Raw genomic sequence first — 72,089 nt, 5'->3', positions numbered from 1 at the left:
CCACCCAACCCAAGGACTGCTTATTAAAAGGAAAACATATGGTCTCATTCACAATAGAATTTACATAATGAGAGCACAGGGGTCTCTTCTGTTTTTAACCTCTGGAACAAGCCTTCTCCGTGTTTGTTCAATACTCTTAAAACAAACATCATTCATGAGTAGCTCCCATCACTCTCAAGAAGCCTCTGCCATTGTACACGATCCATTGTCAGGGCAGGATATCTTGGTCCGGCTGTGTAGCAGTAGTCATTTCATATGTGCAAACCTGATTTTCCAGTTTTCTTTCTGTTCCCAGCAATCTTGGAAGAAAAAAAACTGGAAGGGAAGCAGCTTAGCCTCACCCTTTTTCTTCACACTGAAATAATTATGGTGTGTTTCTGACACATCCTAAGAAAGGCCCACAGGAGAGGAGTGCGAATCAAGTTGGCAGGCCATCCTCGAATGACCTTTAACTTCATGGGTTAGGAATTGGCACTAAATGTATAGACTCCATGCAATGCTATGACCTTCCTGGCACTGCTATGCCCCTGTGTTTATAGCATCTCTTAAAATCACATCACCTCACAATCCCATCTTCCGACGTTCAACATGCTATCATCACATCAAAATGGATCACAGTCCAGGAAAGGCAGATTGTACACAGGCTAACCCAAAACGTGAAGTCAATAAAACTGAAATAGAATCAATAATGGAGATCAAGCTCTAGGTTAGGTGATGAATGAAAGCTTTCTATGTGTGTTTTTCTGGGGGGTTTTTTGTTTTTGTTTTTGTTTTTTTAGTATTTTGAAGAATATTAATGAAGTAATGTGGAAGAGAGAATCAGTGAACCTAAATGCATGTCTCGCTTCTGCTAGACTCCTAATATGGACTCATTCAATCTCATAAAACCTAAGTTTCTTTGTAAAATGAGTGGAGTTACTCTAGAATGAGATCTGAGGTCTAGCCAGTCATAGATTCTGTGATCTTAGAATTCTAATGAGACACTATAGGTTATGGAGGAATTTTATTATCTAGACATTTGGTAGAGCACTAAATGTCTGGGAAGCAACAAGGGTGATAACTGCATTAGCTGCCTCTTCACTCTATGGAATCCTTTGGATCACCCATTGGGGATCTATTTCCAGGTCCGCCATTTTTGGAAAGGTCATTCTTCATTCTTCAGACTTGAATATCATGCTGCTACCATATACCTCTTTACTATGCCCCAACTCCACTTTCCACTCCTTTTTTAAAACACGTGTCTTCTTCCACTAAGCAACTTGAGGGCAGGATCTGTCTTTCTTTTTGCTTATATTCATATCCCCAGAAATTAGTACAGTTCCTGGGACATAGTAAGTGCTTAAATAACGACGGTTGACTGATTAAATAGCCATTTTGAATCCAATTCTGACAAGTAAGTACAAGTTGCAAAAGGAGAAATGATGAGAACCTTAACCAGTCCATTTTAGAATTAGTGATGGAGAATCAATGAGTATGTATTTATTAAGCACCTAATATATGCCAGAACTGTGCTAGGCACTAGGAACACAAACACAAAGAAAGAAACAAGCCCAGATCTCTCAAGGGGTTTACATTTTAGTGGGGAAGACAACAAATATACATAAATTATTGTTCAGAGTCAAAATAAAGAGGGAAATGTAGATACAAAACAGTTAATTGTTTGGGAGGGGGTGCCCTAGAGACTATGAGCTTCTGCAAGATCCTGATAAATAATTTGCAGCCTTACTCAAGTAATGGGCTCAATGAATATTTAGTTATGACTTCCCTAGAAGGCATGTGTGATGAACCTCTGGCCTCCATAGAGCAAAGACAAGAGGCCAAACTCATAAGTATCCCAGGAAGTCTATACTTCATGTTCTTATATCTATAATCTTCCCTTGGAATTTTCTCAGGAACCAAGGTCTCTATTCTATCCATCTGGCTTTGCTACGATCTTCTTTTCCTTCTGAGGGAACCATCCAGCCATTGCTGGGCAGTAGCCACCACTGTGGAAGTTCTCTTCATGATCAGGTATGTGGTTGCAGTGGATAGAGCTAGAACCTGGATGACCTGAGTTCAAATTTGATCTCAGCTACTCCCTAACAGTGTGACCCTGAGCAAATCACTTAACCCTCATTGCCTATTTCTCAAATTAATGGAAAGTAAGGGCATGAAAATACAATTTTTAAAAAGAATCAATACTGTGTATTGGTTCCAAGGTAGAAAAGTAGAAAGGGCTAGGCAATGGGGAATAAATGACTTGCCCAGGGTCCCACAGCTAGGAAGTGTCTGAGTTCAGATTTGAACACAGGATCGACTAGCTCTCTATCCACCCTCTTAGCTGCCCTCTTCCATGACACTTTTACTTCAATGCTATAAAAGGTATTATGTACCTACTGCATACAAGGCGCTCTGCTTCTCCTGAACACTTCTAGCTGACTGAGGACATGAAAAGAGAGAACTCCCTGCTCCTCTTGGGAACAGAAGAAAATAAAGGAAAATGGTGGCAGGGAGGTTTGGGCTTTATCCATGAGGGCCCTGTTTCCTATTAACCCAGTTAATTAAAATGGAGACTCTACCCACCTAATCACAATTTTTTTCCTGTGAAGTTTTTTCTATGGCTGAGAATCTACAACCTCATTTTCATGTTAGAAATTATAACAACCATCCAGCTCCACAAAAGTCAGTTTAATCAACTGGAATACCTCTTCTGTGTCACCAGGGCCAGTACACTAATAAGTTTAAAGGCAATTAGCAGGGAGAGAAATGGGCCAGGCTTTGGAAGCTGCTTCCCAGGTAAGAGTACCAATTTCCCATCAGTCACTGTGGCCCTTGCCTAGTTGCCATAGCGCTGGCATCTGAGGACCTTCGTGGAACCAGGCAGTATCTGCCAAATGCTGGAGCCTTTGCCCTTCTGTTGATTGGCTGAGCAAATGTTTACTGGGTTCGATTCCAAGGAGATTTATGTTTCCTTGTGTTCATTCAGCGGTTTCTATTCTTCTATTTATAGCATTTGCAGTTTGGGAAGCAGTCTCTTCAATTATAAATACTCATTTCCATGCAAACCAAACAGGAAAAAAAATCCTGTAAAATGAAAATGGAAGAGAAGCAGTGTTTGCATTTGACACCATGCAAAGAATGTTGGACTCTGGAGTCCAAAGGCTACTGCTCAGCCACTTAATGGTCCTTGGGCCATTTACCTATTCTGTTTGAGCCTCAGTTTTCTCATCTGTGTAAAGGGCATGATAATTCTTACCCTGCTTCCTTTGAGGGGTTAATGTAAGGATTGAATGACATGATCAAAGCATTTTGTAAGCATAAAACACTTCAGGAAAGTGGACTCTTGTCATTGTCATTGATTTTCTTGAGATTGCTTTTTTTTTTTTAATAAAACCTTACCTTCTTGAATGCTGGAGGGGATGTGGCAAAGTAGGGACATTAATTCATTGCTGGTGGAGTTGTGAACTGATCCAACCATTCTGGAGGGCAATTTGGAACTATGCCCAAAGGGCGACAAAAGAATATCTACCCTTTGACCCAGCCATAGCACTGCTGGGTCTGTACCCCAAAGAGATAATGGACACAAAGACTTGTACAAAAATATTCATAGCTGCGCTCTTTGTGGTGGCCCAAAACTGGAAAACGAGGGGATGCCCATCAATTGGGGAATGGCTGAACAAACTGTGGTATATGTTGGTGATGGAGTACTATTGTGCTCAAAGGAATAATAAAGTGGAGAAGTTCCATGGAGACTGGAACAACCTCCAGGAAGTGATGCAGAGCGAGAGGAGCAGAACCAGGAGAACATTGTACACAGAGACTAATACACTGTGGTATAATCGAACGTAATGGACTTCCCCATTAGGGGCGGTGTAATGTCCCTGAACAACTTTCAGGGATCCAGGAGAAAAAAAACACCATTCATAAGGAAAGGATAAACTATGGGAGTGGAAACACCGAGAAAAAGCAACTGCCTGAATACAGAGGTTGAGGGGACATGACAGAGGACAGACTTTAAATGAACACTCTAATGCAAATACTATCAACAAAGCAATGGGTTCAAATCAAGAAAACATCTAATGCCCAGTGGACTTACGCGTCGGCTATGGGGGGTGGGGGGGAGGAAAAGAAAATGATCTATGTCTTTAACGAATAATGCTTGGAAATGATCAAATAAAATATATTTAAAAAAAAATAAAATAAAATAAAACCTTACCTTCTGTCTTAGAATCAATATTGTGTAGTGATTCCAAGGCAGAAGAGTAGTGAGGGCTAGGCAATGAGGGTTAAGTGACTTGCCCAGGGGCACCCAACTAAGAAGTGTCTGGGGTCAAATTTGAACCCATGATCTCCCAACTCTGGGTCTGGCTCTCCATCCACTCAGCCATCTAGCTTTCCCCCAGAAAGCTTTTAAGACCTGATCCTATGGCTAATTTACAATGAATATTTTCATATCAATAGCCTCCATCAGTATTTTTCATAGAATTGTAGCTAGGTGGCACTGTGGATAGAGTATTGATCCTGAAGTCAGGAGGAATCATCTTCCTAAATTCAAATCTGGCCTCAGATATTTACAAGCTGGGTGACCCTGGACAAGTCATTTAATCCTCTTTTCCTCCATTTCCTCACTTGTAAAATGAGCTGGAGAAGGCAATGTCAAACCACTGTAATCTCTTTCCTAAGAAAACCCCAAATGGGATCAGTAAGTCAGATATGACTAAAAGCAGCCAAACAACAATGGATTCAGATCTGAAAGAGATCTTAGAAGACATTAGCCCAACCCCTCATTTTACAGATAAGGAATCCAAGCCCAGAGAGGTTCATTCATTTGTCTAGTGCCACATGTATACTAAGTAATAAATTTAAGAATTGAACCCAGACAGGAGTGTATGCTGGCAAATATTTAACAATCAGTTTTCCAGGAAAAAATAAAGAAATTCATTAGAAACATGTTTAAGTTTCATTATAATTGTTATAACCTTTTTGCCTTCATTTTCTTAAGTCTAGACAATCAACAAAACAACAAATCAACCCATGATTGGTAGCATTTGTCAATTTTCCAAGGTATAAATGCTCATACTGAAAATTTAACAACCGGCTCTAGCAGTCAGTTCCCTAGCACATGAGAATAGGCATCTGACTCAAATCCAGAACTATTTGTAGAGTACTATATTGCTTCCGAAATCACTGGACACAGCTAGTTGGTAGAGTAAGTTAGAGCTCTATGCTCAGAGTCAGGAAGACTTGAGTTCAAATTTTACTTCTAACATTTCCAAGCTGTGTTCACTTGGACAAGCCATTTAACCTATATCTACCCCCGTTTCTTCATCTATAAAGTGGGTATAACAATATCACCTACTTCCCATGATTGTTGAGGGGAACAAATGAGATAATATTTATAAAACACTTAGCACAGTGCCTGGCACACAGTAGGCATTAGGTAAACATTATTGTTATTATTATTATCATCATCATCATCACATTTGCCCAAGGCTGTTCTTAGAATCTAAATCTAGAGTCTCCCTAATCCTTCCTGTGAAAGGCAGAGGGAATTGGGGGGAATAAAGGGGGGGACAAAGAGTCCCCAGGATCATGGCATGAGAATCTCACCTTGAGTTTTTCTGTCAAGGAAAGGGAGACAAGAGCCTCGGGGACATTTACTTTGTAATGCCGACTATCGTAGCATCTAAGTATCTAGGCAATGAGGGCAAGGAAAAAGGAGAAGAAACTTCTCTCGGGAGCCCTAGTCTAGTGGTATGCCCAGCCGGATTTTTAATTTGGAGAACAGCTCTGCAAAATTGAACAGAAACACCTTATCTAAACATTTTGATAAGAATAAAGCCCTAAGCTAATACGCAGTGGAGTGCTTGGCTTTCTGGTGATTCCATTTATAAAACAGTTCCACAAGCTGTTTCTCTGTACACATATGCAGATAACCTTAGTCTCTAGGGTGACAGGGAAAATGATATTTTAATAACACTACACAGTCGTGATCAGAAATACCAAAGAAACCCTGAGATGATCACACAGTAACCTTCAAACAATTAATTACTTGGCTTGCCTAGGCAAGACCAGTTTGCTTCCCCACATTCATGTTCTGAAGCATGATTCTCAGCATTGCAAACAGGAAATTCTACCCCAAAGTGAGTGCTCAGACCAGGACTCCTCAGTCATTGCAACTGAATATCCAGGACTGGCTGTGTCTAGCCTGACCTGGAGCCTCTGCCACCACGACGAAGAGTCACACAGCCGGACACAATCATACACAGAGGACCAAGGCAGAACGATCTGAATAGCTATTGTCCTACGGATGATGTCAAGACCCCGGGGGACACTCACTGCCATGCTGATGCCAAGATTACATAGTGATTACTGCCCTCTCTGCCTCCATGGAGTATCCAGAGGAGAAGGGGTATCTCTTCCAGATTGGGGACGGATCCATAAGCCCAGGTTAAATTATTATGATTCCTGAGGTGATGCTTACACTCCTCCTGAGTTCGGATCAGTATAAGGGAAAGTGAGTAGCAGAGAGATTTTGGGAAGAGCATCCAATGCCCTGTCCTTCTCTCAGGAGCCTGGGATTAGAAAAAGAGACCAAGAAAGGGCTGGGATAGTGCTCGATTCAGCAATCCTAGGGAGAGGCATAGAGAGGAGGGAAGAAAAGAGCCATTCTGATAGTATGGTACAATTAAGAGAGTACTGGACTTTGGGGAAAGTTGTGTCTGACTCTTCTTGATTCCGTCTGGGATTTTCTTGGTAAAGATACTGCAGTGGTTTGCCATTTCCTTCTCTGGCTCATTTTACAGATGAAGAAACTGAGGCAAACAGGGTTAAGTGACTTGCTTATTAATGTCGTACAGGATTTGAGGCTAGATTTTAACTCAGGGAAAATGAGTCTTCTTGACTCCAGGTTTGGCACTCTTTTCTCTGTGCCACCTACCTGCCATTGAGGCAAGAAGATCTCTGTTCAAATCTCAAATCAACTACCAATCTGGTATGTGATAGAAGGTATTCCTTTTGTGCATAGCTTGAATTGGTCACTGAAATCCCTTTGAACTCCCAAATTCTGTGATTCTGACAATGAGTATGTCACCTAAGCTTTCTCAGTTTCTTTAAAAAGAGAAGGTTGACCTCTAAGACCCCTGTCAGCTCTAGATCGGCAATTCTGAGTATGGGCATGGTGTGGGATTGCCTGCCTCGAAAGAACAATGAGCTATGCTATGCCTGGGTCACTTTAGTTAAGGATTGGACTAGAAAGCTGAGGTGCCACTCAGTCTGAGACTGCGTAGATTAAGAAATCTAGTTGGCCCTGTTGTATATGCTCTTTACCCCCTTGTAAATAAACCTGGGAAAGGTACTCTTATGGTCTGGATTAAGTGGAGATAGAAGTAGAAGAGAAAGCAGTGGCTAGAACTGGGTATCAAGGGATTGTAACAACAGTAAAAGAATGGTTAAGAGGGAAATTAGAAGGGACGTTAAATACCATGTCATCCAACACCCTCATTTTAAAGGTGAAGAAACCAAGATCCAGGAGTGATTAAGTGACTTGGCCAAGGCATGTAGTTGGCAAGAAGCAGAGCCAAGAGTTGAATCCAGGAAATCAACTTGGCTCAGAAGTCATGGAAGTTCTAGGGGTTCGGGCCTCAAGCTGGCATTTAGGGGAAGCTTTAAAAATTGAGTGAATAGTGAACACTCTGAGACCAAAGGCAAAGAAAAACCCTCAAACTGTCTCCAACAGAAGAGGTTATGACCAGAAAACACAGTGCGTGTCCCACCAGACTATAGACCTATCTTCTCGTTCTCATCCTACACCAACACCATCATGCCTGCACTGTAGTCGCCATGTTATATTTCAGATGAATCACTGCAGGAATTTGAAGTAGGAAGGAATTGTTACTCTCTTCATCTGCTTTAGCTTTCCTCTTCATGAAGTTCCCTACACATAACCAACCAATCAATCAATAAACGTTTATTAAAACACTGTGTGCTAAGAGATGTGTGGAGTTCACAAGGCACTCTGGTGTGAAGACTCACGCAGTCCTTTTCTGGACTGCTTATATACCTTTGGTATCTACCTGGCCCTCAACTTTCACCTGTGGCTCCAAGAAGCTGTAACGTGCACAGCTGTCATACCCTGGTAAAAACATCTCAGATAAAGCTGATGAAGGGAATAACAATCCCTTCCCACCTCAATTTCCTTCAGTGGCCATGTAAGTACCTGAAGCAGCTTCTGGGGAGTGCTTAGAGCTTGGTCAGATGTCTAAGATGCCAAGAACATCCAATACTACATTCTGAACCATCACCAGTCATTCTAACTTTTGTCTTGGACTTCTATAACCCTTGAACAGAGAGTGAAGCTGATGACTTTGTGCAACTCTGCTCACTTAAATCCAATCGATGTTCAAGTTCAGACATCACCCCAAAATGTGATTCATCCTCTTCAAAAACAAAGGATGTACAACAACTATGTGCTAGGTGCTACACTAAGTATGAGGGGCGTCAAGAGAGACAAAAGACAGTTCCTGCCTTCAAAGAAAGAACTCACAAACTCTACAAAAACTATCAACCTAAAAATCATAGATTCTTCCTTACCACCAAAGCCATCAGTCTCCCTAGGCTGAAGGTCATCCTCTCCTCTGTCCTGGCCAGAAATTGTTCAATATCTTAAAAGACCTGAACTTAAACTACTTTTCTCCTGAATGAAGTACTTCTAGAACTCTGTTTTGCTACCCCTCACCCCACCAATCATTCCTAATATTGCCATATCAAATTTTCCCTGAGGTGTTTAGCAAACATCAACACTTACCTGCAAATTTTCAGCTGTCCATGTTTATAATTCCCCCCCTCTGGAAAACTCTTGATCAGCTGTGACTCTGTAAGCTAGCCTCAATCTCTGCTATGTCTGCCTACCCACCAAAACATGACATGTGCCCTAGACTTTGGCCAAGCATTGACTGCCCATTCCACTTTTGTCCATGACTTTTCTTAGTGTACCTTTTTTAAAAAAGCATTTATTGGCCCAAATCATTTGAGGAAACAATTTGAAATTACGTGAGAAAAGTCATTAAGCTGTTTAGACTGAGAGAGCCCACAGATGGGCATGTTTCAAGAAAGACAAAGAGAGAAAGAAAAGTTATATACACCGAAATATTCAGAGCAGCAATTTTTTTTGTGGCAGCAGAAAACAGGAAACAAAGTGAATGGCCATTAGTTGGGGAATAGCTGAACAAATTTTAGCATATGAATGTAATGGAATTCTATTTTGCCATAAGAAATAATGAACATGATGAATTCAGAGAAACATTGGAAAACTTGTATGAAATGATGTTATGAAATAAGCAGAACTAGGAAAACAATATACATAAAAAATGAAAAGAATACTTAAATGAAGGAAAGTAGAAGGAAACAAACATTTATTTTTTCTATGCTTACTAAGTGCTAAGAATACCAATACAAGTGTAACTCCAGTCCCAAAGTCCATTAATATGGGAATGTCTCCTTATTGGTGGAGATTCATGTCCTGAACCTGAGTGAGGGTCTGGGTGGAATCGATATGGGTGGAGAGGGGAGAGGAGGAATCTGAGAAGAAAGAGAGAGAAAGCGAGAGAAGAGAAAAATCATTGTTCTTCATTCTTCAAGTCTTCTTTGAGTTGTCTTCAAATCATTGTTCTTTTTAGACTCGAGTACTTCCAGCATCTAGAAAGAAAATAGAAGATGCCAAGCCCTCAGAAGAAAAAGACTCTGGGAGGCATGATGAAGACTGCCAGCTCTTCTCAAGTCCTCCAAAAGTCTTTTCTTTCAGCAATCTGTAATGGAGTTGGCATCTTCTTTTCTGGAAGCTGGAATAATCTGAAATCCAGAGACTCAGCAAGTCAAAGACAAATTAAGGAAGGCTTAAAGAAGACTGAATAACTCTTCTCTTCCCTCTCTTCCCCCCCCCCAGTCTTTCTGTCTCTGTCCATCTGTCTGTCTGTCTGTCTGTCTGTCTGTCTGTCTCTCTCTCTCTCTCTCTCTCTCTCTCTCTCCAACTGCACCAAGCTTCAGGTCAGGACTTTGATCTCCACCAATAAGGAAAGAGTCCCATACCAATTGGTTTTGAACTAGAGTTAAACAGGCAAAAAGAGAGTCATTCCCCTCAAGGAACTTACATTCTGATGAGAAAAGATTACCTACAAAAGGGATTTTAAAAGTTGAGAGAGATGGGAAGTGGGATTGAAGGTACCTGTGAAGGCATGATTTTGAAGTCCAGAGAAAGTCTGGAGCAGGACTAAAAGGGGAAAGTCAAATGTTTATAAAATGATCATGTACAATCTTTGACCAAAGAAAAGATAAAGACATATACCTATTTCTTTTCATAAGAGAAACAAAGGGCTCTGGGTAAAGAAGGTTGCAAATACAATCATGATACAAATACAAATACATGAAAGAAAATTTCCCTATTGGAGGGGAAGGTGCAGAGGCAGGGGTAAAGCAGCAGAGAAGGATCAAGGTGGATAATGACATAGATGACTCCAAAGTTAAAAAAAATGTTTTTAAGAAAGGAAATTTTTTAAGTATATTCAGTACAAACTATTTAAGGAAACCAGGGTATGGTCAATAAAATATTAGAAATATATAACAAATTTGGATGATTGTTAATAATAATGATCATATTAAGTTTGGAAACAAAATAGAAATAAAGGTAGTGGCAATATATAACAAAGCATCACTGTTAATACCTGTTGAGTCAGGTTGGGACTATAATTGTGGTCAATCGAGTATCAAGCTGACCAATTATCTCAAGCCAGGTCTATATTAAGGTACAAGATAATTCAGGCCAGATATTCTGGTACAAGAACCAAGAAACCTATCAGTATGAGTTAAGAGGACCGTACTTGGTAATGTCTTGCTGAATCAAAGAAAGACCGAAGCCTGGATGTTGGATGAAAGAGTCAGAATCCCAAAAGATCTTGACAGGCTAGAATTATGTGCCAGGTCTAATAAGATGAGAAGAAAGGTCAAGGCAAATCTTATAAGAGTTCAAAAAATTATGTGCACAAAGATAGGATAAAGGAAGTATAACTAGACAAGTTCGTGAGAAGAAAGATGGGCGTTCTAGTGAATTCAAGTTTAGTAGGTCATTAGTATGACATGTTAGCTCCCCAAAACTACCATGATTTTAGATTGCACTAATAGTCATACAATGCCCAGACCATGGGAAGTAAAAGTCCCACTGCATCATGTCCTAGCCAGGCCAATGTTTGAAATACTGTGTCTAATTCTAATTACAGGAAAAATTTTGATAAAATGGAACATACCTATAGGAAAGCAAGGAGGCTAAAGGCCATGCACCATAAGGATCATGGTTTGAAAGAAATAGAAATCTTTAGTCTAAAGAGGAAAAGAATTTCATTTCATTCAAAAGAATTCCTTCAAGAATTTAAAGGCCTCTCTCATTAAAGATGGACTAGATGAGTTTTTCCTGTCTATGAATGGCAAAAGTAGGAACACCAAATTGTACTGAATGGAGACCACAGTGAAGTAATAGAGAGGCAGATTTTGGCATAATATAAAGAAAACAAGCACTACAAGAATAGTATGAAAGCTACTAGACATTCACTGAAGCTCTATAGGTAGAGACCAAATGAATATTGGTCAGGGAAGGTAGAGGGCATGGTTATTCTTGTATAGGTTCAGGTCCTGGAGCTCCTTCCTTCCAATTCTGAGATTCCATGGTTCTCTTGTTTAAAATATGTAATTTTTAAAACATATGCATATATACACAGAAAAAGATGTTTAGATATCTGAGCCGTCTATATCCCTCCTTTCCATCCTCTCCCCCCAAACAAATGACTTTGTTAGAACTGCTAGATTTTGGATCTGGGTTCAAAGCTAAACAGGCCTTACCTCATACTTCTAAATTTAAGCATATGATTATTGGGTCTTAGTTTTCTCAAGATTCTGTCCAATGAGCTAAAAGGTGATACATCAAACAGAATGCTAGACCTGGAGTCAGGAAAACCTAAGTTCAAATCCAGCCTTTAATACTTACTAGCTGTGTGACCCTAGGCAACTTTAACTTTAACCTCTGCCTACCTCAGTCTTCTCACCTGTTAAATGGGGATAATCATAGCACTTTCCTCCCAAGGTTGTGAGAATAAAATGAGATAATATTTGTATAGTGCTTTGCAAACTTTAACTATATAACTGGTGATAGATCATTGGAAGAACACATCAGAATGAGGGTCACATCCAAAAGCATGAGGATAAAAATTCCATCTCCATAGGGGTACCCATAGAATCCTGAGTGGGACATGTAGTTACCCAGCCCTCTAGGAATTCAAGTTGGAAATTATACCAGGAACTGAGGTCAGGACTCCTCAGAGCTCAGAAGGGTTATAAATGAATGGATGGAAAAGCTTTTATCCGTTGTGATTGGCATATTCATTAAATGCCAAGAAATATATTAATTAAGCATTGTATATACAAATAGAAAAGTGAATAGTCCTTTTCCTCAAGATATCCACATTCTAAATAGTTGAAGGCTAATCAGAGGGTTTCAGCTTTCACAGCTACTAAGCCACCATCTTGGCTCTGCCCCTTTCCACATTGCAAATAATTGAGACAAGACGAATAAGAGTTCAACTTAATGATGGATGGTGTAATATTTTATTGGGAAAGGAAATAGAATTGGAAAAATGGGATAAATGGGGAATAATGGGAGGTTTGTATGGGGTAAGGAGGAGTTTAGGGGAGAGAGGGAATATTGCTTGGTGAGGCAAGGGAGGGAGATGCCCCTGCTGAGAGGAAACAGCAGGGATCCAATAAGGACGATTTGTCTTTGAATGACTGAAACTGAAGTTCAGCTCCTTCTATGACCAGAAAAGATAGTCCACTTATCTGACTGCGAATTCAAATAACATAAAGTTTAATAACTAGTTGGGATTGGAGTTTTTTCTCAGCTTCAGAGTATAGGGCCAGGCCCCAGAGGCTGGCGGAGAGTTTGTCCCACTTCCATCTACTCTCGTTGTTCTAATTCAGAATCTTAGCAGTACACAGAAAGCAAACAAGAACAATTCTAACCTTTAGAAGCCTGTGTCTTTGGGCTGAACCAAGAAGAGCATGCCACTCCAGACTGGGCTGAACAAGCTCCCCTCTCCTCCAACACCAGGACGCAAGACCTCTGCCAGCAGGAAGGAAGTGCTAGTCCCCAGACCCAACTGCCACTCCCAGTTGGCCCTCCCCCACACAAACTGTTAGGTTTCCTTTCCACAATTGTCCCCTTTTTTTGTTGTGACCTTCCCAAGGTCACATATTTATATTATAGTTACCAATTTACTAAATCTACTCTAAGGATTCTTAGCAGGAAAATTTGGGCAAGGGTAGTTTTGGGGTTTTACAATAATTTCAGTACAATAAATGTTGAACAAAACTATTACAAGAAATTTGAATATTAGTGCTAATACTACTTACTCTGTGTTAACTAAAACTAATAGATTATTTACAGAAATTATTTACATATAATACAACAATACACATTGTTCCACATTATGATGTCAGTCAAATAGAAATATCTATTGATCTTTCTATTTGCCAAAGATCTTATGGAACTAACTATATACATATTTACATTTTGCATAAATACAATTTCAGACACTTGTTTATTTAAACAAGTTCTTTCAATATGTCAGTTTGTGATTTTGTATTTTGTGTCTAGTAGTGTTGTGTTGAATTAATACTTATCAAGTTTCTTCAGATTTCCACTTCTTATGTTGACTGATGGATCTCTTCTTTCTTCCATGTTATGTAGTGATGCATGCTATTTCCCTAATATGTGAAATTACTTTTGTTTTATTATTTCAACACACTCAATCTTACATATAAGTCTCATTTTTTCAATCTGTTCTCTTCTTATAGAAACACATTTACAAAGTTCAAAGTCTTAGCGGTCCATTTCAGCTTTTCCTCTTTGTTTCTTTTCTCTAGCATCTTTTCTTGATGCTTTTCCTCTGGGCTGGTTTAAAATCTTTTCCTCTTGGATGCTTTTCCTCTGGGATGCTTTTCCTCTGGGTTGCTTTTCCTCTGGGATGCTTTTCCTCTGAGTTGCTTTTCCTCTAGGTTGCTTTTCCTCTGGGATGCTTTTCCTCCGGGCTGGAAAGTTGTCTCGAACATTATGTGTCACTATTATTTCTTTGTGTTGTACTTTTTATGTTAATTAGTTTTTGTTTCCATTTCTCAGCCCTATCTGTTGTCTAATTATCTTTGATGTCTATTACAGTGGTGTTGAACTTTTTCTGGTTTCACGTGGGAACAGTGAAACCATGAGTCTTTCCCTGCAACTTTTATAGCTGTTGGGGTAGTAAGCAATACTTCATGTGGTCCAGTCCATTTTATGTCTTTAGCCAATTTTCTATTGAAATTTTTTAAGTATACTAAGTCTCCTGGTTTGATGTTGTGCAAATTGTAATCCAGGGGTACTGTTTGTTGTATCAAGCCCATTTCGTGCAATTCTGCTATTCTTGTCTGTAAAGCTTGTATATATTTTATTAATTGACAATCTCCTCCTATCATGGCAATGTTAGCTGGTTTACAAGTCCTTCCTTGCCAAATTGCATGTCCATATAGCATCTCAAATGGAGAGATGTGCAAATCTCCACTGGGTCATGTTCTAAGATGGAACAGAACTAATGGCAGAATGTCTGTCCATTTTTGGTGTGTTTCTGCACAAAATTTTCCTATCAATGTTTTAATGTCTTTATTTAATCTTTCCACTTGCCCTGAAATTTTGGCTCCCTCTATGACCAGATAAGATAGTCCACTTATCTGACTGCGAATTCAAATAACATCAAGTTTAATAACTAGTTGGGATTGGAGTTTTTCTCAGTTTCAGACCTGAGGCCAGGCCCCAGAGGCTGGCGGAGAGTTTGTCCCACTCCCGTCTACTCTTGTTGTTCTAATTCAGAATCTTAGCAGTACACAGAAAGCAAACAAGAACAATTCTAACCTTTAGAAGCCTGTGTCTTTGGGCTGAACCAAGAAGAGCATGCCACTCCAGACTGGGCTGAACAAGCTCCTCTCTCCTCCAACACCAGGACTCAAGACCTCTCCCGGCAGGAAGGAAGTGCTAGTCCCCAGACCCAACTGCCACTCCCAGTTGGCCCTCCCCCACACAAACTGTTAGTCTAGTTTCCTTTCCACAATGGGAAGTCCTGGTTGTTATTGGAATTCTATGGGGAGTCAGATGGCAATGCCTCGGTGCTTGGAGGACATAGAGGCAAAATAAGTGGTAAAACCCAATAATTCTCTACCTTATTGGAAAGACTGTTTTGGTGACTTCCAGTAAAATCTTGAGGATTGTGTTGATACTCCCTGCTGATCCAAGAAATTCATGTGACCACATGCAACCTGAAGGACAGAGGGGAGACTGAAAAGGAGTAGGCCATGGCCATTAAAAATGGTAGGGTGGCCTAAATGCAGTGAGAACATGAGTCCTCTCCTGTGAGGATAAGAATGGGGAAGGGGGTAGTATCTTGTAGGTGAGAAGGTTGGAAGGAAGGGATCCCTGAAATACTTGATTTCCTGCACTTTCCTGAGCTAGGTGGGTGAAGGTGATCTCCCCTCAGGTCCTGATCCTTCTGGGTCCTCTGGTGCCTAGTTGGGATAGATAAGGAGCCTTCTTTCCAATCCTCAGCCCTATGAACTCTCCAGTGTTGTATATATGCTCAAAGATAAAACCCAAACACCAAATGTGAGTATGTCTCATTTTATTAAAGAAAACAGGTGCTGATGATGCCATAAGTCACACAATATTCCATAGAGCAGAAATCAGAGAGCAGGATAAATAAAAAACTATACAGGACATATCTGAAGACTCAAACTGATACCAGAGGAATTCTCAAAGTGTGGAGCTGGTTCTAAATCCTTTTATTCCATGAAAAGAGACCTCAAACCATGAAGCCCAGGAAATTATCTGATTTACAGCCATTTAAAGAGGGGGTGAGCCCCATAAAGGGTTGAATTACCATGGTTTCTATGTATTAATTAGCTGAGACCTCTGATTTCAGGTTCAGGGGAGAATTAGGGAATCAAAAGTAGTGGGGAGATAGTCGTAGTTATTGTCTTTATGTATTTTTCAAAGTCACTCCCAAAAAAGAGGACAAGGTAGTAGTTGAGGATGCCGGCAACAGACATGAGGAAGAGAAACAATATGATGCGTTTCCCAAAGATGTAGCCAGGAGTGCTGGAAAAGAAAGAGAGAGGAAATATGGATATAAAACCAATGAATGGAACCAACTCAATTGCATGGCATGACTTAGGGATGCCACAGTTTAAATTATAGCTCTTTCCCCTAAAGAATTTTTTAATTGATTCATATGAAAGATGTTTATGTCACAGGTATCATTAGTTAATGATCACATTTTTTTTTAAGTGCAAAGAACTTATACCTCTATTTGTCTGGTTTGAGTTCTCTATTCTTCAAATGAATGTTCCTGCAAACCTGTTATGGTTTGGACACTATCGAAGTGGCTTGTTTTTGTGCCCTCATCTATAGCCATCCTTTTTCTCTCTTAATGCTGCCTTTTCAGGGGCATGGAACAAAGGGGACATGGGTTCAGAATGCCAGACATCTTTTGGTACTTACTAGAGATTAGAAACATGATTACCTTATTAAGGCCTTTCTGGGGCTGTCGTCTTTCTCAAGGAAAGCCAATAAGGATGCGTCTGGCATCTCTATGTATCATGCAATACTTTAAGTACCTCTGTGTTATAACTGATGGCTTAAATGAGCCAATAAAGCTCGTTAAGACTAAAAGGTGCCCCAGAATCTAAAGAGCTAATCTATTCTCCTCTGGCTGCACAGGAATAACTCATGTTCCCATTAATGAGGGCTGGGCACACATCAGTGGCAGAATAGACCCTTCTACTATAAGTGCGTAGAGACAAAGACATTTTAGTACATCCATATACCTCTTAGCAGGACTATAAATCTCGGACTGCCCAAGCAGAGCATCAGCCTGGGTCAGGAAAAATTTTCCCAATAATGTATGATCACATAATTGGGTTATTGAGAATGCTCTGACCACATTTAGTCCCTTCCATGGCCTTCTTTAGCCATGTCTATATATAGCTGTCCCCACAGAGATTGGCAGAATTAAAACCCATTGGTAAAGTCCATCTGGGTCTGTCTTTAAAGGTCACTGCCACATCAGTCCTTGAGCAAATATTTTGTTTTGGTCTTTCTTTGCATTCTAATTTATTTGTGAATTATATTTTTTTTAAAATTAGTTTTACTGATTTTTTTCAGTTAACATCATAGTAATTTCCAAATATATCTCTTCCTTATTCTACAACCAAGTAAATCTTCCCATGGCAGCTAGGGTACACCACACTGCACAAAATGCTAAACAAGAAGTTAGAAAGATGTGACTTCAAATCTAACCTTGGACACTTACTAGCTATATAACTTGGGCAAGTCATTTAACCTCTGTCTGCTTCAGTTTCCCCATCTGTAAAATGTGTAGGGAGTGGAGGCATGGAAAAATAATTCCACCTACTTCTCAGGGTTGTTGAAAAGACCATATATGTAAAGTACTTGGCAATTCTTAAAGCTCTATAAAATTGTTAGCTATTATTTCTAATGAAGAAAAACAAGTTAAGTGATTATTTGTAATAGATAAGGTAGCATTTTATTGATTTATTAAATTTTAGTCATTAAATGATTTAAAAATAATTTTTCATTCTTTGATTAATAAATTATTATTTCTAGTGAACAAATAAATCATTATTTCTGATAATGAAAAGCAAAAATATTAAGCAAAATGAGGGGAAACATTGATAGCACCTGATGACATGCCACTCCAGACCCAGAGCTTTCCTCTTCAAAGGGATGGTGGTATATTTCCTCATCTCTTATCCAGAGTCAAGATTGGCTATTTTTAAGGCACAATATTCTGCTTGATTTTGTGGTGGCTTTTTTTTTCATTTATTTTATTATAATCTCTTAATCTCTCTGACCCTGACATATCCATAAAATGATGGGGCTAGACTGGATGAATTCCAAGGCCCATTTTAGTTCTAAATTTGTGGTGCTAAGAAGGAAGGAGGGAGATGGAGGGCAAGAAGGGAAACAAGCATTTATTAAGCAATCAATTAAGCAATAAATACAAACATGTATTAAGCACCTACTAGGCATTGCGCTAAGCACTGCAGATCCAAAAAGAGGTAATAAAAGTCAGTACCTGCACTCAAGGACCTTATAATCTAATGGGGGAAGACAACATGTATATAAACATATACAAAGCAAGCTATATCCAGGACAAAAAGGAGATAGTTAACAGAGGAAAGACACTGTAATTAAGAGGGTTTCCAATAGAAGTTGGGATTTTATCTAGGACTTAAAGGAAGTCAGGGAGACCTGTAGTCAGAATGAGAACATTCTGGGCACAGGGGACAGCCAGAGAAAGGGTCCAGAGTCAAGAGATGGAGGATCTTGTTCATGAAACAACCAGAAGGTGAGTGTCACTGGATTGAAGAGTATCAGTCAGACAGTAAGGGGTAAGAAGATTGGAAAGGTAGGAGGAGGCTAGGTTATAAAGGGCTTTGAATGCCAGACAGAAAATTTTGTATTTGCTCCTGTGGGCAACAGAAAGCTACTGGAGTTTATTGAATAGGGGAATGATGTGATCTGAACTTCACTTTAGGAAAATCATGTTAGTGGCTGAATGGAGGATGAATTAGAGTGGGGAAAGACGAGGCAGCAGAACCTCCAGTAAGCTAAGAGTGAGGTGATGAGAGCCTGCATCAGAATGGTGGTAGTGTTGTAGTAGAAAGGGAGGCATATTCAAGAGATGTTGCAAAGGTAAAATCAAGAGATCTGAGCAACAGCTTGGATAGAGGGGGTAAGAGATAGTGAGGAATCCAGGACAACTCCTGATTGTGATCTGAGGGACTAGGAGGAGGATGTTGCCCTCTACAGAAACAGGGAAAGAGCAGGGTGGAAGATCATGTAGGGAGGATAATGAGTTCCATTTTGGACAGCCTGAGTTAAAAATGTCGACTGGACATCCAGTTTGAGAAGTCTAAGAGGAAGTTGAAGATGCAAGATTGGAGATAAATGAAGAGATTACAGCAGGAAAGGTAGATTTGAGAATCGTCAGCATAGAGATGAGATCATCACATGAAGTAGTATAGAAAGAGAAGAGAAGAGGGACCAAGACATAACCCTGAGGAACACCTAAAATTATTTGGCCTGATCTAGCAAAGGAGACAGAGGATGTGACTTCAAATCTAAGCCTGGACAGATTAGAGGAGGAAAACCAGTGATGCCCTGAAAACCTAGAGAGAAAAGAGTATCCGAGAGAAGAAAATGAGCAACAGTGTCAAAGGCAGCAGAGAGGTCAAGAAGAATGAGGATTGAGAGGACACTGAATTTGTCCATTGAGTACTTTGAGAGAGTAGTTCTGGTGGAATGATATGGTCAAAAGTCAGACTATAAATTAAGAAGAATCACAGGAGAGTAAGTGAAGACATTTATTATAGATGGACTTTTAAAAATTTTAGATACAAAAGGTAGAAAAGATATATAATGATACCTGGGATGGAAAGGCCAAATAAGGGTTTATTCAGGATAGGAGAGGCATGAGCGTGTTTGTAGGCAGTAGGGAATGAGCCTAGTAGAGAGAGAAATATTAAAAATAAGTGAAAGAGTGGGGATGACAGAGAGGCCAATCTGCTGAAGAAGACAGGATAGAATGGGATCATTTGAACACATAGGAGTTAGACTTGGTAAGAAGAGTTTTGTGTGAAACTGATAAAAGAGAAGACAGTGTTAGGAGGCCCCTGACTGATAAGAAATGAGGAAGTGGGAAGAAAAGGGAACTCAAAACAAATGACCTCAATTTTTTCTGCAAAATATGTCAAGGTTTTCAGCTGAGAGAGTGAGGGTAGGGAGAGCCACAGGAGACTTGAGGAGGGATGAAAGAGTCACCCTGGAGAGTAGGATGGTAAGTTGGTAAGGGAGGTATAGTAGGGTTGCCTAGCCACAGTGAGGACCCGCTTGAGGCTACGTAACATAAATTGTAGTGGACCCAATTAGAACTGCATGATTTTCTCTGCTTCCATTCAGCAGCACTTACTTAGGCATGAAGACAAGGAATGGTGGGAGTGACTCAAGACTGAGACTTGGCTGAGCCTAATCTAGCAATATAATAAGGGGAGGGGGGAAGGTTTCCAGAGAGAAGAGCAATGTAAAGTTGAATTGGTTCACCCAGGAGTCAAGATGTCTCATGAGAAGAGAAGAGAGGGGCTAGTAGTACCAGAGAGATAGAGTGGGAGAGGATGAGGGGTCTAGAGATGAAAAGTCACAGTGCAGACAAATCTAACTATAAACAGATTTCATAATTCCTGAACCTGCAGATGATACTTTTGTGAGTGATGGCAAGATCAAGGGCATGACCATCTTTATGTATGACTGAGCTGGGACATGAATAGGTTGAGGAACTGGGTGGTTAGGGTGATTGAGAATGAATTAATATGTATTTTGAAGTTCCCTAGTGTGAGGGCTGGAGTTGAGGAAGAGGGGGAAATTGTGAACCTCATACCAAACTCATTGAGAAAGGAAGGAAAGTGTCCTGAAGTTCAGTACGCAGCTACCAGGATTTTGATTGAGTGGCAGACATGAATATCCTGGAGCTGAAAGGTGGAGTAAAAGAAACTAGAAGTGGCAATGGATTGGCAAAGAGCATACCATTTCCCCCACCTTGATCAGGGTGCTGAAGGAAATAAATAAAGGTGTAACTAGTACCAGAAAGGATAACCAGAGAGGCTGTATCGTCAGGGAGGAGCTAGGATTCAGTGATCACTAGAAGGTAGGAGCAGAAGAGAAAAAGATTGAAGATAGAGGGAGGTTCATTGCCTGGGGAACAGGCATTCCAAAGGGCAAGGTGAGAGAACTGGGTAGAGTTAGGATGAAACTTCAAGGTAGGAAGGATGAGGGAGATGGGAATGATGAACTGGGTGATAGGAGGTGAGGTGTGAGGTTTAGATGATGATTCATAGGAGTTCAGAGTTACTGGCATATGAAGGACATGAGAAGATGTGAAAATGTTTTGTTTGGGATTTTTTATCTCACATTCTATCTTAGAATTAATACTTCTTATTAGAATTAATACTTCCTATTAATTCTAAGACAGAAGAGTGATAACAGCTACACAATGGAGATTAAGTGACTTGTCCAGGGTCACAAAAGTAGGAAGTGTCTGAAGCCAGATTTGAACCTAGGGTCTCTACATCTTTAGCACTGGCTCTCAATCTATTGAGCCACCTAGTTGTCCCCAAAGATGTTCATCACTGAATGAACTCCTTTATACTCAAAGGACAGGTGAAACAGGAGATGTGAGACCTAAAGCTGAAGGAAGGTTGCTCTTCTTTGCACTTGTTCCTCTACAACCCATTTGGGAGATTGGGCTGGCACAGAAGGTAGAAAATACCTGTCCTGGTACAGACAGGTGTGGTTGCTTTGGTACAGATGAAAGATTCCCAGTCTGGCTCCTAGCAGCCTTTCAAAAAAAACCCAATGTGCCCAGCAGGAGATGGAAATCTTGGGACACTAGTGCACCCCAGTTCTGAGGGGCTGAGAACTTCCTGTATTCCAGGCAGTATGCTAAGTGCTTTATAATTATCATCTCACTGTGAAGTAGGGACATCACAGAAAACTGAAGGAAATTGAGGCAGATTGAGGTTAAGTGACCTGCCCAAGGCCACTTCATTAATAAGAGTCTGCATCTAGATTTGAACTCAAGATTTGAAAGATCCAGCATTCAACCTAGCTGTCTCTGACAGTAAAATGGGCAGCACAGTTTTCAAACCTTGCCTAGGGAGCACGAATGCCTCAACCTCTCTCTGGCATAAGGGAGCTAAGTTCCTGAGAATTCTTTTAGGCTTCTGAGTCTTTGGCTGAGTTATTAGGTCTGTAAGGAATATGCCTATGACCTTATTTCTAGCTGCAAACACAACATAAAATTCCAAAATACATCTAAAAATGGATTCAGGCTTGTGTGATTCTCACTCTGGGGCAGCATTATTTCTAAATGGAGGTAGCATAATGGAAAAGACAACAGACTAGAAGTTAAGAAACTGGGGTTCTAATGTGAGGTCTCCCACTAATTTGAACAAGTCACTTAACATCTCCAGTCCTGAGTTTCCAGATATATTAGATTATCATTAAAGTCTCTTCCTGCTCTAACATTCTATTCAATTCTATTTGGGAAAAGGCCACATGAGCATGATGACTGGTTCTGCAAGGTAAGCACCTAAACTAATGAAAGCAGATTTCCTATGGATGCCTCCCCAAGGAGGAAAATCAGCAGCTTCCACATTCGCACACACTCTGGTACAAACACACATACAGATTACAAAAGAAGACAAATTTATCCCATAAAGTTTAGGAAGTCACACCATGGTCCAAAGCTGAAAATACAGGGATGGGGGAGGGGTAAAAAAATAGTGAACGAAATGCCTGAATACTTCATTTATCAAGATTTTTCCTCTTAACAACCTTGGGAGAGAGGACACAAAGGTATTATTATTCCCATTTTACACCGGAGAAAAATAATGTTTAGAAATTCAACTATGTGAAGGGGCAGCTCAGTGGCATAGTGGATAGAGCACTAGGGCTGAAGTCAAGGGGTCCTATGTTTAAATCTGGCTTCTTCCACTTCTTAGCTGTGTGCCCCTGGGCAAGTCACTTAACCCATTTGCCTAGCCCTTACTCTTCTGTCTTAGAATTGTTACTAAGACAGCAAGTAAGGATTTTTTTAAGGCTATATGACTTGCCAAAGGTTACCCAACAAAGGAATGGCTGACCCAGACCTAGAATCCTTCTTCTTCCTCACTTCTGCCTCATTTCCCTGGAAGAGGTCCTACACACTGTAATTGAGCAGCAAATGAAAGATACGATCTGAACATAAAGTTACTTTAAGGGCTGTGGAATGATGCAACTGGAGAGCACAGATAAGAATGAAGAGGGAAGGAGGTCAAAGCAATAGTAGGGAAAGCTAGTCTCAGCAAGAGAGGATGCAGACCATCTCCACCTCCCTGTAACTTATCCCTTAGCAGATGCTTCTGATGGCTGAAAGCTGCCTTTTGAGCATTTGGTGGCTTGAGGAGGGGTTTTCCCCTCCTCACAGATATAATGATCTCTTGTTCTACTAGGGGCAAGCTAGGCAGAACAGTGGATAGAGCACCAGGTCTGGAATCTGCAAGACTCACCTTCCTGAGTTAAACTTGGGCCTCAGACACTTAATAGTTAAGTAACTCAGGGCAAGTCACTTAACCCTGCTTGCCTCAGTTTCCTCATCTGTTAAATGGTCTAAAGAAGGAAATGACACGCTGCTCCAGTATCTGCCAAGAAAACCCTAAATGGGGTCATGAAGAATTGGACTCAATGGAACAACAACTACTACCAGGCTCTAGGTAGGCCACTCCAGTTCTGAGGAAGGTCATTACAGCTTTTAGCTTTTATATTTGCTTTGGTCTATCAGTAATGAAATGGTATGTAATAGTGCGGTGAACAGTGTGATGTGTTTGAAGAGTGCTAGATCTGGAGAGGGAAGTCCTTGAGTTCAAACCTCACCTCTGCCATTTACCAAGATCTAAAGGCGTTGATCTAAGTGTTTTCTCATTTGTAAAAGGAAGGCAATAATATTTGCACTACCCACTCTACAAGGTGACTGTAATAATTCAGTGAGATAGTAACAGTTCTTTGTGATTAGAGGGTCCCACATTATTTTAGGTTTTTATAATTATTCTTCCTCACTACTCATGATTACCATGGCTTCCATTCATCTCATTCCCTGAGGATCTATTACTAAAATGAATCGAGCACAAATTGCATACGTTAGTTCTCATTGCACTCTCAGAGCTCAAAGGAAATCTTTCGAAGAGCCAGGCTCAAATGGTACTAACAACCGACACTACAAAGCACATGGTATTCATTCCCTCATTTGATGCTCCCAACAACCCTCCGTACTGTATAACAGGCTTTAACCCCATTTAATCATTGAGAGATTCTGGGCTCCATTAAGTTGCTTGCCCAAGACTTTTCCCATGATGGGAAAGGTGGGAAGTAGCAGAGGCAGGTTTCAAATCCAGGACTTGTGTCTAGATTCAATTCTATTTTCACTCTTCTACTGTCCCTCCCACAAAAGAAGGATAAGATGATTGATTCTCAGAGGCAGTGGCTGAAGGTGTAGACGGGGGAGAAGCATCAGATCCCTAGGAGTGCTTTAAAACTTTCTACCTGGTCCCCAAATCACACACAATCAGAATCTGAAAAGACCTCCCAGATCATTACTCTGGTCCCATACTAACCAGCCCCTACTTGGAGTCCTCAAGATTCTGAAGCAGCCATTCCACTTTGGAACAACTGTACCACTTAAATTTTCCCATACATCAAGTCTGAATTTGCCTCTCTGCAAATGGCACTTGTTGCTTCTGGTTCTGCCCTGTGGGGCCAAGCAGAACAAATACAATTGTAGATTTCGAACTGAAAGGGACCTAGGACATAACCTAAATCAGGTCTGATTGGAGCTCTCATTACTCTGTATTTTGCAACTCTCTAATGCACCTAAGTAGCATTCCTTAATATCATTATCTAAGTTTGAGATTGAGCCACCTTCTATACTGTAAGCCTCATGGGGGCGGGGACATACTTAGTATCTACACTTTGTATCTTCCCCAGCGCTTAGTACTCCATACATACAGAGGTAGAAATCGAACTCAAGTCCTTGAACTCCAAATCCAGCACTTTTTCCACTGCCTGCATTTGACTCTTGGAAAGGAGAAAGGGAGGGAGGAAGGGAGGAAGGAAGGAAGGAAGGAAGGAAGGAAGGAAGGAAGGAAGGAAGGAAGGAAGGAAGGAAGGAAGGAAGGAAGGAAGGAAGGAAGGAAGGAAGGAAGGAAGGAAGGAAGGAAGGAAGGAAGGAAGGAAGGAAGGAAGGAAGGAAGGAAGGAAGGAAGGAAGGAAGGAAGGAAGGAAGGAAGGAAGGAAGGAAGGGAGGAAGGGAGGAAGGGATGAAGGGAGGAAGGGAGGAAGGGGGAACGGAGGGAGGGAGGGAGGGAGGGAGGGAGGGAGGGAGGGAGGAAGGGAGGGAAGGAGGGAGGCACTTATAAAGCACCTCTTATGTTCCAGGCACTGTGCTTTACAAATATTTAATCCTCGTGACAACCCAGCAAAGTGGATGCTGTTATTGTCCTCATTTTACAGTTGAGAAAACTGAGATAGACAGAGGTTAAGTGACTGGTACAAGATTGCACAGCTAGCAAGTGTCAGGTTTGAACTTGGGTCTTCCTAACCCTGGGTCCATCACTTTATACAGTGTGCCACTACTACCTAACCACCTCTACTTCCCTATTAGCACCAAGTAGGTGATAAATAAGGGTTTGGATATTTTAGAAACAGTAATGCTATTCAAACATACTATTTATGTGTTTTCAGGTCCTAGACAGGATGATGGACCAGTTGAGAATTTTTCTAAATTATCATCAGTCCAAAATGAATCAGTCCAGTATCTCCTAGTCAATCCTAAAAACTCACCTCTGTGTCCTCTCTCCTAAATAGCCTACAAAGTATTTTTGCCTCACAAACAGGTACATCAATCCAGCAAAGGCAGCAGGAACTACATGAAGAAAGAAAGAAAAAGACACCATGTTAGGAAACACTCTTTTGTCAAATACTTTGAGTCAGTCCTGGGAGGGGAGGTGCCCTGTTAACACACAAAAAAATCAATGTCACAGTGCAATGGACAAGAAACTTGGAAAACATGTCTCTGCTGAAATGTGTGTTGCAGAAGCAAGTTATACTACTCAAAATGAGAACCTTGGGGGCTCTCGGGACTATCACTCTGATTCTTAGGCAATATCCAAATCACCAAACTATCCTAGGTGGAGTATGAAGACCTTTAGGAAAGAAGATGTTACAAGTAGCCTCGCCCAACGTTGAAAACCCTGTTAAGAGAATGATCAAAGAAATGGAATGAGGAGTTTCAATTTGGCCACTAAGGTTTTTTTCATGTTTAAAATTCCACAAAAATACTAGTCCATGTGCATATGGTATTTTAAGATTGTAAAAGCACTTTAACACAGTCATATATAACATAAGAAATATAAACTATGCTACAGAGCAAGGTTTATCGAACAGAGAACTGTTTCTCCAGTAAACATAGATTCTCAGTCATCAATTTGGAAGATAATTCCTAAAGTGAAAAGAGCCCAACTTCAGCTGTGATTCTGCTGGGTAACAACCTAGATGAATTCATTTAACCCCCACTTGACCTCCAGTAATAGGTAGCTAGCTCACCATGTCCTAGGACAGTTTGTTCCACTTTTTTTTTTAATCTTTACTTTCTTTCTTGGAATCTGTATGGATTCTAAGGCAAAAGAACAATAAGGACTAGGTAATTGGAGGTAAGCAATTTGCCCAAGGTCATACAGCTAGGAAGTCTCTGAGGTCATATTTGAACCCAGGACCTCCTAACTCCAGGCCTGGAGCTCTAACCACCATATTACCTAGTCATTCCTGCTTGTTCCACTTTCAGACAGTTCTAATTGTTAGGAAATTTTTTTCCTCATATTGAGCTAAAATATGGCTCTCTGTTAACATTTGCCCATTGGGTCTATAGAGTTCTGCCTTCCAAGTATAACAAACCAAACTCCTTCATCCATATGACACACCTTCAAATATTCAAAGGGAATTATAGTAACAGGAACCTTGTTTGGGTGTTATATGAGTATTACTGGTCCATCTACTTTAATAATTCCCTCTTTTGTGTCTCCAATATTTCCATGCTCCCTCCAATCAAACAGATTCCAACCCATCCGTGCCTTCCCGTAGTGTACACATTTTTGTCTTGTCCTCCCATAGTCTCATTTCATGGATTCTGTCTAGAGTGTCAAAGGGTCTTCTTCTATCTCAATGACACTTTCATTTCGACCTACTTCAGCTTAAGCTCCTAGCCAGGAATAATCTGAAAAAGAAGGGGATTCGGGACTCCTCATTTTCGGCCATGTCGCCACTTGTCCTGTGATGTTAGCCTGGGGATATATCTCAGAGTGGGAAATGGGAGCAGTCCAGGAGGTCCTACCAGCCACCTCATGAGAGCTGGATGGAAATGAATGAAATGGTACCCGGAGTCCTCTAGACTTTTTCTCTGAGTACCACTAGGGGGCAGGTATGTGCAGCCATCACTTGGCTTGATAGCCCAACTAAAGCTTGTACCAAAACCTCAGCCAGATGAGGTTTTGCTCCTTAACAAGACTATCAGATGCTGTAATCTTGGAAAGGAATCAAAAGCATGGGTCTGGTTTCCATTTAATTTTAAATCAACTCATTGTATAGTTGCTCCGTTCCTCCAGCTTAGTGGAGTCAAAACTGGGAGCTGCGGATAAACTGGAGAAAGGATGTTGTGCTGCAGGACAAGCCCATATCGCTGGCAGACATATGCCCGGAGAAGGGAAACAGCTGGAAACTTATTAACAGAAGAACCGAGCGACAGCAGCCCCGGAATCTATCCCTCAGGCGCTCTCATTTATAATGCCCTTGTTTCTGAGCTAACTCTGCTTATGGATTCTGAGTCACATTTAGCCTTAAACCATCCTTGTCGGCCAGCGGCTCTCAACCAGCCATCAGGGAGCGAGCGTTGGGGATGCATTATCACACCCTCCTCCCTTCTCCAGTAGAAAATGCCTGGATGCATGACCTCGAAGTGTTCTCAGCCCCGAGAGGGCTTCAAAGATCAGAGCTGGGGGGCTGGCAAAGGGTCTCGGGAGGGAGTCCTCAGCTCTGAAACCGTGGAGCAGTAGACACAAACAAAAGAGAAATAAATCCAAAAGGTAACGATTACCTTGGCTGCAAAGTAGTCCCGCACTCCAAAGCATGACAAGAAAAGTGGGGTAGGCATCTATGCAGTTTTGGCTAGAAAATAAGGAGAAGAAAAATAATCTCTTGAAGAAACACTAAAACTTGATTTTTTAACCTCCAAATTAACAATTACCTCCTCATATCCCAAACAATGAAAAACAGGCTCATGCTCATAATTCCCCCTACAGCTGTCCTATAAGACATGGCAGCCAGCCACCAAATTGGAAACAGGCAGGGGGATAAAATGAACACATGTATGAAACTCATTCATTCTGTTCCTTCGATGAAACCTATCTGAAGCAGGGTTTCCTAATGGACTCCTTTGGCCCTCTTCCGAGCCCTGGCTCTGCCAGGAAACTCATTAGAATCGAAATGTGAACGATGCAAACAAGAAGGGAATGGCAGAGGAAGGCTAACCCCAAATCTAGCCTTGTAAACTAGTCAAGCCCTACAGGCTGTGGGTCAGAGATCAAAGAGAGTGTCAAACATGAAAATATCAGGTTCTGGACCATTGGGAGATATTGCTTAATGTTGTATCATGGAAAGAGCATTGGATTTGGGGTCAGAGGAGCAGAGTTCAAATCTGAACACTGCTACTTTACAAGTACAAGATGGTGGAGACGAAGCTAGACATTTGGCCAGCTAAAAAGGATTTGAGACACTTAATCGACTGCAAGTTTGGTATGTTAACACTGGACCTTTGCAGCCAAAGGTGCTAATATATTAGATCTCTCCACTAAAAGAGCTGAAGTATCTAGAATGAGAAAAGTAATAGTTCCTCCCTTTCCTTCCCTGCTCAGATGATATCTAGAGTTATTCTATCTAGTTCTGAGTACCACATTTTGGAATGGACAAAAGCCAAAAGTATATCTAGGATGGTAGAAAGCCTCGAAACTATGTTTGAAAAGTGTTTATAAGGACAAGAGACATTTCACTTGAGAAGACTTTGGCAGGACATAAGCTGTATTTATTTGAAATATTGCTCCCATTGAGGAGAGGTCACATTGATTTTGCTTTGTCCCAGAGGGCAGCTCTCTGGGCAATGTACTGAAGCTGTAAAGAGAGAGGTTGTTTTTTTTTTTAACCCTTACCTTCCGTCTTAGAATCAATACCAGCTATTGGTTCCCAGGCAGAAGAGCAATAAGGGCTAGGCAATTGGGGTTAAGTGACTTGCCCAGGGCCACATAGCTAGGAAGTATCTAAGTTCAGATTTGAACCCAGGACCTTCTGTGTCCAGACTTGGCTTTTTATTCACTGAACCACTTAGCTGCCTTGAGACATATTTTTTTTTTACTTGGCATAAGGGGAAATGCTTTAATAATTAGCACTATTAAAAAAATATGATGGACTATTGGTGCAGGAAGGCAAGATGGAAGACTAAAAACTTTTTTAAGTAAAAAAAAATTGATCCTTCTAGTTCTGTCACTAGTAAACTATATGATTTGGGAGTATTCACTCTAACCTCTCGGGATCTCTATTTATACATCTGCAAAAAGTAGGAGGGATCAATTTATGGTTTTTAGAAATTGCCTCTGGCACTAAAAAATAAAGCAACTTATCCAGGATCACAAACCAGAATGTATCAAGTGGTTTCTGGTCAAAAAATAAATCTTATTCACTGTAACTTCAAGTTTTCTCTCTACTCTTTCCTTGGATTAATTCACACTACATGAGGTTCTCTTTATCACTGGCAAACCCATTATTATTTGAAATTATCCCCAAGAAAGGTTTTGTGTCATTATTTCTGCAAGATCCAGCTGCTATTTCTTGATGACTAAATGTGAATTGTTAAATAGATTTTTTAACAGTTACTTTCATTGTTTTCTTTTGGTGTTATACATGTGTGACCAATGTTCCCCCCCCCCCCATGGAGAAATACCTTAATTCCTTTTGCTACATCCTCCTCTTACTTCTCTATATCTCTAAGAATAATTTGGTACATTTTCTAACCTATAAAATAAGTCAAATGTAGAAGTACACAAATAAAGGTTAAAATTAAGGGCTTTGGCTCATTTAGAAGAATAGATATAAATATCATTAGATAATAGCAGTTGCTAGATGAACCTGACATCGATTTGGCTCTGACCTTTCAAAAAACTTTATAAAAGGAAGGGCTCCTTATTTTCAATAGTAGTCTCACTATTGAGATCCAGGACCCCTCAAAAGAAATAGCCTAACAAGGATTCAAACCCCTCTGAGACCGTGTGTGTGTGTGTGTGTGTGTGTGTGTGTGTGTGTGTGTGTGTGTGTATACATGTGCCATAGACAGGACCCTAGATCAATAAGTTGGACCTAGAATTTAATTAGAAGAAAAGTGCTGGATGCATTGCTTTTGAGAAACCACAGAATACTTTTAATAGACTCGGGAAGTTTACCTGTTACAAAAGTCCATTAAAAAAATGTTAATGTTTTTTCAATGATACTATATGGCTAAAAGTTCATGAAATACCATCATTTCCACAAAATTAAAATTTAGAAAAGATAGAGTTAAAATTTGGCAAAAATGAAAAAATATATATGTCATGGCCAAAAGTGGGTTATATTATAGTACCACAATAATTTATATGCAAGGCAGGTCAATGATCATTTATTAAGCACCTTCTATGTGCTAGGCAGTATAGTAAATATTATGATACAAAGAAAGGCAAAAGATAGTCCCTGTTCCCAAGGAGCTCACATTCTAATGAGGAAGACTATGAGCAAACAATGCATAAACAATGATCAGCAGAGGAAAGGCATTAAGGGAATTGGGAAAGGCTTCTGGTAGACAGTGGGATTTTACCTAGGACTTGAAAGAGGCAAAAGGAGGTATTTAAGATATCTGGGAAATATATAATCCAGAAGAAGGAAGGAGGAGGAGGAGAAGGAGGAAGAGGAGGAAGAAGAGAAAGAGGAGTAAGAAAAGAAGAAGAAGGAAGAAGAAGAAGAAGAAGAAGAAGAAGAAGAAGAAGAAGAAGAAGAAGAAGAAGAAGAAGAAGAAGAAGAAGAAGAAGAAGAAGAAGAAGAAGAAGAAGAAGAAGAAGAAGAAGAAGAAGAAGAAGAAGAAGAAGAAGAAGAAGAAGAAGAAGAAGGACACTACCTTAGCTCCATCATCTGCAAAAGATTTGTAGAAGAAAAATGGACAAAAATGGACAAAGATGAAAAGTAATGAATTAGTTTTAAATTTGAAACATTGGAGGCAATATCCACATCTGAGGTCTTTGGCATCATTGAAATAATGGCATAAATCTAGCCAGAAGGTATGAGGAGGAGAAGATGACAAACACTGTGGATTTTAAAGGCAGCATTTAGGTCAGTGTTCATTTATTTCTTCATCTTGGTAGAAATGTTGAAACAAGAGGTAAGTAAAAGGGGTAGGTAGGTAGGTAGGTGGCTCAGTGGATTGAGAGCCAGGCCTAGAGCCAAGAGGTCCTGGGTTCAAATCTGACCTCAGACACTTCCCAACTGTATAACCCTGAGCAAGTCGCTTAATCCCAATTGCCTAGCCCCTACTGCTCTTCTGCCCTGGAATCAATACTTAAGTATTGATTCTAAGACAGAAGGTAAGGGTTAAAAAAATAAAAGAGGCAAGTGAACATTGGCTCCATGCTACCTTTAAAATCAGGCAAAGACAAAAAGTATATGAAGTCTCCTTCTAACCATTATATGATCTAAAATGTATGATCTATAACTAAACCAAAATATTCTAAATATGACCAGGAAAGAACACAGCAAAAATTTTACCTCCTTTATTCTGTGAATTTTGCAGGAAGGAAGGCAGGGGGAAAAAAATCTTTTGTGGGCAGCTGGGTGGCTCAGTGGATTGAGAGCCAGGTCTAGAGATGGGAGGACCTGGGTTCAAATCTGGCCTCAAACACTTCCCAGCTGTGTGACCCTGTGCAAGTCACTTAACCCCCATTGCCTAGCCCTTACCACTCTTCTGCCTTGGAGCCAATACACAGTATTGACTCCAAGACGGAAGGTATGGGTTTAAAAAAAAATAAAATTAGACAAATTTTAAAAAATAATTTTAAAAAATCTTTGATTTCAGAAGTTGGCCTGGGTCTGATCCTGAGTGTATGTATTTCAATAAAGAAACTGAGCCAGAAAACTAAATATCATTAGATAGAGCAGTTGCTAGATGTACCTGACAATGAATAAGCAATGCAGAAAAGCTGAAGGTGAATTCCACTGGCCCTCCTCTTCCCTCATTATATAGTTAAATAAATGAAAATGCTGACCAGATGAGGGACTGCAAAAAAATATGTCAGTGAATCTATGGACAGTCACTGGGCCGACCTCATGTGCCTTAAGTACTTGCAGAAAGTTTAATTCACCAAGAAGCAAACTGGGTTTTATGGCTGGATTTCCAGAGCAGCTACTGCTGCCAGGAGGACAGCCCAAGGAGCCTCTCTTGTCTCCCTTTGATTTGAATTCTCTCTTCTCAGTTTGTTTCTATTATTTTTGAGACTCCTATCATGATTCTAGGATGGCCTGGATCTTCCCCTTTTGCATTATCTTTAAGGACATCTAAGTCTTGGCTGACTAGAGCAAGTGAAGGTCAACTAGTTAGGGAGTTCAATTAACATCTGTCCAGTGTATGTTAGGGGGACAGTGGTGAGGAGGGGTGGTGGAGAGGGGAAGGTGAAATAAGGGTGGAATATGCCTGGAATAGGAGGATGCATGAATTTAGGGTTAGGATTAGAAATGGGTCCTTTAGACCTTGGTGAAGCAGGCAAATGAGTAACTGCCTTGAAACCTTTATTTAAAATCAGCAACAAAAGAAAAATGTTTAATTTGAATAACATCCATTTGGATTTATATCTCCAGTCTCACCTATGTCTCTACACTCCTTGAATCATGTGTTATCCAACAGTCCCTTTTACACAAAATGAAAAAGGGGAGAAAAAAGTCAAAAGAAGCATTTCAGAACTCCTCTTCTATTGTTTCATAAACCCAAAGGACATCCCTCTCAACTTCCTCCATGGGTGGAAAGGAGTAAGTGTGTAAGGAGGAGGCTGGTACAAAGTTTTGTGCCAGCTTTTTGGTGGCTCTGGCAGTTTCCATGACAGCAGCACTGGACTAACCTCAAAGGAAGTTGGGTGACTGCCCTGACCAGTGGGCTAAGCCACAGTCTTCCGGTACAGGGAGTACCCTGTGACTGGCTCCACCTCTCTCCTAAACCCAACCTTTCATAACTTCATGTGGGATAGAGTCGAGACTCCAAAGCCAGCCCTGCCTACTGGAAGAACCACCCCACAGACACTCCATCTAATTCTCACTTCATGAAAATTGGGTAATCTCCTAAACAGATATATTTGATGCGTGCATATAAGCAACTATGGTATATAACATGCTTGTCCTGCTAGCTTCTCTCCCTCTCTTAAACAGTTGCACGAAGGCTGAGGACTTACTTGGCTGTGTAGACACGCTCAAAGGCAAAGGTCCCAGTTCGCTGGAAGCTCCTCCCATTTTGGCTCCGACTTTCATGTTCTACTTTGTGAGCAAAGAACCCTATGCAAAGATAAGTTTAAAGTTGAATGGAGGGCAGTTTCTGAAATCCCATGTTCTCATTCCATAATTCACCAGGGCTTCAAACAGTCCCCAAGATGGATCTCACCAAAAAGTTAAGCTTATTCTCTGTATATTGTACCTTCTTCCCACCTTACTATCTTCAGCTATAGGAGAAAAGGTGGCTACTTCATGTGCCCCCAAGGTAGTGCAGAGACACAGGTTTAGGACCAGACACAATGTTAGGCACCCGGCAAAGCTCAAAGATCTAGTAGATCACTACTGCTTAATCCTCTTTCTGAAAAAGTATTTTGCTGTCCTTGGGCATAGACCAGCATCCCCTTCTGTAAGAAACCTAGATGGGAAGAATCCAAGATGGGAGAAGATGTAATAGCAATGTTTTCCAGGTGGGAGCATACCAGCCAAATTTAAAGGTCTTGAAAGTGCATGAAAGAAGAGCCCAGGACCAAAAAGTATTTGCAAAATTCATATAGTCAGAATTTCAGTTTTTAGAATTTTCTATCCACAGCAAAAACTAAATCTGGGTGATATGAGTGAGAGTAACAGCCAATTCTAACAATCTTTGCATCTGGGGAGAGTAGCAAAAGATACACCTCCAATTCACTTGAGCAAGGGTAAGGGTAGGGTGGCAGTGATCCTAAAAGGCTGCTGCTGGGAAGTGGCTTCTCCAGAAAGACACTCACTTGGGGAAGGGACTGGGTGTAGCCACGGAAAGGAAGGAAAAAAAAACACTCACCATCTGGAAGCTTCCCATTTTAACTAATAGTTCTTGCTAACTAGGCACAAAGTTCACTGTCTCTTTGCAGCTGAAAAGGTCTACAAGTGCTGCCCACATGTTACAAATGCTGGCACCTGGGATCAAAGCCCTGGCACTCTATCCTAGTTACAACTGATGGAAACATCTAAAACAATGAAATTCCGAGTACACAATTGTGAAAAATTATAAAGAAAATTCTCCATTCCCTGCTACAAACCTTCCATATCCCCTGTTCTTCATATCTACCCATCTTTCTATAAATATTGTAATAACATCACAAAATTTTTATGGTCCTCAATGGCATTTAGTCTCTTCTGTCTTAAAACCAATACACAGTATCATTTCTAAGATGGAAGGTCTGAGTTTGTTTTGGGAGGGGGGAAGATAGGTGAATTGTCTCCCCAAAATTCAAAACATAAAATAGGCTTAAAATTAAAACTATTCTCTGAGAAAAGAGCATAATGAGGAAGATAAGTCAAATGTTTGGGAAAGATAGATAATGTTAACATAGAGTTGAGAGGGCAGAAATACTCAACACCTCTTTTGCTTCCATCTTTCCCTAGAGCTCCCTCTTCTTCCCTCCTCCTCATCTTACATCCTTATTCAGATGACTTCTGCCAATATCTCCTTCACTCCTTGTGTCACATGAAGAGGCAAACTCCTCTACATCAACACTAGATCCCATCTCATCTTCTCTAGCAGATTGCCTCCTCTATCATCTCTAGGTTTGTTTGTTTTTTTTCTAATCTTCAGCCTCTCAATCTACTGGCTCCCACCCTACTGCCTACAAATACAACCATGTCTTTTGCATCCCTAATAAATCGACAATCCCTGCTATCTATTCTCCTATATCTCTCATCCCATCCCCTTCTTGGCTAAACACCTTGAGAAAGTCATCTAAAATGAGTACCTACATTTTCTTTCACTGAATTCTAAACCTACTTCAGTATGGTTTCCATCCTTATCTCTTGAATGAAATTGCTCTCTCCAAAGTCACTAGAGATTGCCATAGCTAATGGCCTCTTCTCATCCTCTTGACCTCTTGGCAACATTTGAAACACAGCCCATCTTTGCACATATCATTAGATCTATCTCAGAAATAAAGGTTCCTTGGCTCTGTCTCAGAAACTTTTTCTCCTCCTTCAGTCCATTAGCACTACTTGGAATCATTCCATCAACTATTTGAAATATAGTCCACAAATATGATTAACTCTGACACTGGTATATTTTTAAGCAAACTCTGAGAAAGACTGATCTGACATAAGAGTATTACCTGTCTAAAATATGAATTACATTAAGTATGACAAAGCAGCTAGGGGGCACAATGTATAGAATAATGGGCCTGAGGTCAGGAAAACTTGTTTTCCTGAGTTCAAATCCTGCCTCAAACACTTAACTAGCTATGTGACTCAGAAATCACTAAACCCTATTTACCTCAGTTTACTCATCTGTACAAGAACTGGAGAAGAAAATAGCAAACCACTCTAGTATATTTACCAAGAAAACTTTAAATGGATTCACAAAGAGTTAGATATGTCTAAGAGTAAGATATGTCATAAGTTACTTATGTCTAAGTAAGATATGTCTTTGCCCTAATGTAGGGCAAAGAAGTATACAACAATTTCAACAGAATACAGTATTCCAAACCATTTCCAAATAGAATCTAGGATTAGGTGAAGGTTTTTAGGTCCAATGATTTTTAGTAGTTTTCATGAATAAATTTTTGGATATCTTGTGATTGGTTATGCTCCTTCTGAGTGTCTATTATTTATCCTGAGAAATCATTTTTTCAGTCATGTTTGGATAATCATTAAGCATCTATCTAACTTTCAGTTTCTGCATTTTTCAAGTGGGGTCTCTTTTTTTCCCCTTCATAGTAGTCTCCTCTGAGGAGTCTTAGGTATTAGAGTATTTTGCACTTGCCAGTTAGATGGCATGGTGAACTGAGCGCTAGACCTATAGTCAAGAAGACCTCAGTTCAAATCCCACCCCAGATATTTTTTAACTGTATGACCCTGGACAAGTCACATAATCTCTGACTGCCCCAGTTTCCATAACAGTAAAATGGAGATGCTAATGAACTCTGTGGAACTCTACTACCTAACTCACAGAGTTGCTGTGAGGATGTAATGAGATAATATTGTAAACGTGCTTAGCATAGTGATAACTGCTTAACAAATGCTTGTTCCCTCCTCCACTTCCCTTCCAATCCTTCTTAGAAACTTGTAACAAGTTTTCTTGGGTTTCCCAGGCATTTCATCATTGTTATGATAGTTCGAGTATTTAATTTTCCCCCTCCAATCTGAAAATTCCACCTCTGCCACAGAAAGTTTATCAGGTAACAGGAAGTAACCATGCTAGTTTAAATTTCCTAATAGGAAAGGAGAATGACACTTGGAATATTCTTAATAGTGCCCTCCAGTGTAGAAGAGCAGATTTCAAAGGGTCTGTTAAAAGGCAGCAGGATCCTTGTGGTCTAATTTTTACAAGGGAACCTGGGTAAAGAAGGAAAGAGAATTCCAGAACCAAATGGTCGCAGTGAAGAAGATGAATAGAGTACAAAGACATGGTTGGATAAGGAAGTCACTGATGAAGTTTTTTAAACATCTGCACAGAAGATAGAAGCAAGAACAGGTGGCTAAGAATGAATACAAAAGACTGCTACAAACTTATAAGAATAACGTAAGGAAGAAAAAGACTTGTCAGTCTGATGCTTATAAGGAAGGCTAAAAAGCACAGAAAAGGCTTTTTACGATATGCTGGAAGAGCTGAAACTCAAGTATCAGACAGGACCAATTTATCTGAAGGTAACAGCATATAGTAGAAAGGCCACTGGCTCTGGGATCAGAATATCCTGGCTTAAATCCTGTCTTTCCTATCTACTACCTTTGGGACTAAGTGCAAGTCTTCCAGCCTCCCTATACCTCAATTTCCAAATTGGTAAACTGAGGGCTAACTGGTGTAGTGGGAAGAGTACTGGTTCTGGAAAGCCAAAAAGACTCCATCTTCCTGAGTTCAAGTATAGCCTCAGATACTTCCTACCTGTGTGGGTAGTTGCTTAACCTTATTTGCCTCAGTTTCCTCATCTGCAAAATGTGCTGGAGAAGTAAATGGCAAACCACTCCAGTATTTCTGCCAAGAAAACCCCATGGACAGTATAGATGTTATGGAGTCTATGGAGTCACAAAGAGTAGGACACAGCAGATGAAAAAGAAAATGAGGAGGCTGGACAAGATCTTCTCTGAGGTCTCTTTCAGCCCTATGATCTTAGATTAGGCAACAACCACAGATCTCTGAGACCAAAAGGAACTGCTCAACTGTTATTCTGTTTTTTTCTTAATTCATTTTCAAATTTTTTGAGTTCCTAATTCTCTCCCTCCCTTCTGCTCTTCCCCACACACTGAGAAGGGAAGTAATATGATAACCTTGCTACATGTAAAGTGATGCAAAACATAATTCCATAGAACACCCAGCTGCTCTCAATGAGTTCAAATGATCAGGTTCAGGTAAATAATTCCTTTGTTGCTGTAGTTCAGTTGCATCCAACTCTGTGGCTCCATTTGGGTCTTTCTTGGCAGAGATACTGGAGAGGTTTGCTATTTCCTTCTCCAGTTCATTTGACAGATGAGGAAACTGAGACAGACAGAAGTTAAGTGACTCACCCAGGGTCACACAGCTAATAAGTGTCTGAAGTCAGGTTTGAACTCAGATCTTGCTGACTCCAGGCTCAGCACTTTATCAACTGTGTCACATGTCAAACAACACTTAAGGATTCTAAAAGATCTTGGAGATGTGATTGCCTTGTCAGTAATTCTCACAAAAGCATGCAGAATTAACAAGAGGCCAAAGGACTGAAGTTGTGGAGCAGAGATTCTAGTGCTGAAAGGGACCTGAGAAGCCATTTGGTCCAACTGCCTCATTTTACAGATAGGGAAACTGATGAGGGGCTAGTTTTCAAAAAGAAAAGAGTTTTCAAATTATGGGCAACTGAAATTGGCTATAAATTCTTACAAAACTTTAGAGCAAATTGTTAAAGGAATGGTTTGTGAGCACTTTGAAAGGGAAGTGACCATCCAGGCAAGTCACCACAGATATATCCAGAACAAATCATGCCAAACGAATTTCATTTCCTCTTTTTTTTTTCCAAGGGTTAGTTGATTGGTAGGTAGCTCAGGGATATGTCATAGATGTATTGTTCAATTGTTTCAGTCCTGTCTGACTCTCTGTGATCTCATTTGGGGGGTTTCTTGGCAGAGATACTAAAGTGGTTTGCCATTTCCTTCTCCAGCTCATTTTATAGATGAGGAAACTGAGGCAAACAGGGTTAAGTGACCTGTTCAGAGTCACACAACTAGTATGCAAAGCCAGATCTGAACTCACTTCTTCCTGACTCCAGACTGCATACCCTATCCACCGTGCTACCTAGCTGCCCTTGTCATAGACAGAGTATAGATATTTAATAGATAAATGCTTTTGATTGATAACTTTCTGGAAAAGACAGAATGAGTTAGTTTGGAAAAGAATACAAGTTAAGTAGATTTGAAATTGGTGGAACAAAATGAACCAACAGAAAGATTTCTAGGAAGGAGCTCTGTCTTTAGCCTATTTTGATGCCTTGGATGGAAGCATAAATGTTATGCTTATCAGATTTGCAGCTGAAGCTAACCTACAAGATGACCGAATTAGAGTCCACAAAGGTCATAACAGGTTTAGGAAATGGAATAAATTTAATAAGATGAAATTAGTAAGGATAAGTGAAAAGTCTTACACTTGGATTCCAAAAATATACTGTACAGGTAAGGTATGAGGAAGATGTGTGAGGCAGCAAGATTAGCTAATTTCACATCCCAGTTCTGTTATCTGCTACCTGTGTGATCTTGGGCAAGACACTTGAGTCTCTGAATCTTAGTTTTCCTATCTGAAAAAGGAGGTATTAGGACTAGATACCCTCTAACTTCTTTTCAAACTCTGTGATCCTACGATCCAGCTAGGATCCAGAAAAGTTGGGGGGATTGCAAACTTAATATGCGTCAACAATATAATGTGACAAAATTAATGTGGACTGGGAGCAGCTAGGTTGCTCAAAGGATTGAAAGCCAGTCCTAGAGACAGAACATCCTGGTTTTAAATCTGACCTCAGACACTCAGATATTTCCTAGCTGTGTGACCATGGTCAAGTCACTTCACCTCCATTGCCTAGCCCTTATCACTCCTGCCTTAGAACCAATACACAATGTTGATTGGAAAAGGAAAGGTAAGGGTTAAAAATAATGATGTGGATTTAAACTGCCTTCATAGAAACTGAAGTTTTGGAATGAAAAATGTGATCATCCTCTATACTGTGCCTTAACCAGACTACATTCTGGGAACCACATTTAGGAAACCACAATTTAGAACATTGATAAGCTATGGTACCTCTAAAAGAAGATGATTTGTTAGTGAAAAGACTAGAAACCATACCATGTGACAGCTGATCAAAGGAACAAGAGAGACACTCTAGAAAGAAGAATATGTTGTGGAGACACGACTGAAGACATCGTCTGAGATAGTAGACTTGTTCTGCTTGTCCTAGAAGATGGAATTAAGTCTTGTAGGTGGATATTAGCTTAGTCTGTACATCATTTAGCTCTGAATGCATGCAGATTTCTGGGTTAAATGTACAATATGTAAGTGTGCCTCATTCAACTCCAGACCCCATCCAAAGCCTACCACGGTCCCTAGCACATAGTAGGCACTTAATAAATGTTTATTGATTGGCCATCTCAGGTCATCTGGAAACCTCTAAGTTTGTTCAAGGTGAGCAGACTAGAGAAGCAATATGCATTTAATTGGGGGGGGGGGATTAGTAAAGGAATAGGACACCATTCTCAGCACAAATGCTTCAGGAGTTAGTAACTTATCCCTTAGCAAAACAGTAGAAAAACATTCTCTTCCAAGACAATCCCCACTGCAGAAAGAACATAGCAAAGGTTTCTTGTGATTGCAAACTGAAGGTTTGGGAGTTTTATTAATGCAGTATCTGAATCTCTGCTTACTATATCTGCCAATCAATTTCACTCATATCAGTCCCAATAAAAAGTAAGTTCTCTCTCATTCTTACTCTTCTTCTCTCTCTCCCTCCTTCCTCTCTCTCTCTATCTCTCTCCTTTTCTCTCTCTGTTTCTCTGTCTCTTTGTCTCTGTCTCTGTCTCTGTCTCTCTGTCTCTCTTCCTCATACATACTGATTTTTAGTCAGACTCTTCATGACCCTATTTGGGATTTTCTTGACAAAGATACTTGAGTAGCTTGCCATTTCCTTCTCCAACTCATTTTACAAATGAGGAAACTGAGGCAACTAAAGTTGAGTGATTTGTCCAGTGTCAATGAAACTAGTGAGTGTCTGAGGCTAGATTTGAACTCAAGAAGATGAGTTTTCTGACCCCAGGCCTGGCATGGCTGCTTATTCTAGAATGATCTGTGAGGCAGCTAGGTGGAATAGTGAACAGAGTGGTAGACTTGGAATCAGGAAGCAGCTAGCTGTGCTGTCTAACCCTGGATAAAGTCACCTAAACTTTCTCACCTTCAATTTCTTTATCTATAAAATGGGGATAATTTATGTCACTGACTTCACCAAGCTACTGTATGGATCAAATGAGATAACATGCATAAAATGCTTGTAAACTTATTCTCATAGTGCTTTACAAAGTACTATATAAATGTTATCATAAAAATATCATGTGATGGCTTGCCAATATGAATCCCAAGGGTTTATACAGAGATTTCTTTTTAAATACCAGGCTATAAAAGGGTGAAACTATTTTACTGGAGTGGGTCACTCTAGAGTAGAACCCTCTATCTGTTAGCTGTCAATGCTTTACCTGAAATATGATTGGTCAGTGTACTTCCAGATCAGGAGTGGGTCAGTAGATGATAACTGGACCAAAGAAAGACAACTTAATTCAAATGTGATAGTCTCTAAGACCTACTGCTACTCTCTTCTGTGGAAAGGAAAACTGAGAATCAAGCTTTTGCATTTCTGCCCACTGAGTTTACAAAAGAGAATACCAATGACATGATAGCAAAATCAACCTTAAACCCCAATGTCAAAGAATTCCAAACAATAGCAACTACACAGGAAAATACAAACATAGACATTATTACACCATCCCTAAGTCTCCATGCTAATGCAATTCCATTGCAAATTGATGATGGATTGCAAAATGAATGTTCAAAACAACAAGAGAAGTCTGTAGCTGAAGAACAAAACTGGGATATGGGCAAAATAGAAATACAAGCATTACTCCCTTACCCAGAAGAAGAGAGACGATTCCTGTATGTTTGAGAGTATCCACTAGAGCAGTGGTTCTCCACCTTTCTAATGCCGTGACCCCGCAATACAGTTCCTCATGTTGTGGTGACCCCAAACCAAAAAATTATTTTGGTGGCTACTTCAAAACTGTAATTTTGCTACAGTTATGATTCGGAATGTAAATACCAGATATGCATTATGTATTCTCATTGCTACAAATTGAGAGGTTGAGAACCACTGGTCTAGAGAAAGAATCAAACAACAATAGCTGCTGAAAGGGGCTGATCCCTTAACTTCAGGGGGTCACCCTGAAGATCCTTTCCATCTCTTGACCTTCCCAAGAAGGACACTTGCCACTTGTTTGGTTAGGATAGAGACAATGACTAGAGAAGAAGAAGAAGAAGCAAGGAAAACCTCTAGAGTCTCCTATTCTCACAACCCTATCCTCTTTCTCTTATTACTAGAATTAATAAACCACCTTTTAAAATAGAAACTCATGTCTTTAATGAATAATGCTTGGAAATGATCAAATAAAATATTAAAAAAATAAAAAATAAAAATAAAATAAAATAAAATAAAATAGAAACTCATGGTCAGATTCAAATTTAAGGAAGAACAAAGAAAGAGAGGGTGGTGGGCTAAGCTAGCCATTTAGCCTTGGTTAACAACTAAAGCCAAGACTGGCAGTCTGCCTGCCAGACAAGGGGGACTTCTGGGGTTTCAAATACCAGCCAAGCCATAAAGAAGCCTACTCATTGAGACACTGATTCTGTCATCCTTAACTTAACATCATCCAGGGGTAACTCTCTTATGGGTTGAGTGTGAGGGAATTACAAAGATTGTCTCTCAGCCCCAGTGGGTACCTCTCCTTTCACCCCATTAGCCTCTGTCCTTTCACCTCCTCTATTCCTTATTACAAACTCTTCTTTATCCCCTGTACCTCAATCCTTACACTTCTTCTTGTCACCTGTGTTCAAACACTGATTCTTTTAATACACTTGTTTATGTTGGTCAAGATACCATATGTACCTGTTGCCTTTGTTAAGGAGACTCTAAATACCTCCATTGCCTTTGATGACTTCTGGTGTCTATGTCCATGTGAATTGAGATAGTATTGAGCAATTATTAGAAAGTATCTGGGAGCAGCTAGGTGGCTCAGTGAATTGAGAGCCAGATCTAGAGATGGAAGGTCCCAGGTTCAAATCTGGCCTCAGACACTTACTGTGTGGACCCTGGGCAAGTCACTTAACCCCCACTGCCTAATCCTTACCATTCTTCTGCCTTGGAACTAGTACATGATATTGATTCTAAATTGGAAGGTAAGCATTTGTTTGTTTTTTAATGATTAAGTATTGGTTACATGAGGGAAAATGACACATAGGATATGAAGAATAAAAATGGAAATTTCCAGTTATTCACAGGAGAAAATAACCAGGAAGGACAGAAATTATTCTGTGGTTCAATTTTCTCATTTATAAAATAAGGAGTATGGACTTGATGACCACCAAGGTCTATATCTATGATCCACTGGGCTAATAATCTCATAAGACTTATGCCTACAGATATCCAAAGGAGATACTCCCATTGAGGTTGGTACTTCCCAATGGACTTCCAATACTGAAGTGTTTGACTTCTGAGTCTAGGACAGAAGTGATGGAAGACATCAGAACTGGAGAGCAACAAAATTAGAGGAAAAAAAGGAGAAAAAAGATTTAGAACTGGTGGCAAGTTGGACTTAGCAGGGCTATATCCATGAGGATGATCCCATACATCCCTCCATTCTGTGAGAGAACAGGCAGAGTCAGCACAGCTCTGGGAGCCAACATGTTCAGTGGTCAACATTTATGTAGCCACCAATATTGGATGGAGAAGCCTAGTGTCCAGTCCAGGGCTGACAAACTGCTGCAACAATTGCTTGTTAGCAGGTAGCAGGTGAAGTTACTAATAGCTTGCCCTGCCTACTATTCAAGACCGGAAAGGAGCAAGTAGGAAAGGAGGTTCCATCCTGGGTGGGAGAGGAGGGAGAACTGGGATTTGCTACACTTTCTGCTACTATTACTGATATCAGCAAGTCTTTACTAATCTAATTAATGTGTTTGTTTAACAATGACCTTGTGGGTTAACAGCTGGAATCTACCCAAGGGAGCATGGTGCCTTGGGGTTTGCCAGTGATTGACAGATAAGTCCTACACAAAGCCTAGGATGGGTAGAGTGCTAGGAGATTGACTGTAGAAAACACTCTTTCCTGTTGCCCCATGTCCTGTTGAGTGCAGTACATATGCAGGACATGTTACATATCTGTACCACAACAAACCAAATGAATAATAAAGTGATCTGGGGAATCTACCTAATGCAAAGAGGGAAATTCAATTCAATTAAATATATATATATATATACATTTATCTAATTTATATTTATTAAATTATTTTATTTATGTTATATATCAATTAAATTATATTTGAGTATTTGATTAAATTTACATATGTATTTATATGGGTTTTTTCTCAAGAGGAATAAATGATTATATGAAGTTCTAATCTTCCAATCCTTCAAAGTTCAGAAAGTCATCCCCTAATCAAGTGGCTGGAGTGGGAGAGGCTCAGAGACTTTTCTTCTGCCCCCTCCTCTCTTTCCAGGACTCCCTCAAAATCTTTGCTAGAACTGCTCTCAGGAAATGCTGGAAATGCTCATCAGGCATTGTGTTAAGCCCTGGGGATATAAAGAAAGACAAAAAATAGTCCCTGACTTTGAGGAATTTCACATTCTTTTGGGGCAAACAGCTGTATAAGATATATACAGTGCAAATAAAATGTCATCTCAGAACTATTGCTCTGGGAGTGGGGATGTTGGGGACTCAGGAAAGACCTCCTGCAGAAGGTAGGATTCAAGCTCTCTCCTCTAAGCTACCAGATGTTAAATGCTGTTTTCTAAACTAGCCTACTGTTTTTACAGGATCACCACAAAGCATGACGGTCTCTCAAACCAATTCCAATATTCAGACACCCTCTCCACATCAAGGAGATTGAGGGCAAGCAGCACCCTGCAATCTGAAAACTACAAGTAAAAAATTTTGATCATCCCTTTGTTCTAGAGAAGTCTGAATTTTTTCTTTTTTTCTTTTAAGGGGTGTTTATAACACCATACTATAAAATCTGGGTTAAGTATTTTCTCTTAGGCTATAATGTAGGTCAATGTTGATATTTCTTGCCTTTCTGTGTCATCTGCTAGCTTTCCTGTTCTCTTTGCAAACTTTAACTTTTTATTTATTTAACTTTTAAAAGAAATTGTGTATGTTTATGGCATTAAAAGATAAAATATGGGGCACAGCTGGGTGGCTCAGTGGATTGAGAGACAGACCTAGAGACAAGAGATCCTGGGCTCAAATCTGGACTCAGACATTCCTGGGCAAGTCACTTAACCCCCATTGCCTAGCCCTTACTGCTCTTCTGCCTTTGAACCAATTCACAGTATTGAATCTAAGATAGAAGGTAAGGGTCTTTTTTTTAAGATGAAATATGTTAGAATTGTGTAATATTGTACATATATTTTATGTATTTTTGAGTTCCTAACCCTTTGTCTGTAGCTTCTGCAAAACCCCCAAAATTTCCACTTAATTTTTTATGCTGACCATGGTATATCAAAACCATGATGGAGAAAGTCGAGATGTGGAAGAGATGCTGTACTTCCTATATGTAGCATCACTCTATTTCTCCAGTGGCTGGAAGCATTCTAGACCCTCCACATCCAATTCTCTTAGTTTAGTGACTTCTAATAACTGATGGATCCAATAGAAATGTCTAGACCTTTTCATATCTAGTATATACCTTTGATTAAAAAAAGAGCACACTTCTTACAATGGAAAGTCAATGTTTTCCTTCAAACACTGCAGAAAGTGAAATGTTCTCATATACTGGTGGGAAAGTTACAATTGATCTAATTGTTCTGGAAGGCAATTTGAAATTATTTGATAAAATTTATAAATTGTTCATAGCCTTTGAGTCAACAAACTTCCTCTACTAAGTAAGTATTCCCAAGGAAAATGAAGGCAAAAAGAAAGATCCAACATAAATGAAACCATTGAGTGGCCCTTTGTGTGGTAGTCAAAAGTAAAATGAACAGCCATCAATTAGGGAATGGTTGAGTAAATGTGATATATAAAATTAACAGTATTATTGCATTAAAAGAAATGACAAATATGAGTAACTCGGAAATATGGGAAGACTTGTATGAGCTGATGGAGAGTAAAGTACCTGTAACCAAAACCAAGATAACTATATACACAATTGTTAAAATAATATAGAGAAAAACATCACAAAAAGTTAACTGAATTCAAAATAAACATGTCTAACAATGAATCTAGGTCAGATGACAATAAATGACAAATGCAGTGGATGTGGGCAGATACAGTGGCTGTATTTGGCTTATTTTGTTTAATTTTTTGTCATTGTTATAAGGGAGGGTTCTGGGTAATAAAAGGGTATATAGAGAAATGATTGAAATTAATAAAAGTTTTAAATAAAAAGCAAAGAAGTTAATAAAAGTTTTAAATAAAAACTAGCATTTTGCATATGGTATCAATAAATATTTGCTAATGTTGAATGAGATGACAGAATTATTATTCAAAATGCTTTAAACAGGATAAGTTGGAACAAACAAGATCAAGGTGGTGATAAATGCAAATTCTTGCATAAAACTGGGGTCCACAAGTAAAGGATAGAGATATTACTTGGCAATAACTATTTCAGGATTTTTGATGACCACAAAGCCAGTAAGTAAGCCAGGAGGGTGGGGCAGAGGCTTTAAGGACCAACAGAGGGGCAACTGGGTAGCTCAGTGGATTGAGGGCCAGGCCTAGAGACAGGAGGTCCTGGGTTTAAATCTGAACTCAGAAATTTTCTGCCTGTATGACCCTGGATAAAGTCCCTTAACCTCCATTGCCTAACCCTTACCGCTCTTTTGCCTTGGAACCAATACAGAGTATTGATTATAAGGTGGAAGGTAAAGGTTATTAAAAATATAATATAATATAATAATAAAATAAAAACTAAAAAGACTAACAGAGAAGACAGGTAGCTCAGAGAGCCAGGCCTGGAGACAAGAGGTTCTGGGTTCAAATTTGACCTCAGACACTTCCTAATTGTATAACCCTGGGCAAGTCACTTAACTCCCATTACCATTCTTCTGCCCTGGAACCAATAAAAAGTATTGATTCTAAGATAGGGGTAAGAGTATTAAAAAATAAAAATAAAAAAGACTAATAGAAGCTCAGGTTTCTTTAATAGAGATAGATTGTCTAGATTACAAAAAAAAAAACAATGGTCCTATCATATTGGTCAGACCATGTCTATAATATTTATTCAATTCTGAGTAGAACTGCAACCACAGTAAAAGGCCAAATTAAAAGGTGTCAAACTGGCTCAATGCCATTTGGGAGAGTGGGCAACTACTGGTAGGAGTCAATGATGGGAAGAATGAAGGGAAAGAGGAGAGCGGTCAGCACTACAGGCTTCTTGTGGACTATGATTGTTCGCCAAGCCCCTTTACCAAGGTCTGAGGAACTTAGATCCAGCTACCTCCCACTCCTCCATTCATGTACCCTCTCTGGACAGATCCTTCTGGACATATATCCTCCTTCTAACTTCTGGACAGAACCAGAGGAACCACATATGACCTACTATCATTCACTCCCTTTTCTACCACCTTCCCCCTTCCCATCACACACACACACACACATACTCAGAAGTTGCAAATACTCAGGCACAAATCTGATTGCCAATCCAACTACTTGGGTGCCTCCAAGGAAGACCCCAGCCTTCACCCTCTGCTTAAGGCTGAACCCCATCCTGTATTAGTATGAAAGGGAAGACATGGGTGCTTAGAGTCCCACCTTCATATAAATACGAATGATAGTAGAGGTTGAGAAGAGACGTGGGTAGGTAGGGAAGGGAATCAGATTTCCATTTATCACATACCTGCTAACTTTAAACTGCCAAGCATTTCTAAAATAGCACCTAGCTTCAAAGAAGAATTAGTTGAAATAGAAAGTTATAGGTCTTCTCCAATTCACAAATCCCACAGAAAAAGCCATCTCCTCTCCTTGTTTCTACTTCCTCTACTCCCACTCACTTATCACTCTTGGTAATCTGACTTCCAACCTTAATACAACTGAATCTACCCTCTCCAAGACTATTACTGATGTCTTCATTGACAAATTTGATAGATAAATTTTCCCTAGTCCTTTCTGCTGGTATTGACCATGTTAACTATACCCCTCCTCCTGGATCCTCTCTCTTCTCTCAACTTTTATGAAACTTCTGTCTACCAATTCTCCCTGTTTGACCACTTTTCTTGTGTCACTCTTCTTTAATTGCTTCATCTATATCCCACCTCCCTTACATAGGTGGCTTCTCTATCCTAGATTCTCTTCTTTTTCTCTTAGTGATTCCATCAGTCTTCATTGGTTTAAACATCATGCATTTGCAAATGATTTTCAGATCTTAATTTCTTTCCTAAGTTCCAGTCAATAATCATCAATAATCAACTGCCCATCATATATCTCTAGGTTGAAATGTCAAAATTCAATTACACAAGTAGTTTTCAAATATCTGCTATGTGCTAGACAAAAAAGGGGGGTGGGATCACAAGGGGATTACTTTCTACTAAGAGTATCTCATATTCAGTGCATACCCCAAAAAAGCTCATTACCTCCCCCACTCAAGTCCCTAAACCCAAAACCTAGAACATCATTTCATTAAAAGTAAGGACTGTGGGGGCAGCTGGGTAGCTCAGTGGATTGAGAGCTAGGCCTAGAGATGGGAGGTCCTAGGTTCAAATCTGACCTCAGACACTTCCAAGTTGTGTGACCCTGGACAAGTCACTTGACCCCCATTGCCTAGCCCTTACCACTCTTCTGCCTTGGAGCCAATACACAGTATTGGCTCCAAGACAGAAGGTAAGGGTTTAAAAAAAAAAGTAAGGACTGTTTTTCCTGTTCTATATTCCCAGTGCCAAGAAGACTATTCATAAATGCCAGGATCTAAATGGGAAGTTACTAGATGATACAAAGATGCAAGCTCTTCTTTCACCCCGCCATACCAGGATCCCTGTGTCTGTTCCCTTTTCTCCGATTAAAGATAATGGGGAAAGTTGCTTGGAAATTCAGATTTCTGAAAGGGAGAAAGCATCCAACTGGGAATCCTTAGCCTTTTGTCTCATATACAAAAATTCCTAGTTCTCTGATTCTAGGCACTGTTGTTTAATTTTTAATAAAATTCTATTGATTTGTTTTTGTTTTTATATCAATCACATATCCCAAGATATCCCTCTACCTCCATTTCTGAGAACCAATACATTATAACAAAGTTTTTTAAATGAGGTCTTACTAAAAGGAAAAAAACAGTAAAAATAAGCAATGTATTAAAAAAAAGAATAAACAACATCAAATGAGGAAATCAAGAGAAGGGAGGCTAGAGAATCACCCCTTCTGTTGCAGTTGATGAAATGATGACACCCATCAGACCGCTAAAATGTTTCAACACAACAAGTAGTGACTCTGTGGGTAAATCCCCTGGAACTCTTATCCCCCTTCATGAAGCCAGGTCTTCATCAGCACAACTTCATTTTTCCCTCTCTTTCTTTCCCTTCATCCTTGTCTCCCCTTTTCAATTAGCTTGTTTTCCTAAGAAAAGTGCTTTCTCTGAGTCTCTGTTTCCTGGCTCTATCTTCCTGTCAGAAGCAGCTGGCAACCTTGTAGGATCAATTCAAAGCTTCCTGACTCCCTGTATCCAAGCAATGTATTTCTCTTTCTTGGAAAAGAAACCAGGTTTCACAGGCTTACAGTTTTGATTCTTGGAGCTAAGGGTTTTCAATTTATTCTGGCTCAAGGTCTTGGGTTTTTTCTTCTCCAAATCTAATTTTTCCTGTACCAATAGCCAGATATTTGCTACAAGTTTAAAAATCTCAATGACCAAAGGAACTTTGAAAGCAAAAAAAAAAAGGAAGTGAAATCAGGTGGTCCTGATGTCTTTCTTTCCTCCATAAGTGCTCTACTCATTTGGAGGGAGAACTGATGTCACTGAATCAAACCCCAGAGGTAAGCCCTGAGGATGGTCATAGAATAGGAAGAGCACAATTTCTCATTGTTTGGGACTACAGTAAGAATGGAGGCCCTTGTATTAAAAAATGCAAATTAAAAAAACAACAATGTACCAATAGAAAAGGGACATGGGTAATTTCTCAAGCAAAAGAAATCCCATCATTTTTGCATTCTTTATTACTATTTTCAATGAGCCTAGGAGTGGAACATTAGAGCTACTTATGGTAAAAACAAAGAAATGTTTTTAAATATCACAGAATCATATAGGATTGATATCAAAGAATCATAAAGCCCAAATACTTCTATCTATTTCATTTTGCAGATGAGAAAACAGAGGCCCACAGATATTAAGTGACTTGCTCCTCTCGTGTCCTCAGACACACATACATTGCTGTGAGACATATATGTCTACATCAAAAGAGAGGGAAAAGTCTAATTAAAAAATACATATATTTCTAGAAGTGTGCCTCAGCACACACGTGCCCTCTGACACAGAGCATTTGAAAAAACTGTCCTGGAAACACTTAAATTCTTCCATTTAAGGTTTTTCCCCCCGATGTTCTTTCTCTTCCCACTCCCCACTATCTATCTCATTTGAGATAAATAGGACATTGAGCTCAATGTTACCAAGTTTACAAAAGCGTTTTGTTTTGTCCTTTCACTGGCTTGGCCACCAGGTGATGAATTATTTGAGCTGTAGCAACTCATAAAACATATCTACTGTGAGAGAGGTTGGGAACTAAAAGATGGACAGGAAGCCAGAAGGGGGAATAGTAATATCTCTGAAATCACAAGTCCTTGAGATAAGTCATCTCTAGTGGAACAGAAATTTATCTCCTATGTGCCTTTAAAATTATTGGTGAATTCCATAGATTCCTGGATGAGACCAGGGCTTACTATCCAGCTCGGGGAACCAGCTGTATGATCAGTCATCTGGAATCCATTGGAAGAGATTGGTGCTCTCACCAGGAAACTCTGAGCTGAGAGCACTTCAAGATCAATTCAACACTTAGACTGGAGTCATGGATCCTGAATTTGAGTCCCAGCTCTGCCATTTCACTGCCTTTGGTCAAATTATTGCACCTTACTTTGGGCTAGGTAGTATAATAGATAGATTGCTAGACCCAGAGTCAGGAGGACTGATTCTTCCTGAGTTCAAATATGGCTTCAGACACTTATTAGCTGGCCAAGTCACCTCATTCACCCTGTTTGCCTCGATTTCCTTATCTGTAAAATGAGTTGGAGGAGGCAATGGCAAACCATTCCAGTGTATTTGCCAAGAAAACCCCAAATCGGGTCATAAAGAGTTAGGCACAACTGAATAACAGAAACACCTTTGTTCAAATCACTTGATCTTGGTGTCCTCATCTATAAAATGAGGATTTTGAATCAGATTACTTCTAAGGTCCTTTCCAGCTCCAAACTGATGATACTTACCCCTTCTCCAGAATCATCTGAGTGGCCAAAGACATCCTCTTGCTGTCTCGTTTCAGAGGCATGATGGAATCCCCAGAACACTAATGCCTAAGAGCCAAACCCATGAGCTACAAACAGAGAAGATCCCACTGCAGAGCTAACCAAGGACTCCCAACCAACCAGGAACTGCAAGACACTTTCAAAAACACTTGGCTACCAACCACTAACTATGCAGAGGAGAGGAATAGTTTCTTGTAGCTTTGGCTAGCCGTTATTGATGATAGAGTGGCAGAGAGTCTATTCTATTTCCCTGAGAGGAGTGTTAAAGCCATGAAGATAAATCAACATAAACAAAGTTTCCTCATCGAGCTATAATTTTGGTATCATGTAGATTTGCTAAAAGAAAAATAAATATAGACTCAAAGTGGCAAATGGTTATGAACTGAATTCTTTGAAATGTATCCAGTTACTATTAACTGCTGGCTCCCTTGCAAAGGTCAGTGTGGCTACAGACTAACGGGGTTTGTATCTCTGTGTTGCAGAAGATAGGACTCTACAGAGAAATTCTTCTCTTTGGTCAGGAAACAATAAAGAGGATCCATTCGCAAACTTAAAAAGAGTGTCCCAAACTTGATGAAGTAGCCAGAAGCTTTTAGCTACCAATGTAGCTAACTAAATCCTTAATGGTAGTTATTAAATACATCCTCAAATTCAGAACCCTCTTGTTTCCTCTTCTCTTAGACATGCCTAGCTACAAGTGCAAATCAAAACTTTAGAGCTGGAAGAGACCTTCAAGGTAATGAAATCCAACTCCTTCATTTTACAAATGATGAAGCTGAGGTCCATGGAGATTAAGTAGATTGTCCTTGGTCACAGTCTGAGACAAGATCTGAACCCATCTTTCTCAAGATTAGTCCAGTATTCTATATATTACACCATGCCACAAGAAGTAGCTAAATTCACAGAAAACATTTAGCATGTTTAGTCAAACCTTTACTAGAGATTTAGCAGATACAAAAGTTCGCTTCTAACTACGTTAGACTTTTTCAAATGAGATACTATATCTAAAGCCTTAAAATATAATATAAATAGGAACTATCATTAATATTTTCAAATTGAGAGCATTTTCAATACTAAAAACATTATCGAGGAAACTGTAAAACCCTCCACCTGTGCAATAACCTGAAAGAACTTTCAGATATCTATTCATAGAGACATAAATTGGTAAAGCACCAGATTGATCTCTTGATTAACGAACCTGAAACCTGTACTGCTATAAGAATTGTTATGAAGACAGAGTAACTATTTGAGACCTGAAGAAGAAAGCAGACAATAAAGCTAGCCCCCAAATAAACTTGGGGAGGGGAGGATCATGCTCTCTGGAATACAAGTGGTCTAAAGCTAAAACTAGAAACCTTTTTCAGGAGCCCTGCAGCTGGTGTCTGACTCCATTCTAATCTTTTCACCTTTCTGTTATTGCCCTTCTACCCCATTGAACTTTGGATCATTACACCTTGGGATTGTTATTTCTTTGCTTAGTACTTTGAAACAATTCCTGGGCTATGTTCAGAGCTCAACAGACGTGATTCATCATCATTGTTCAAATAAAAGTGGGAACCATTGCAGGGATCGATAACGGGGGAAAGCCTGAACCCTAACACCCCATTCATCTGAGTAAGAAACACTCACACCCCTACTCACACATTCTGCTTCACCTGCCTTTAACTGGGGGACTGCTGACTTCTACCTCTTCCAAAAAGAACATTCATCATCCTGAATCAAGGGATTCCCTTACCATTCTGGACGGCACTGATGAGGGTGACAATTGCCAGCAAAACAATATTCCCCATTGTTTCATGATCCATATTCACTGCAGGCTCCAGAAAGAGAGTTGCACAGGCTTCCCAGCACCAGCCCAGCCCTGCACTGCACAAGAAGGGGAAGTGACCTGCCTTACTTCATCATTAGAATTTCCGAGAGCCCTAGCATGACCACATGGGTCTTTTTTTTTTTTAAGATGAGCCATTAAAATATTCTCATCAGATTTGGTGAGACTCCACCAATCAGAGCAAGGATCAGAAGACAGAGGGACAGACTTCATGAACTCTCCCCCATTGCCATGTCAGATGAAGGGAGTTCCTGAGCCATTAGAACGTCTAGTCTCAGATCTGAGATCTTCTCTTGTATGCAGAGCCCTGGGCAGACGAAGGCCTTGCGTTTCTGAATCCTTTCTGTTCTTGGCACAGGAAGTGGAGGAGAAGAGAAGGAGGAGTGACTGAAATGTTATTTTTATCTTTACACTATCAGCAAGTCTTATATCTTAAGTGCTTTCCATCTTTTCCTTGGTCCTCGGGGAGGATGAGAGACGAGGCTCTGTGCCTCCACAAAGGAAGGAAGAACAGGAAGTAAATGCAAACTGAAGAATTGTTTTTAAAATGGAAATGGGCTTTACTTGCAGGAGAAGGGATTTAGATCATCTCTAAGGAGGGCTGTCTTGACAGGGAAGATTGTTAAACCCAAGCCCACCGAGATTTCCCTGACTTCTGAGGGCAATTATGGAAACTCTTACAACAAAGATAAATGATTGTTTGTTGACTGAATGAAGGGAGGGAGAAATGATCTAGTCCATCATTTGCTTCCAAGCAGAACTGCTCTGAAACTCCTGACAGAAGAATATCTGTATCATTAAGTCAAGCTGCAAATCATCCACATCCAGTACAGTTTGCTATGTGCTAGCACTGAGTTTTGTGCTAGGGATGCAAGGAAATGCCAAAAACAAACAAGCAAACAAAAAATAGTCCCTGCACTCAAGGAGCTCAGTTTATTATTATTTGTCTGATGTACACTCCTATCTGTTTAAAAAAAAAAAAGTTAAGAGCAGTCCCGTTCACAGGCAAGATATGAACTTTATCACTTTTCATTCATTCAACAGACTTGCATTTATTAAGTACCCATTGTACACAAAACATTGGGAAAGGCAGGGGAAGTAGTTTAGAGGATTAAAAGCTATGCTTAGAGAAAGGAAGTCTTGGGTTCAAATTTAGCCTCAAACACCTCCTAGCTGGGCTAGTCACTTTACCCCCATCGCCTAACCCTTATCACACTTCTACTTTGGAACCAATGCTTAGTATTGCTTTCAAGCCAGAAGGTAAGGGTTGGTGTTTTGTTTATTTTTTTTAAGTTTGAGATGAGACGGGGAAGGATGGGGGAAGAGGGAGGAGCCATGATTCCTATCCTCCAAGAGCTCTCAGTTTAGTAGAGATGAGAAGACATAGACACAAAAGAATATTATGAAAATGAGAATGTTATTCTATATAGCAGGTTTCTCACAGTATAGGTTGAAACTCCTGAGGAGGTCATCCAGTCATTTAACAGGCATTTATTACTATGTGTCAGAAAGGCAAAGAATGTGGTCCTCTGACCTCAAGGAGTTCACATTATAATGGAGGACACAATATACAAATACATCCAGAGTATGTCCAATGTCAATGGAAAGGAAAATCAAAAGGAAGTCATTAGCAGTGGAGGGGGGGTGGCATGCCCACCAATGTTTTAGGAGGAGGGGAACCTAGAAAGACCATTTGCAGAATGTGGGAACAACATAAAGTTTTCATGGAAGTCAAAGAAACCAAAGGGTGGAGATGAGGAGAAAGAGCATTGAGAACCTGAGGACAGCCAGCAGAAAAAGTCATGAGGAAGACCCAAAGTATTCATGGAACTGTGAGCTGCAGAAGCAGACCAGAGCGGTGATCAGTGATAAAGCCTCTTTTCTATGATTAGCGGGTAGGTGGCTGTGGAAAGAGTTGGGGGCCTGGAGTTAGGAAGACTGAGTTCCTATTTGACCTCAGACACCTCCTAGCTGGGTGACCCTGGGCATGTCACTTAACCCTGTTTGCCTTAGTTTACCTATTTGGCAAATGAGATGCAGAAGGAAATGGCAAACCACTCTAGTATCTCTGCCAAAAAATAAATAAAATAAACCAAATGGGGTCATAAAGAATGGAACATAACTGAAGAGCAAAATTATGACCTGCCAGCCGCGGTGTGCTGACCGGGTGTTTGTAGGGCAGGCAATGTTTGGGACACCTTTTCTAGTCCCCTCCCTTGATTAGGGTGAGCAGTGCTGTCCTAGAGAGGGCTGCTCAGTCACCCAGGATGCTGCCGAACATCCCTGCTGCCCACAGGGCCGAGCGACCACTGGTCCGTGGGCCACCTACGTGCAGGATCCTGACTACAACTGCCAGTGGTCACCTCCACCTGTTGCGTCGCCACTCCCCCATCGCCGCAGGTCTTGAAGAGGGTGGACGGGGTTAGGATAGATGAGTGTGCACAAAGATACTTGTGCATGAAGGAGATTTAAGTGGAAAAGCTGATGTACAGAGACAGTCCCACTCTCTCGGTGTTGGAAGCCTGGGTCCAGTGGCACGAAAAGTTGTTACGTCTGGAGACTTCCTCAGCTGCACTGGATGGCCATGTTGTCTTTTGTGCTCCAACACGCCCTAAGCACTCCACAATGCTTTGCTGCGTCGCCCTCTCAGCCATTGAACCTTCTTATTGGTTTCTTCCATCTGTTCAGCCGAAGCAGTCTTCACATGCTGGGTGAGCAAAGCCCTGGTTCACCAGGGGTCGACGACCCGATGGCTACCCTCACAAGGTTTGGCCGGCCTGTTGAAGCCGTTACCTGGGGTGTGGCCGCTGCCGCATGCTAGCAGCTACTGGGAGCCACAAGTGAGAGCTGGGTGTCAGGTGGGGGTCAGAGGCTGGAGAGCTGCCCTAGGAGGGCACAACAAGCCCTCCATACCAGAGATACTACCCCTCCCTGAGCACCCCATACACCCCAAAAACAGAATAAGACTAATGACACACAACAATCCTTCAAATATAATGAACATATTCATTCTACCTCTTCTCTTTTTCCAGGTTAAATATACCTAGTTTCTTCAACCAATCTTTAAGTGGAATGTTTTGCAGTCTCATCACTATGAATTGCGTGCCATAACTCCATTTATCCATATCTTTCTATCCCCTGTGCCACTTTGTCATTTCTTCCTATAAATCTTTGAGGAGTCTACCCAATGTACTGGAGACTTTGCTTCCATTCTTTTCATTGTTGCATGAGCATCACCAAAGTACATGAGCTACTCATTGACTAATGTTTGTGAACCTGGAACTCTGAGGGCCCAAGACTTTAAAAAAAAAATACGTATAGACAATGAAAGCAACAGAAATTAATTGAGAATGAATGTAAAAGAGTAATGCAATTCTGTAACAATTGTAATCCATAGCCCTGAAAGAACTGAGGTTCACAATAAATGCTATGGAAATAAAAGGATTATTTTTAGCTATGTTAAGGGCAAGAGAAAGATCTGAGAATGGATAGGATTGCTGGTCAAAGTGGACAGGATACTGATAATGAATGTTGCTAAGAGGGCTAAACTTTTCAATTCTTACCTTACTTCAATTTTTTTTTTTATTAAAGAAAATATTTGGATCAGGAGAAGCAAAACAATAATCTTAGTAGAGAGGAAAATCAACCTAAATGAGAAATTGGTCAGGCAGCATTTAGCTGCCTTCTAAATGAATTAGGACACCTGGCCCAAGTACACTCCATTTTAGAGTCCTGAAGGAATTGGCCATGGGATATGAAGCTGCTGTTACTGAACTTTGAAAGATCCTGGGAAATGTAGCCTTGCCAAAGACCTAAAGAAGATCAAATTTTCAAAAAACAGAAAAGCATAGAGACTGCAAACTCTACAGTTGCTTATATTCTTTACAAAATTTCAGAGCTCATTATTAAGGGAGTGGTTTGTGACAACTTAAAATGGGGGGGGGGGGATGTCTTTCCCTCCAAGATGCCATGATTTCAAGAACAAATCAGATCTTAGCAACTTCATTTTTTTTCTTTTCCTTTTTTTTTCTTTTGGTCTGTGTAGGTCAATAGATTGGAAGAATGTTATTGATGCTTAGATTTCAACAGGGCATTTGATAAAACTTGTCATGTTCCAGTTATGAACAAGAGCTGAATTTGCAACTAGTTGAATGACTTGACCCAATGGGGAGTCATTATGGTATTGTTAATGTCAGTGTGGAAGAAGGTCTCCAGAAGAGCACTGCTGTCTTGACCCTGTGCTATTCCACACCTTTATTAGCCCTAACCTTTCTCTAATCCTTCTCTTGCCCTTAACACAGTTAAAAACAATCCTTTTATTTCCATGGCTTTTATCATGCATCTCAGTTCTTTCAGGGCTACTGATAACAACTGTTATAGAATTGGGTTACTCTTTTACATTCATTTGCAGTTAATTTCAATACACCTGTTGTTTTTAAGTCTGACCTCAAAGAGTTCCAGGTTCACACAAATTAGTCACTTCAGAAAGCTCACCTTTTCCCTTCTCATCAGAATTACTCCTACTCATAACATAGAATTTCAGAGTCAGGAGAGCTCAGAGGTCTCCTTCTCCAACACATGCTTTGAATAAAAATCTTTTCAATATCCAACAAATAGTCATTCAGTCTTTGATTCATGATTATCTCTAGTGAAGAGGAATCCATTAGTTTCACAGGTAGATTATTCTACTTTTGGTTAATGGTAATTGCTAAGAAGTTTTTTTTTCTTGTATCACACCTCCTTTATTCACTCCTAATTCCACTATAAGATATTAGGCATTAAATAGTAAATAAATATTTATATGATACCTACTATATACCAGGTACTGTGCTAAACCTTTTTTTTTTTAACAAATATCATATGTGATCCTCACACTAACCCTAGAAGGTTTCTACACATTTTTCAATTGAGGAAACTGAGGCAAATGGAAGCTAAGTGACTTGCTTAAGGTCATACAGCTAGTAAATGTCTAAGATCACATTTAAATTCAAGTCTTCTTGACTCTGGGGCAGCTAGGGTGGGGCAGCTGGACTTAAAGTCAGGAAAACTTTAGTTCAAGTCCAGCCTCAGAAACTTCCCAGCTGTGTAACCTTGGATAAGTCACTTAGCCTGTTTGCCAATGGAGAAAGAAATGGCAAACCACTCCAGTATCATTGCCAAGAAAACTCTATGGACAGCTGTCCACAGGGATGTGAAGAGTCAGACTCAACTGAAACAACAGAACAAGTTTCTTGCCTCTGATCCCAATGCTCTGTCCACAATGACACTCAGTTGCCTCTAAGCCTACCATGTCCTACCTGTCCTTTATAAGAATCCTTTGGAACGTACTTTCCCAAAATCCAGGGTATATAGTGAGCTATGCTTTTCTTCTCTTATTACTTCTATGAAGTGCTGCCTTATAGCGGTTCCTATATCTATTCCAAAGTTCCAAATCTATGACTTTGGGTGTCTCCACCCACACACACACCCCAAATAATATTCTCCTTCACTTCTGCCCACTCATTCCCTGGCTTGCTTCAAGACTCAACTCAAATCTCACCCTCTACCAACCTTTCCTGGAGGCCCCTCACTTCCCATTGCTAATGCTTCCTTCTGCAATTATTTTCTATCTCCTCAGTAATATCTTATATGTACACAATTATTCCAAGTTGTCTCTCCATTAGAATGTGAGAATCCTTGAGGGCAGGCACCAACCATGTGAAAAACATCCCCCAGCTCTTAGCACAGTGCCTAGCACATAGGAAGTACTTAATAAATGATTGTTGATTGGCTGCCACGGGTGATTGTCCCCAAAGTTTCTCCTTGTTGGTCAAAAATAGACCCCAGAAAAGCATTTCCTTTTGTTGCTTCTTTATATTTTAAAAGATGAAATTATAATTAAACTGCTAGTCATTTGGGGGTAAAGGAAGAAGACTGATACCATATAGCTGGATAGCTGAAATCTCCCATCATTATAGTATCATGTGCCAGATTTGTGATCTGTTTTCCAAGTCCTCAATGAATTTCTCTTTTGTCAATCTAGGAGGTTTGTACAGAAATTTATAGAAATTTCCCTTCTATTTCTACCTCCATTCATCCTCACCTAGATATATTCTGTCATGTTTCTTCTCAGGTTCCTCTATGGCTTCACATGATAATATATTTTTTAATAAAATAATTTTAGTGATATCTTCTATTTTCACATGATCTACAATTCTGAGTATATCTCTACTCTTTCCCCTTCCAAAAATAACCATTCTTTATAAACAAATATTAAAAAAATAAAAACCATATCAGCAAAATCATCCAACATATCTAAAAAGTCTTAACTTATGTACAGGTCAGTCAACCAAGATTATTAATCACCTACTATGTGCCAGGTACTGTGGATACTGTGATAATCATAAGGAATTAAAAAAAGAGGCAAAAGACAGTCTCTGTTGTTACAATTAAAATTCTTTGGGGACCCTATCTTAATTTTATACTTATTATTTATTATATAGCAAGAAGCAGGTGAGAGAGGGAGAGAAGCCCAAGCTGCTTGACTGACTAGCTGTTCCAGTTTCCTGCTCTGTAATCAGGCTGAGCCAACCACATGCCCTCCTCAGTCCATGGTTCCAGAGAAAAAGGACTGACTTCCTGTCCCCTCAGTCAATTTATGTTCTTCGTTATGCCCCTTTCCAGAGTCTCTGATTGAAGGACTCAGACTTCAATCCGAACAACAGGAAGGAATTCCTGACACTATGAACAACTACCTGGAGTCTTGGTCCAGATGCGCTTTTCCCCACATGGCAGTAGTGTTTCCCAGCATGGTGGCTAGAGCCAGCAGATCTCCTTTTTTTAAGAGAGTTCTTATTTACAGATAAAACAAGGAGCTGTCATTCCTTACCAAGGACAAAAGATGAAGACAAAAGGAGGGAGATACCCACCCAGTGCCACAGCCTCAGGAAGAGAAGCCAGCTCATTAAAAAAAAAAAAAAGTTTGTTTTAGGGGCCAAAAAGGAGTACAAATTAATATTAATTTTCACACTGCCCTCAAAGAGCTTGCAACCTAATGAGGGTGCACAACCACTCAAGGATGCTAAAAAGGGAGGGGTGGAAAGAGAAGTTACCCAACATAGGGATATGGAGGAGAAGTCCCAAAGTAGTGAAGTCAGGTAAGAAATGAGGAAATGCCTGAGATGAGTTCCTTCCTTAAATAGAGATTTTGGAATTTGTGGCTTCACCCTCCAATCAAAATGGGGGAGAATAGTGATGAGGTAGAGTACCAAGGTTGATTAGATATTACAGGATGATCAGTAATCCCAATAAAGAGCTTCCCAGGGCATGGGGAGAAGTCAGTTTGAGGAGGAATGAAAACAGGAAGAGCTACTGTGTAAAATAGGGTATTATGATGAATTGCTTAGAAGCAGTGAGGGTCCCCTTAGTTATTTCACATTAAATTTTAGTGGACTCAATCAAGATAGTTTTATGTTGTTGTTTTTTGTAGATAGTGGGAGTGATACAAAGGCTGAGGTTTGGTTGGGCACTATCAGTTATGATAAGGAGGTTAATGATTTAAGAGAGTAAGACAGTATAGAGTTGAACTTGTTCATCAAGGAGTCATTGTGGGGGGGGGAGGAGAGTGTGGCTAATGCAGGGGGAGATGGCCTGAGAGATAATTGTGGGATCAAAGGATTGGAAGTCACAACATGGATAAAGAGTAGGTTAGTAAGGGAAGGGAGAAGGAGAGGTGGAAAGCCAATAGGCAGGACAGTTAAGGGAATTTCAGAATTCGTGAATTTGGAGGTGGTACATTTATGGGTGATGACAAGATCAAGGATAAGACTATCTGTGTGTGACTGAGTTTAGTTGGAAGAATAAGTCATGAGAGGTGAGCAGGTTGAGGAACTAAGTGGTTAAAAAACTTGAGGTAGTGTCAGTGTGTATGTTGAAGTCCCCTAGTATGAAGGCAGAAGTTGGGAACAGAAAAAAATTGTAAGCCAAGTACCAAACTCATTGAGGAAGGAAGGAATACTATAGACAGTAGTTACCATGTCCCACACCCACGGTCCTCCCACCTCTGCAAGAAAGCAAGGAGAAGAATCTTATTATAGCTCTTCTTTAAGAATGAGTCTGGCCATTGTAATTTCAAAACATTCAGTTTTGATTGCTTTGTTCTTATTCTTTAAATTTTAAAAATCTCTCAAAATTTAAATTTTAAAGTTACTAAAATTTTACATTTTAATAGTCATGTGTTTTTCTGGATCTGTTTACTTCATTTTCAATCAGTTGATATATGTCTTGCCATGTTTCTCTGTATTCATCATATGAATTTTTTTAAACCCTTACCTTCTGTCTTAAAATTGATACCAATTATTGGTTCCAAGGCAGAAGAGCAGTAAGGCTGTGCCATTTGGGGTTAAATGACTTGCACAGGGTCACACAGCTAGGAAGTATCTGAGACCAGATTTATACGAAGACCATCTGTCTCCAAGCCTGACTCTCTAACCACTGAGTCACCTAGCTGCCTCTATTGTTTCTTACAAAACAATAATATCCATTATATTAAAATCCTACAACATAATTAGCCATTTCATAACTACTTTATTATCCATTCAAAAAGTATTACAGTAAGTACTACTTTCTTTTAATTGCTGACCTACCTTGGTAATTTGCCTAGCAGTAGAATCAATGGTTCAAAGGCTATGGACATTTTTGTTACTTTCTCTAAATAATTTCAAATTATTTTTCCAATGTACTCTTCCACTTATGGCATATTAGTATATCTGCCTTTCTACAACCCCTCCTATATTGTTCATTCTCACCTTTTTGTCATCTGGTGAAATCTCAAAGTTGACTAAATGTGCATGTTCTTATTAGTGATCAAGAGTATTCCATTCCAGGGCTATTAAGAGTTTGCAATTCTTTGTAGAACTATTCATTCATAACTTTTGACCAACTATATATTCTTAATATAAGATGCCACTTTACCTATCCCCTTTACCACTTCCAGAACCTTCCAGAATCAATTTCTAGTTACATCTCATTGCACCATTCCAGTGATACATATGAAGCAAAATTTACTTCCTTAGGTTAACATCTCATTTACCTGATTTATATTATTATCCATGCCTCATGCATTAAATATCCAAAGGTCCTTGATTTTATCTGTCTCTCCTTTGGATATTATCTCTCATAAATTACTGGTTTACTCAGATGCCATTCTTTTTCTTATACTGTACCTGATCCCTCCTTTTAGTACCATCTATGTGAGTAGTCTCCTTCTCTTTCCTTTTTCAATTTAATATCTTCTAATTAAATAAATGAGATTTCAGGCAAATATGTTTAGGGGTGCTCCATCCTATGTCAAGAGACTATGGTTTCCATATTTTAAACCATAGTACAAGAATCCTATTCTGTAGCAGCCCACTCCTAACTAGGGGCAAGGGGAACAGTCAGTCTTGGGCATGCTCAGTAGTGCTCATGGCTGGGAAGGCCTCTGACCCTTGACCCCAGCTTCTCCCAGGTTAGGCGGGAAAACAGGTTTCTTTGTTCTCACCTGGTTAAGAGAAACCACACCTATGCCTTGTCATTAACCAATGAGAATCATCCCTATGTACTGTGTATATTTGCATATCAAAAACTATATCTAGCCCAGCAAGCTCCACCTTCGCTCTCTCTGCCCTCTGCTCTCTGCCCTCTGCTCTCTGCTCTCTGCTCTCTGCTCGCTGCTTCTCTTTCAGGCTACCTGATGGCTGTCCTTGCAGGAGCTTGGCCTCTGGCCAAGCTCCATCTTTAATCTTTCTCTATTCACCTCTCTGACCTGCGTGGTATGGATCTCAGGACTGGAAAAGCCTACAGAATTGGTCCTTTGATCAGAGCTTAGCTGTGGCTCATTGATAATTAATAAAGACTCATCCTGAACACCTCATATCTCTATTAGGACTCCGTCACTTCCCTCGTGGTATCAAAACTTCTATCCTGTCTCTATCTTCCCACCTTGTGGCTTCTCTCACCTCTGAGAGAGCCTACATATTCTTAGGTACTATATCTTTTTTTCTTTTTAAAAAAATTATTTTTAAAATATTTTTCCATGTTTACATATTTCATTTTCTTTCCTTCTCCTCTTCCCTCCCCTAGTCCAGATCCAATAAGCACTTCCACTGGGTTATACAAATGTTATCACTTATGCCTATTTCCATGTTATTCATTTTTGCAATAGAGCAATCTTTTAAAACAAAAACCCCAAATCATATACCATATAAAGAAATGATGTCATTTGTTTTTCTTCTGCGTTTCTACTCTCACAGTTCTTCCTCTCGATGTGGATAGCATTCCTTCTCATAAGTCTCTTGGGAACATTGTATTGTTCTACAGTGTTTCACTTTCTGTATATAATGTTCTCTTGGTTCTGCTCATTTCACTCTGCATCAGTTCCTGTGGGTTCTTCCAGTTCATATAGAAATCCTATAATTCATCATTCCTTACAACACAGTGGTATTCCATCACCATCATATACGAAAATTTGTTCAGCCATTGCCCAATCAAGGGACACTCCCTCGTTTTCCAATTTTTGCCACCACAAATAGTGTTGATATTAATATTCTCGTACAATCATTTTTCATTATTATCTCTTTAGAGTACAAACCTAGTAGTGGTATCATGGGATCAAAGGGCAGACAGTCTTTTAGTGCCTTTTGCACGTAGTTCCAAATTGCCTTCCAGAATGGGTGGATCAATTCACAACTTAACCAGCAATACATTAGTGTCCCAATTTTAGGCACTATATCTTAACCAAGTATTCATGTACCATATTTGCCTTCCTCTGGTGGTCAGTAATTTTGATGATTCTTAAAATATATCTCCTCATGTCCAAGAGGTTCTAACTCAGAGGATTTCCATGTTGTTCTCTTAGGTTGACAAATAGCTACTCCATCATCCCTTAGGAAGGGACTACTTCTATTATCTTTTTCCTTTGACCATTATTGGATGATGTCGCCCCTAATGACACCTGGAGATCCATATTATCATGTCTTAGACAGTTTCTTCCAGACATAATCCAGTTCCAGTCCCTCTTCGAAGATCCTCATAGTTGTTACTGAGCTCCCAATGTTCTATTCTTTCTCTTTATCATATCCTTCCATCTCCTAGACAGCTAAATTAGGTGAAAATTCATTTCTTACTCTATGTGTCCTTTATTTCCTCCTTGAAACATTTATTCTATTCTTTCAAGGAACATTTCATTCTCCCCAATAATCTAGAGGGTACAAATGTATTCCTACAACCCTTTCATTTTCTCCTCTAAAACAAAGACCAACATGCACTTTGTGAATACATAGGTGATACATAGCAATGGCAAAAATGCAAACCCTGAACAACCTGTATAAGTCACAGCAAAATTCTACTTGCCAACCATATTTGCTTGAAGCAAGTTTCACAGTATTTTCTGATCTTTTAAGTAGCTCTTTTGGATCACCTTTTTTGACTTACTACTAAGGAAACCTGACCACTTGCCAAATATGATACTTGAAACACAAATATACTCCACTCCTCTCATCTTATTTTACCTTGCTAATACTGATTTCCAAGCACCTGTATCTATTTTCTTAGACACTAAACACTCCAGTACCTTTTCAGGGCTCCAGTCCTTTTTCAGGTCTTCAGGAGCATTTCATCAAAGTTTGTATTATTAAAAAAAACTTGTAGAATCAAACTAAAAAAACCTCAATTAGTATTACACATCAAACTACCATAAAATATTTTTGTACAAATCACAAGAAAAATAGATAAAGTTCCAATACAAGGTTGAGTGCCAAGAGTAGAAAAGAACCTCAGAAATCATATGCAGCTCAGTTCTTCTCCTCTATTCCTATTTTGTCCTTGGCTGCCTGGCTCACTAAAATATTCTATATACAAATACATAAATATGTAAACATACATATATGTACACATACACATGTATGGATATATATTTATGTGGATATTGACATGTATATATAGTTTAGGGGATAAAGGTTAATATCTTTTCCCCCTGTACCTCTCTCTGTCTCTCTCTCTCTGTCTTTCTGTCTCTCTCTGTTTCTCTTTCTCCCTCTCTCTCTCCTCTTAGTTCTTCTTGTGCAATATCATGAGCTGGCTAAAAGTGGTGTCAGTTCACCATGCGGGCATCTCCCCAATTTCCAGCCTCACACTGCTGCTAGATGAGTCTATAATAAGGCAACCATGGATTAAGAAAACACTAAATGTTCTGTTATTTAGTACTAGATTATCTGATATTAAGAAGGAATGTTCAGAAGTCTCTAGGAAAAAGAGGAACCACTGTGGGTGGATATTGTCTGGGCATAACCAGTTGCTACAGAATGGTTAGCTCACAGGGAAGAGAGAAAGTACCCACTCCAGAGAACAGAACTATTTAGGGAGCTTGGAGCTATAGGAGATGGTAAGTGCATTTACGGGGAGCAAGATCTCCCCACTTATTGGTCACAATCATATTTTCCTCCCCCATCCCCAGATAGATGGTTCCTCAGCTGGCTGCCTCTAAAGCACTTCTGTCAGAGTCTTTGAAGAGAAGGGTGGAAAAGTATAAATTCCATGCTAAGTTTTCAAGTCCACACATGGCCTCAAGATGGAAGGACTTGATCTTATACCCTCATTCACAACTTCTTCCAGTGTCTTTCTCCCAGAACTCTCTGTGAAACCAGTCCCAATCACCTTCACTTGCACATGTTCCAGATTCAGTCAGTTTCAAAATGTACATCCTGGGATTGGTATGCCATACAAGGCAAGGCTTCATATACAATGTATTTAAATGCTTTAAAAATTAAAAACAGGTTTATCCTCCTATTTATGAGTGGTTTTTGCATTTTAATTTTCTACTTTAAGATGGAAATATATCAGTGAGCTATTAATACTGCTCTATTTTAGATCATAAATTGTAAGAGAAAAGCCACATTCAAGAAATACAAAAGCAGCATCACTGTAAATTGAATACAGCTTTAACAAAAAAAAATCCAAGAAAATGAATTTGAGACAGGCTGATGATTACTCAATGGAATTTTAAAATCTTGGCAAAATATATTTTCCCAATAACTTGAGATTTTTTATTTTTAATTAAATTTGTTTGTTTGCTTGTTTGTTACATTAAAGTTCCCTCCTCCCTCTCCTTCATTCCTTAGAACAGGAATAATTTGATGGAAAAAAATATATAAGGTCATTTCTTTCTCTGGAAATTGACATACATAAGTTATTCTTCAAAGAATATTTGTTACTGTATATAAATTCTTGATTTTGCTTGTTTCACTCTTCATGATTCATATAGGTCTTTGTTGTTGCTTTTTTAATTAACCTGCTCATCATTTCTTTTTTTTTTAAACCCTTACCTTATATCTTAGAATCAATACTAGATACTGGTTCCAAGGCAGAAGAGTGGTAATAGCTAGGCAATGGGGGTCAAGTGACTTGCCCAGGGTCACACATCTAGGAAGTGTCTGAGATAAGATTTGAACCCAGGACCTTCCATCTCTAGGCCTGGCTCTCCATCCACTCAGCTACCCAACTTCCCCCTCATCATTTCTTAGGGCACAATAAAATGCCATTACAATCATGAAGAATAACTAGCATTTATAAAGTACTTTAAGTTTTACAAAATACTTTAGAAACATTATCTCATTTGATCCTCAGGATAACCCTGGGAGGTAGATGCTGTTATCATTCCCTTTTTATAGTTGAGGAAACTAAGGCAGACACAGCCCTAGCCTTGTCTAGGGTCACACAGCCGGTAAGTGTTTGAGCCTGGGTTTGAACTCGAGTCTTCCTGACTTCAGGTTTAGCATCTTATATACTGAATCTCCATTAACAATGATAATTTTAGGTGCCCTATTGGAGGGCATGGTTTGAAAGGACAGGACAGATAGACCAGGGAGAGCCATAGAGTGGCAACAGGGAATTGCAGCAGTCTTCTTCCTTAGCCCTGGAAAGTGGGGCCATGGCCAACGTGTATTGCCACCAGGCAGACCTTGGCCACCAAGAACACTTACTCTTTGACAGGTCCGTAGCTCAGACATGAAAGAAGGAGGGAAGGAGCTCAACGTGCTTTCTCTTGCTGTTTCTGGTAACCTTCTGTACCACCTTTATTGGGAGGACTACACAATCCACGCACATCAACCACGAAGGAGGGAGAATTTGCCAGCCAAAGGTAGAGTCCCTGGAGGAGGAGCAAAGGACTTGGATGCCCCAAACACTGCCACTGGTGTTACGAGCGGATCTCTAAACAATGGAAAACCCGCGCGGTCTTGCGAGACTTTAAGAGAAAAGACCCCTGAAGGAAAGGATTTATAGCCACGACTTCTTTCCCTGGGACCCCGTCTCTGATTCCCCCTAAACTGAGTTGTCAGGGTCCCTAGAATGAAGAACTCTCCTCAGGACCAGGGCAGGTGCAGTGAGGGAGGAAGGAGGTCCTTCAAGTGGCCAGTTTTAATAGTCAGCGGAAATAACCATTCAGTTAGAGTGCAGCACATTCAGACTCGATCTGCAGCTGCGAAGAAACACTTGTCAGAGATGAAGTCTCTGGAAATGCCATTTATCTCAATAGCGAGCCGCTGGGCTGGAACAAAAAGTCCAAAGACAACAGACAGGCAAATGGGAGTTGTGGGGAGAAGAGCCCAAGTTCCACCCTGTACTCGCATGCAGCAGCAGAATGGTCCCCCATCCCAGCAACAAGCCCCTTGGATTGTAGTGAATGGACACCACTGTCCTAGACCCAAGACACCCAGCGCCAGAATTCTGAGGCTCAGAGCAGTTGCCAGCAGACTCTTGCACATCTGCCTATCTCATATCATATCCAAGTCCTAAAGCACTCTCTTGGCTCCCCAAAAATTGTATAAAAAAGAAAAACAACCTAAAATGTTTTCCATAAGCTAATGCATATATTCCACAGGAAATTATTCTATCCCACAAAATGAGCAACATGGAAATAATTATAATAGCTTTAAGAATTTCCAAAGCACCCATTTTTTTCCTCATGACAATCTTAGAAAATGGGTACTATTATTATTCCCATTTCAGAGATGAGAACACTGAGGCAGGCAGAGACTAGGTGGCTTTCCCTGGTTCACATAGATAGTGTCTAAGGTCAACTTTGAACTCAGATCTTCCTGACTCCAGGTGTAATGCTCTATTCACTAAGTCATCTAGCTTGAAATTTGGGGTCATGGGACCTGAATTCAACATGTCTGTTACTTTGTGCCTTTAGGACCCTGGACAAGTCACTTAGCTTCCTCATATATGAACTCCAAGTTCCCCTCTGTGTCTAAATCTATGATCCTATGAATGAAAGGAAAGGCAAGTCCCATAACCACGGTAATCTTTCCAGCATGTGATAAACTCCCCAAATGCTATAGAAATCTGAGCTCTTCTTCTTATGGTTACTGCTGTGATTCACTCCTGGTCCTATTATTCCATTTCCCTCTCTGCTTAAGAATATACTTAGGGGACACACGTAAAACCTAGTGGAATTGTGCGTTGGCTACGGGAAGAGGTGGTGGGAGGGGAGGGAAAGAATACGATTCTTATAACCATGGAAAAAATGTTCTAAATTGACTAATTAAATAAAAATTTTTTAAAAAGAATATACTTAGGTAAAAGACTCACTCTAGAGTACCTCCCCAATTCAGTCCTCACAGTTTTATGTGTTGGGTCCTTCAGAAAATGACTATTTCTAAGTTCATAGTGTCTAAAGTCTAGCTTATGAGTCCCAACCAGAGCCCTTCCCTTTAACAATCAGCCAGGAGATACGATTAGCCCAAAGCAAATGTATTTGCTAAAATGGAACAGAAAGAGCAGTGAGCACTAAACATTCCTCTGAAAATCTGGGGAATACTGTCCCACAGAAGCACCCAGCTCCTACGGAAAGAACAAGTACCAATTTAGAGCATAAGGGCAGCAAAGCTCACATGTAAAGAACATATATACCCAAGGCAATTCATATCTCCAAAATGTAGGACTCCAACATCCTTCCTCTTCTTGTAGAGTCCTTAGGCTGTTCTTCCCTGACTGCACCATTTCAGCTAGATAAGTTAACTCAGTGGAGCACCCAGGGTCTTCTCTTCTCCACAGCAGTTCTCAATGGTCCACAATCCATTGATGTCTCTCTGCTCTGCTGCCAAAGATCTCACTGACTAGACTTTTAGCTAGATATTTAGGATATATTTTAGACACATGCTGTCTCTGTTCATGTCTACTTGTAGAGTGTTTTTCTTGGCTTCTCTCAAACTGCTCAACTTTCTTAACTCTTGAATGCACTGTCTCCTACTAGGCGAGAAGCCCACAGCTAGATGCCATGGCAGAATGGAAGAGAAGGGGAGGACAAGAGGGCATCCCCTCTCTTCCTTGCTGCCCTCTGTCAGAGAATCAAGCATCACCTCCACAAAGCCAACCCTTGCCTTGATGATAACTTGAACTTTCAAACTGTCTCAAATCTGGCAGGCATTCCTGGGTCATGGCTAATCTTCACATAGCCAATGCCAAGTTCCCCTCTGACTCAGAGAACTTTTTTTATGCTTTATAATGGGATGATATTGTGTAGGCACTCTTTGTACTTTATTAGAATAACAATACCCCAAAACCTTTTTTATCTGACTATTGTTTTCTTTCCTTTTTTTAACTCTTACTTTATATCTTAGAATCAATACTGTGGATTGGTTCTGAAGCAGAAGAGGGGTAAGGACTAAGCAATGGAGGTTAAGTGACTTGCCCAGGGTCACACAGCTAGGTAGTGTCTGAGTTCAGATTTGAACCCAGGACCTCCTGTCTCTAGGCCTGGCTCCTAATCCACTGAATCACCTAACTGCACCCCCTGACCATTATTTTCAGTGATTACATCAACTAAAGTAGGTAGGGAAAAACCAAAGCCTACTAAACTCCTATTATACTATGATGTATGTTGCAGGTTGAACTAACGTCTCATAAACGATGGAGAATCAGCACAGTCCTTAATGAGAAAGCCAGCGCTAGTTTAATTTATGAAGGACAATTTGTTTTTAGCTGAAGAGCAGACCTACGCAATCTATGATGTGACTCAGGAAAGGAAAGAGGCAGGAAGAAAAGACCTGAGGCTTTCGTAAATGCACAATCAGCGCGTCATGGACAAGAATGGTCCTGGCTGCCTGGCAACCGTGTTCCCTAGCTGCTTCCACACACAACTGGAGCCTGCATGTGATGTTTTTATGGCATCTCCTCTCCTTTTCGCCCTTTAGGGCCATTCTCAATGCTCTTTCTAATCCCACTGAAAAAGAATCATATAAAAAACAGACTTGGACCAAGCTGCACAGCTGATTTGTCCTTGGACCCGTAGATGTCCTTCCTCCCAACAAGGGGTATCTCTAGAAACATGCTGTCTCCCCAATTCACATGAGACTCAACATTTAAACAAAGAATATGTTTGCAGTCACAAAAAGAGCAAAATATGGCCAGTGAGGCTGTGTGATGTAGTGCTGGATCCAGGGGGGGGCTTGCATTCAGGTCCTACCAGGACATTGTTATCTGAGTCACCTTATAAGCAAGTGCTTTGGTCTCTCTAAGCTTCAATTTTCTCATCTGTAAAGTAATAACTGTCAAGTCTAACTGGTAGAATTGCTTTGAGGCTTAAATGAGATAATGGATTGTAAAGCACTTTCTAAACTTTAAGGGCTATAAATATCAGTTGTTATTATTAAAGCTGATCCAATTAGTCTAAGCCATTTTGATCATTGATTTGAAACCTTACACAATTGAGTCAGCATTAACCCATATTGATCCTGAGGGACACATGACCTGGTTTGTTAGAGTTTTAAAAATCTGGGGGCAGCTAGGTGGCTCAGTAGATTAAGAACCAGGACCAGCCATGGAAGGTCCTGGTTCAAATCTGACCTCAGACACTTCCCAGCTGTGTGACCCTAGACAAGTCACTTAACCACCATTGCCTAGCCCTTACTGCTCTTCTGCCTTGGAACCAATACACAGTATTGATTCCAAGATGGGAAGGTAAGAGTTTAAAAAAAAAGAGAGAGAGAATCTGACCCAGGTCTAAAATAAGGTGAGAATCAGGGATAAAATACAAATGCAATCCCTATTCCATAGAATGTCTTGCAAGCATCTTCCTTTGCCATAATTTAGTGAAGGTAATCATGAACCCCACTTACTGATCTGCTTTGACTTATATGTATCCCTTGAGAGCAATTAAAAAAAGGAAAGTTAGGTGGCACAGTAGATGGACTACCAGCCCTGAAGTCAGGAGGATCTGAGTTCAAGTCCAGCTTCAGACACTTATTATCAATTTGATCCCAGGCAAGTCATTTAAACCTGTTTGCCTCAGTTTTCTCACCTATCAAATGAGCTGGAGAAGGAAATGGCAAAGTACTCTATTATCTTTACCAATAAGACCCCATAGAGGGTCACAAATAGATACAACTAAACAATAGGAAGAAGAAATGGTCTCATTATACTATCCATTTTAGCTGACCCCTCTGGCATGGATTCATCAAGGTCCCTGGTGGTACAATTATAGAACATCAATATTATCCTCATCTCTCAGATAGAAAAACTATGCCTCAGAGGAATGACTCATCCGAGTTTATTTGGCCAGTAAATAATAAAAGCCAAAACTAGAATCCAAGCCTTTCACCTACCCGTTCAACATTCTTTCCACTTATACTAGACATAGTGCCATTTTCTTAGCCTGCCCTGAAATTCCGAGAGTGTTCAGAGCTTGGGCTCTTTGGAGCTACATGTTCTAGACTCTGTATCTAGGCACCCATTGAATAGACTCATCCACTTTAGGACAGACTTATTAAGCACCATGTGTATAACATTAGCTGTATTTCGTAGAATAGATGGAAAGATTTCCCTCTCAATCTATAATTTTATACTTCAATGTTCCTGATGCAAAAGCTCAGTTGAGTTGTAGAGACAAAAACCCCAACACACAAAATATTTCAGAATATATCATAATCACTGACAAACATCATTGTGATGCAAGCCTAAGTATTCTGGGAGATAAGGAAATGGGGAAAGACTTAATTTGAGCAGAGATGGTTCATGTAAGATAAAGGAAGTGAGGAAAGACGCAATGTGAGCAGAGACAGCTATCACAAGATAAAGACTCTTCAAAGTTATAAATCCATGGGAAAGAGTTTTGTTTCAGAGAATTTGCACAGCTTCCTCCATGCCGATGGCTCTGGTCAAGATGCCGAATGCAGCATCTTGCACAGATCTAACCCTTGTCTCACAGGAGCTCAAGATTCTAAACAAATCTATCCATGAAAG

General features: G+C 40.1%; 1 protein-coding gene across 1 annotated transcript; it reads right to left on the bottom strand.

Annotated features, from left to right (window-relative positions):
• Positions 1-15,705: 15,705 nt before the first annotated feature.
• On the bottom strand, positions 15,706-53,092 carry ALOX5AP (arachidonate 5-lipoxygenase activating protein). The gene is made up of 5 exons (XM_001376859.5): positions 52,737-53,092; positions 33,268-33,367; positions 27,858-27,928; positions 25,553-25,634; positions 15,706-16,198 (listed from the first exon to the last, which is right to left on the bottom strand). The coding sequence occupies exons 1-5, from the start codon at positions 52,804-52,806 to the stop codon at positions 16,036-16,038; spliced, it is 486 nt and encodes a 161-aa protein (XP_001376896.2). The 5' UTR covers positions 52,807-53,092; the 3' UTR covers positions 15,706-16,035.
• Positions 53,093-72,089: the final 18,997 nt, after the last annotated feature.

The sequence above is a fragment of the Monodelphis domestica genome, chromosome 4 (genome assembly GCF_027887165.1).
Source record: "Monodelphis domestica isolate mMonDom1 chromosome 4, mMonDom1.pri, whole genome shotgun sequence".
Classification (NCBI taxonomy): Eukaryota; Metazoa; Chordata; class Mammalia; order Didelphimorphia; family Didelphidae; genus Monodelphis; species Monodelphis domestica.
Note: the sequence above shows the minus strand (reverse complement) of the source record. Positions and strands in the feature narration are given on the sequence as shown.

Excerpts from the sequence above, each read along its gene's own strand:
- ALOX5AP (XM_001376859.5), bottom strand. The coding sequence starts at position 52,806 with ATGGATCATGAAACAATGGGGAATATTGTTTTGCTGGCAATTGTCACC. Across the intron at positions 25,635-27,857 it reads GGGACTACTTTGCAGCCAAG|TTCCTGCTGCCTTTGCTGGA; the intron begins GTAATCGTTACC and ends TTCTTCATGTAG. Across the intron at positions 16,199-25,552 it reads TTAGGAGAGAGGACACAGAG|CACTCCTGGCTACATCTTTG; the intron begins GTGAGTTTTTAG and ends TTTCTTTTCCAG.